General features: G+C 34.8%; 3 protein-coding genes, 1 long non-coding RNA gene and 1 pseudogene across 4 annotated transcripts; 3 read left to right on the top strand and 2 right to left on the bottom strand.

The window, feature by feature from the left end:
* Positions 1-8,169: 8,169 nt before the first annotated feature.
* Positions 8,170-15,866, bottom strand: LOC137823171 (RING/FYVE/PHD zinc finger superfamily protein). Its single transcript, XM_068628322.2, has 10 exons — positions 14,700-15,866; positions 13,423-13,509; positions 13,194-13,325; positions 12,527-12,658; positions 12,098-12,163; positions 11,902-12,012; positions 11,272-11,361; positions 11,137-11,167; positions 8,661-8,731; positions 8,170-8,569 (listed from the first exon to the last, which is right to left on the bottom strand). Exons 1-10 carry the CDS (start codon positions 15,600-15,602, stop codon positions 8,492-8,494), a joined length of 1,701 nt encoding a protein of 566 aa, XP_068484423.1. The 5' UTR covers positions 15,603-15,866; the 3' UTR covers positions 8,170-8,491.
* Positions 15,867-18,451: 2,585 nt separating this feature from the next.
* Positions 18,452-19,012, top strand: LOC137820755 (uncharacterized). Its single transcript, XM_068624996.1, has one exon. It carries the CDS (start codon positions 18,452-18,454, stop codon positions 19,010-19,012), a length of 561 nt encoding a protein of 186 aa, XP_068481097.1.
* An 8,250-nt stretch (positions 19,013-27,262) lies between these two features.
* On the top strand, positions 27,263-28,217 carry LOC137821518 (uncharacterized). The gene is made up of 3 exons (XR_011082823.2): positions 27,263-27,601; positions 27,855-27,920; positions 28,012-28,217. It is a non-coding gene; the product is annotated as an uncharacterized LOC137821518 (long non-coding RNA).
* Positions 28,218-29,191: 974 nt separating this feature from the next.
* Positions 29,192-30,589, top strand: LOC137820750 (uncharacterized). The gene has a single exon (XM_068624988.2). It carries the CDS (start codon positions 29,192-29,194, stop codon positions 30,587-30,589), a length of 1,398 nt encoding a protein of 465 aa, XP_068481089.1.
* A 13,346-nt stretch (positions 30,590-43,935) lies between these two features.
* Positions 43,936-44,042, bottom strand: LOC137823233 (small nucleolar RNA R71; annotated as a pseudogene).
* Between the last annotated feature and the right edge of the window lie 10,816 nt (positions 44,043-54,858).

Below are 54,858 nucleotides of genomic sequence, written 5' to 3'. Positions count from 1 at the left end.
TACAAACTGTTTGATGTGGTGTTTGTCTTTGCTGCTATAAACAACCGGTTAAATCGAAATTTCAACTGATTGTTTTTCTGCAAACAGTTTTAACAACTTTGATTTTTTGGCTTCCCTGATTGCTCTTTCTGTAATTCTTCATAAATCTTCATTCTTAACTATTATTTGCAAAAATCTTGTGTTAAACAATTCACAACCAAACTGTTTTTGCCCGTGTTTAACTGCCTAAAACGGCTAGTTTGAAGAGCTATAAAACTGGGTTACCCTCCATATTTGAAAATACAGAAAGAGAGATTACGAAACTATTTTGAGAGATATTTGATTCAAGCTTTGCAAGATTGCCTAAGGTTGTTCAATTGGTTCAAGAAGTGAATTAGGAGCTATATGATTTCCTGTACACCAGGTGTAATCTGTTCCTTCTATTCTCGTAATTGTTTTTCATATTATATACTTGTAAAATAGTAAATTTGTAAGGTCAGAGGTTGTTCTGACTGTGTTTGTGTGAAAAGGCAAAGAGGGTGTGTGATCAAGATCACCTCTTTATGGTGTTGTGTGATTGTAATTTGTTGCTGATTGCTTAGTGAAATACTCAGTGGTTTTCTGGGGACTGGATATAACTCTGGTAAGGAGTGAACCAGTATAAATTGATTGTATGATTTTTTATCTCTCTCTCTCTCACTCATTACAAACTGTTTGATGTGGTGTTTGTCTTTGCTGCTATAAACAACCGGTTAAATCGAAATTTCAACTGATTGTTTTTCTGCAAACAGTTTTAACAACTTTGATTTTTTGGCTTCCCTGATTGCTCTTTCTGTAATTCTTCATAAATCTTCATTCTTAACTATTATTTGCAAAAATCTTGTGTTAAACAATTCACAACCAAACTGTTTTTGCCCGTGTTTAACTGCCTAAAACGGCTAGTTTGAAGAGCTATAAAAATGGGTTACCCTCCATATTTGAAAATACAGAAAGAGAGATTACGAAACTATTTTGAGAGATATTTGATTCAAGCTTTGCAAGATTGCCTAAGGTTGTTCAATTGGTTCAAGAAGTGAATTAGGAGCTATATGATTTCCTGTACACCAGGTGTAATCTGTTCCTTCTATTCTCGTAATTGTTTTTTATATTATATACTTGTAAAATAGTAAATCTATAAGGTCAGAGGTTGTTCTGACTGTGTTTGTGTGAAAAGGCAAAGAGGGTGTGTGATCAAGATCACCTCTTTGTGGTGTTGTGTGATTGTAATTTGTTGTTGATTGCTTAGTGAAATACTCAGTGGTTTTCTGGGGACTGGATATAACTCTGGTAAGGAGTGAACCAGTATAAATTGATTGTATGATTTTTTATCTCTCTCTCTCTCACTCATTACAAACTGTTTGATGTGGTGTTTATCTTTGCTGCTAAAACAACCGGTTCAATCGAAATTTCAACTGATTGTTTTTCTGCAAACAGTTTTAACAACTTTGATTTTTTGGCTTCCCTGATTGCTCTTTCTGTAATTCTTCATAAATCTTCATTCTTAACTATTATTTGCAAAAATCTTGTGTTAAACAATTCACAACCAAACTGTTTTTGCCCGTGTTTAACTGCCTAAAACGGCTAGTTTGAAGAGCTATAAAAATGGGTTACCCTCCATATTTGAAAATACAGAAAGAGAGATTACGAAACTATTTTGAGATATTTGATTCAAGCTTTTCAAGATTGCCTAAGGTTGTTCAATTGGTTCAAGAAGTGAATTAGGAGCTATATGATTTCCTGTACACCAGGTGTAATCTGTTCCTTCTATTCTCGTAATTGTTTTTCATATTATATACTTGTAAACTAGTAAATTTGTAAGGTCAGAGGTTGTTCTGACTGTGTTTGTGTGAAAAGGCAAAGAGGGTGTGTGATCAAGATCACCTCTTTGTGGTGTTGTGTGATTGTAATTTGTTGTTGATTGCTTAGTGAAATACTCAGTGGTTTTCTGGGGACTGGATATAACTCTGGTAAGGAGTGAACCAGTATAAATTGATTGTATGATTTTTTATCTCTCTCTCTCTCACTCATTACAAACTGTTTGATGTGGTGTTTGTCTTTGCTGCTATAAACAACCGGTTAAATCGAAATTTCAACTGATTGTTTTTCTGCAAACAGTTTTAACAACTTTGATTTTTTGGCTTCCCTGATTGCTCTTTCTGTAATTCTTCATAAATCTTCATTCTTAACTATTATTTGCAAAAATCTTGTGTTAAACAATTCACAACCAAACTGTTTTTGCCCGTGTTTAACTGCCTAAAACGGCTAGTTTGAAGAGCTATAAAACTGGGTTACCCTCCATATTTGAAAATACAGAAAGAGAGATTACGAAACTATTTTGAGAGATATTTGATTCAAGCTTTGCAAGATTGCCTAAGGTTGTTCAATTGGTTCAAGAAGTGAATTAGGAGCTATATGATTTCCTGTACACCAGGTGTAATTTGTTCCTTCTATTCTCGTAATTGTTTTTCATATTATATACTTGTAAAATAGTAAATTTGTAAGGTCAGAGGTTGTTCTGACTGTGTTTGTGTGAAAAGGCAAAGAGGGTGTGTGATCAAGATCACCTCTTTATGGTGTTGTGTGATTGTAATTTGTTGCTGATTGCTTAGTGAAATACTCAGTGGTTTTCTGGGGACTGGATATAACTCTGGTAAGGAGTGAACCAGTATAAATAGATTGTATGATTTTTTATCTCTCTCTCTCTTTCACTCATTACAAACTGTTTGATGTGGTGTTTGTCTTTGCTGTTATAAACAACCGGTTAAATCGAAATTTCAACCGATTGTTTTCCTGCAAACAGTTTTAACAACTTTGATTTTTTGGCTTCCCTGATTGCTCTTTCTGTAATTCTTCATAAATCTTCATTCTTAACTATTATTTCCTAAAATCTTGTGTTAAACAATTCACAACCAAACTGTTTTTGCCCGTGTTTAACTGCCTAAAACGGCTAGTTTGAAGAGCTATAAAACTGGGTTACCCTCCATATTTGAAAATACAGAAAGAGAGATTACGAAACTATTTTGAGAGATATTTGATTCAAGCTTTGCAAGATTGCCTAAGGTTGTTCAATTGGTTCAAGAAGTGAATTAGGAGCTATATGATTTCCTGTACACCAGGTGTAATCTGTTCCTTCTATTCTCGTAATTGTTTTTCATATTATATACTTGTAAAATAGTAAATTTGTAAGGTCAGAGGTTGTTCTGACTGTGTTTGTGTGAAAAGGCAAAGAGGGTGTGTGATCAAGATCACCTCTTTGTGGTGTTGTGTGATTGTAATTTGTTGTTGATTGCTTAGTGAAATACTCAGTGGTTTTCTGGGGACTGGATATAACTCTGGTAAGGAGTGAACCAGTATAAATTGATTGTATGATTTTTTATCTCTCTCTCTCTCACTCATTACAAACTGTTTGATGTGGTGTTTGTCTTTGCTGCTATAAACAACCGGTTAAATCGAAATTTCAACTGATTGTTTTTCTGCAAACAGTTTTAACAACTTTGATTTTTTGGCTTCCCTGATTGCTCTTTCTGTAATTCTTCATAAATCTTCATTCTTAACTATTATTTGCAAAAATCTTGTGTTAAACAATTCACAACCAAACTGTTTTTGCCCGTGTTTAACTGCCTAAAACGGCTAGTTTGAAGAGCTATAAAAATGGGTTACCCTCCATATTTGAAAATACAGAAAGAGAGATTACGAAACTATTTTGAGAGATATTTGATTCAAGCTTTTCAAGATTGCCTAAGGTTGTTCAATTGGTTCAAGAAGTGAATTAGGAGCTATATGATTTCCTGTACACCAGGTGTAATCTGTTCCTTCTATTCTCGTAATTGTTTTTCATATTATATACTTGTAAAATAGTAAATTTGTAAGGTCAGAGGTTGTTCTGACTGTGTTTGTGTGAAAAGGCAAAGAGGGTGTGTGATCAAGATCACCTCTTTGTGGTGTTGTGTGATTGTAATTTGTTGTTGATTGCTTAGTGAAATACTCAGTGGTTTTCTGGGGACTGGATATAACTCTGGTAAGGAGTGAACCAGTATAAATTGATTGTATGATTTTTTATCTCTCTCTCTCTCACTCATTACAAACTGTTTGATGTGGTGTTTGTCTTTGCTGCTATAAACAACCGGTTCAATCGAAATTTCAACTGATTGTTTTTCTGCAAACAGTTTTAACAACTTTGATTTTTTGGCTTCCCTGATTGCTCTTTCTGTAATTCTTCATAAATCTTCATTCTTAACTATTATTTGCTAAAATCTTGTGTTAAACAATTCACAACCAAACTGTTTTTGCCCGTGTTTAACTGCCTAAAACGGCTAGTTTGAAGAGCTATAAAACTGGGTTTCCCTCCATATTTGAAAATACAGAAAGAGAGTTTACGAAACTATTTTGAGAGATATTTGATTCAAGCTTTGCAAGATTGCCTAAGGTTGTTCAATTGGTTCAAGAAGTGAATTAGGAGCTATATGATTTCCTGTACACCAGGTGTAATCTGTTCCTTCTATTCTCGTAATTGTTTTTCATATTATATACTTGTAAAATAGTAAATTTGTAAGGTCAGAGGTTGTTCTGACTGTGTTTGTGTGAAAAGGAAAAGAGGGTGTGTGATCAAGATCACCTCTTTGTGGTGTTGTGTGATTGGAATTTGTTGCTGATTGCTTAGTGAAATACTCAGTGGTTTTCTGGGGACTGGATATAACTCTGGTAAGGAGTGAACCAGTATAAATTGATTGTATGATTTTTTATCTCTCTCTCTCACACTCATTACAAACTGTTTGATGTGGTGTTTGTCTTTGCTGCTATAAACAACCGGTTAAATCGAAATTTCAACCGATTGTTTTTCTGCAAACAGTTTTAACAACTTTGATTTTTTGGCTTCCCTGATTGCTCTTTCTGTAATTCTTCATAAATCTGCATTCTTAACTATTATTTGCAAAAATCTTGTGTTAAACAATTCACAACCAACCCCCCCACGAAGAAAGTTATGCAGAATACAACAACCTAAAACAATTTTTGTCATAGTATCGACATCATAATGTGGCTCAGTCCCACTGGCTATAATTGAAAATTTTATTTTAGTACCCAAATGTTCTCTCAATTACATTTCTAAGTGATGAATGTCGAAGATTAAATAGCTCTTTAGCATTTTGTGGCCCTCTTTGCGAATATTCTTTCAAATTGTATTTAACCCCGCGTTAAGGTGTTATTATATTTGGTTTTTTTAAAATGTTAAAGAACATGTAAGTTTATGTTTTATTTATTTTTAATATAAAATTTGTAATTTTAATTGTATGGTAAAAACAAATAAAAGTCGTGTCATTTTCTTTAATAAATTGAAAGATACACAGTATATTTTTAATTATTTATAGTTATGTAAAAATGTTGGTTTATAAATAATAAATTAGAATACACATAACTTTATCAATATATTGTCTTTGCGCATTATAGAAAAATAATTATACACAGGTGATGTTTAAAAATAATATCTTCTTAACCTTTATACACACTTACTTTCTTATATATTTATTAACAAATACATATAAACATGTTGTTTGGTAAAAGATTGAATTTAAATCAATTACAACAAAAATTTAATCCAATCTATTTAGATTATATCGGGTCAAATTAAATGTCTGTTTATCTAACATATTAAAGACTCGTATAACCATTTCTCCATTGTTATTGTATTATCTTGATATTTATTTAAAAATCTTAAAAATTTAATTTCAATTAAAAAATACAGAATGATCGTAACCATATTTTTATTTTACTTTTAGAAAAAATTGATAAATCATATTCCCTTTGAAATGAATCTAAAAGAAAAACAAAGTTCATGTTTGAAACCTGAAAGTCGTTGTAAGTTAAAAGAACATAAATCATGATTAAAAACTCAATTTATTTATAATAGATTTATGTTTTTAAACAGACTAACCTATATACATAATTGTTAAAGCTGATAAAAAAACATAATTGTTGAAAACGTATATATCTTTTGTAAATAAATAAAAATTACACAATTTTTGTGAAAAAAACTAAATATAGCATAACAGTATCCATTCTTGGTATTTTTTTTTTATATTTCTGTCAACAATCTCATGTAAGTTTTCTATATTATAATGAATGAAGATAGTTTAAAATTATCTTACTATTAATCAATCAGGATAAAGTGAATAATTTGTAACGTTTTAAAGACTTTGAACTAAAATAATATCATGCATATACAATCATTACACAGCAGATATAAGCGTGTTAATTTTTACATAAAATATTCTATTTGTATTGTATTATTTTATTATTTGCTTTTGGAAAATTTAATGCAAAAAAATTATTGTTGTTGCGTTAACAATAAAAAAAAGTATTCTTTTCTCTTTTTAATTTTTAGTTTCGATATAAAAATTTAAAAAGTTATTATCTTGATAATTTAGTTTAAAATATGTTAGTATAGTGAGAAGAAGAATGACAAGAATGATATTAGAAACAATAATTTGATGGACCAATAAGATTTTGGATCAATAAAAATTCTAATGACAACCAAAATTTAGAATTGGGTTTATATAAAATTAGTAATAAACGAAATTTGTGTAAAACGGTAAAAAAATAGATTCAACTAGAATAAATATAAAAATAATAATTTAAACATTTTTTCTAAAAAAAATTCAATAAAAGATTAATAACATTTTATTATACTTATAAATTATTATAAGTGATGTTATTATTATAAATTGATGTATATTATCAAAAATTTAAATTATGATGTATATGTTTTATTTAAATTGTTATGTACTGTATATTTTTAAATGTTAAAGAACATGTAAGTTTATATTTTATTTATTTTTAATATAAAAATTGTAATATTATATATATTATAAATAACATATTTAATTTTTTATTAAAAATATTATAATACCAATTCTGTTCCATTTTAACTCAGATTGAATCGTTAAACCAATTTTTAAAATATATGTAGTTGTGACAAAAAAGAAGCAAAAATCTTCTTAAAATTAACACCGCGGTTATGCAATTATATAAAATAGCATGACTGTTGTTTAAAACCTAAAATAAAATTCACAATTTTGTATTGATTTTGAAAGTGAATACAAATTTTTTTTTTAAATTTGATTTTAAAATAATTTTTGGTTCCCTTTTAAAAAATTCATTTGAAAATGAAAAAAAAAAATGCATTCACCTTAAATACGTACTAACTTACCGATAGCATAGAAAATATATTTGAGTATACACACTGAGTTAAGAAAGTGGAAAATAACATAATCTTTTTTTTTTTAAGAAACATGTTTCTCAAAATAGTGGAAGGTCTTTATAGCAATAGTAGATTTATTATTTCACCTCATTTTCGTTGTGTAGCTCTATAAATATAAAAATTATAATTTTATCATTAAAAGTAGCTTCTGTACAATTTAAAAACTAGTTTTAAGTATAAAAAGGTTTTTAGATTGTACAATTTACCTTTAAAGTTATTATTGTTTATGGACTATATAATCTAAAACTATTATTTTCAGATTTCTTTCATTGTACAATTTAAAAGTTTTTTTATATAAAAAAATTACTTAAATTATACAATAACAATTCCTTTCTTAAGTTCATCTATGATATTCATATGGATAAATATAACAACTGCAAGCAGAAGATGATTTTGCAGCAACAAGGAGTGACAAGAAGAATAGGGTGCAGTGACCATTAGTTTAAGGTTTAGTCAACTAAGTAAATATTCAGATTGGATGGTACGATAGTCTATTGAACTGAATATTCAGATTTACGGCCATAGGAGAATATTTTTATAATCAGTAACTGTGTAAAATAACATTTTCATCACATGATCAATAATATAAAGTCTAATTTAATTTACTTTAGTATGTTGAAATATAACGGTTGCTTTTATATAAATCCTGCATTTATTTTGCGCACATCAAAACCATTAAAACGTTCACATGTTGTGCATGGAGTTGTTAATACGAGAAAAAACAAGGATATCACCCCCTTGTTATTTCTATTAAAGTTTTGTGATTCCACTTAATCAGAGATATAAAAGATTGAGATGAAAAAACAATTATAAAATATCGGGTGATCTGATCTTAACATTCTAGACAATGTTAACCTTCCGATCTTTAGTTGTTTATAATCTCGAGCCAAACAATATACTCAGAGCTGAACCAATGAATAAACCAGAATGAATTCACCATTCCTATACATGTATATATATGTTTAGCATCTACTTTATACAAGGGGGCAAATAAATTGAAGGGAGAAGTAATCTAAAAAAGCACACCAAGTTGAAGCACGAAAAGAAGAAAAATAAAAGGATGCAGGTAAAATTAGGTCATGCAACAAACCCAAAGATAATAGTAAAAAGGCAACCACAGTCATTATTAATGTGAAATAGATAGATCCGTAAAACAATTGAGTTTAAAACTTGACAAGCATATAGACACCCTCCATCCGCAATAATGTTTATCTGAACTCAATGAGCACTCACAAGAAATGGGTGCTGGCACACTCCACACTCAATGGTCTCTGAACCCGAGCTAGGCACCTGAACCTGCAATAACACCCAAAATAGCTCCACATAATGATGATGAAATGATGTGCGTATATGAGAAAAGACGGGGCAATGGTCACTAGATTCAAACCTGCAGATGGACAGTGCAAATAGGACATGCAACTTCCTTCATCCGCCTTGCAGATCCATCAGACTTGGAACCTACAAACCAGACCACTTAACTGAGACCAAGAAATAAATTTAAGAATCACAACAACAAAAATTAGTCATCTCAACTACATTGTCCACACAACATATTGACTCAAACCTGCCTTTTTTAAGTTATGAAAAAAATTCAAAGTCTATACAGTAATTGTTGAATGTCTACATTATTATCTTTTATCTCTCATTCATTGTAAATATTCTGTATTTACAAGTAATCAGAGGTAGCAATAGATTATTTTGTAATTAGGAAACTGTTTTATCTCTTTCCAATATAGGATTTGCAAATACGTTATTTCCTTTTCACAGGGATTTGTTATCATGACGCCCCTATTTTTTGCTCCCTTTTACTCCATAAGAGGAGCTGTTTTGTATCGTTTTCCAATTATGCAAATTTCTACTTTCCAAGTTGGCACCAAAGCAGGGTACTATCTGCTTTGCTCCCCTATATTTTATCAAGAAATGGCTTCCTAGTTACACAGTGATGCCTCAGCTAAAACAGTCATTCCCCATAGTGGGTGGTTAGTGGCATTGCAGAACCAAGGGGTTGAACCCAAAATGACTTTGGGTGAATCCTCTTCTATCCAAATCACAAGATTTTGTCTCAATGGATCAAATTTCTTCTGTTGGTCTCAATGAGCTTCTCAATATGCAGTTTGGGATGCAGAAAATTCAATGATCATGACCTGGTTGGTCAAGAAGAGATTGGTGCAAAATTACAGTTGCTACACAACAGCCAAGGAATTCTGGGATAGTGTAAATAAAATGTACTCTGTTATGGGAAACAAATCTCAAGCGTATAAACTAAACTTGAGAATTGGGGAGATCAAACAAGGGGGAGATAGCATGACCAAATACTTCAATAATCTAAAGAGGATTTGGCAGGATTTGGACGTTTATTACACTCATGAATGGAGAACAGCTGAAGACTCAATATCACAATCAAGTGACTGAAGGGAGGATTTTCAAACTTTTGGATGAACAAGATAATGAAGCTGATGATGTTCAAGCATGGATCATGGGTATAGAAACCCTACCATCGATTTGAGAGTTTTTATCTAAAGCAAGAAGAGAGAAAACAAGGCATTTACTAGGAAAGAACAAAAAAATAGAACCTATAACTGCAGATAGCACCGCTCCTGTTGCTGCTGATTATTCTATGGAAAATAAAATTATTAGTCATCACCAGAAAAAGGTGATGAATCAATTCGAGTATGTTGTGATTAATACAAGAAGCCCCACCACACACAAGAGACTTGCTTGAATTGCTGGAAACTAAATGGAAAACGAGCTCATTTTAAGGGCAATGCCACGTGAAGCTGATAAAACCCTTCTCAGTAAACAGCTAGCTGAACAATTAAGATTTTGCAGTCCAGTACATCTTGTAAAAGGTTTATCATGTGCTATAGAGTCAGTCCCATGGATCATTGATTCAGGGTAATCTGACCATATGACTAGTACTACATCTTCATTCAAAACATTTTCCTTGTCCTGGACATGAAAAGGTTAGAATTGCAGATGGTAGTGTCTCCCCTATTGCAGGAAAAGCTATTAGAACTATATTACGGGCACATGTTGACCATACATCATAATCTAAACTTGATCCCAGGGCTGAAAAGTGTTTTGTGGTTATGCTCCCAATCATAGGTGGTACAAATGTTTTGATCCTACAAACAAAAAACTATGGCATGGCCTTTTTGGAAGAACAACCATTTTTTTATAAAGATTATTTTCAGGGAAAAACAAGGGCTGACAAAAATGATCTCATTCACCAGTTCATGCCTCAGACAATTAGTGAAACTATATCCATACCTGAAATGATGTTCAAATGATGAAAAAAAAGATGACAACATTAGATCTTTCAGAGCTTGGTAAAGAAATGACAACATTGGATGTTTCTAAGTCGGGAGAAATGCAATAAAATAATCACATAAAGAACCAAACCCTAAAGCATATAGCTTTCGACTCTAGAATTATAAACTTGTTTGTCACTAGAAACATTCAGGAAGCTGTAGATGATCCCACCTGGAAGGATGCTGTTATGGAAGAAATGAACGTATTTTATAAAGGCGTTACTTGGGAAATTGTTGAGTTACCAAAAGGTTGAAAGTGGGTATTCACCACAAAATGTAAAAGGGGTCTGCCTGAAGCAGAATTGACTATGGGAAAACTTTTGCTCCAGTATCTAAAATCAATTCTATAATAAACTCTTCCATAAATATGGGATTTGCAAATTCGTTATTTCTTTTTTCATAGGGATTTGCTATGACGACACCCTACTTTTTAGCTCCCTTTTTTTCTAGGAGCTGCTTTGTATCTTTTTTCAATTAAGTGCAAAATATTACCTTTCAAGTTTAATTTCACAATTCACTAACTCAAACTACCAAAATTGAACTCATTACTACCTGAAGTCTTTCGATTTCTCTCCAGCTCCTCCTGCCAAGACAAACCAAAAGTATTACTCTAGTAATTCACAGAATTATAGCCTTGCACTGGCAATAAAAACAACACAAATGTCTTATTGTCCCAATCATTTTTACCTGAAGTTTCCTGGCAAGATCCTCATGACTCTGCACCGCAGGTTTACTCAATGACTCCTTGGCACTAGTCAGCCGCTGAGACACTTCTGCCTAGACAGGAATGGAACTATATTTAACTCAACAACATCACTTCTTCAGTTTTAACTGTTTCAGACACTAACTTAATGGACAAAGAAGAGTAACAAAAAAGAGGTATGGGGTAGGCCCACTGACAGAAGCGAGGTAGGGTTGAAGTTGCTACTTGGATATCACATAGACACTTATACGACACGTATAATCTCTAAAATGTAGGACACGGATCTATATATTATATAATTATGAATTATATAAATTGACAATAAAAATTTATGTGCACAAGTATGTCTCAGTTTTTTCTTTTAGAAGAAAGATGTTTTCATGTGCAAAAGTATGTCTCCTTTTTTAAAATTGTGTTAGAATCGTGCTATAATTGTTAAAAATCCAATAAATATTTTTTGAATCGAACATTTCACCGATACGTGTCCTATAAGTGTCGTACGAGTGTCGGTGTCCGATATGATACGGATACACCATTTAAGAGGAGTGTCTGAGCCTCATAGATAGTATCCCTATGTTCATTGTCCCTAACAAGAAAACAAATATTAGACATACCATGCACCGGTCACAAACTCGCACAGGCTGTGCATTCTCATCGGCAGTTAGAGCAATTCTACCATGTGTACATTTGTCACAGAAAATATCACCACAGTTCCTACAGTGGTGCTGTTAGAAGCACAGAATCATGGCATTAGCAACAGAGCAAACAAAACAGAAAACATTGGTTGAGAAACAAAACAGAAAAATCAACCTTGCGAATAAAAGCCCCAAAATCAGTGCCACATGCTGTACATTTTGTCACAGCTTCATCTGGTACCTACACAAAAAATAAAACCTGGTAAGCAGCTCAAGTTTTGAACAAGAATTAACAAAGATCACAATCCAACAAAAGCGGGTTAACATGTTTTGTCAATTAATTTTCATTAAAATAAAGTAAACTGCTCAAAACTTTGAAGCAGTGAAAAAAATTAACATTTGAAAATAAAGCCCACTAAAATACCAATTGAAGCAACAAAACATGTTCAACCAATCAAAATCCTCTACCAGCAGAACACTGCCTCCTTGGAAAAATGAAAACGGTTTGAAAGAGAACATGTCTTCTAAAACCTTAAAATCCTATTTTCAAGTCAGGAAGGAATGCAATGACACAGAAACCAAAAAGATTGCATCTAATCTTTACCCAATGATCCTTCTCTTCATTGGCAGGTTTAATCAGATTCATCCAATCACCAAAAACTTTCTTTCTGTCTTGAGTCTGTTCATTTGTTTTCAATGGTTCAGCAGGCCTCCTGCTTCCACCCATTTCCTTGAACTGCATTTTGATAAAGAAAATAAGCAAATTAAACTATTTATAGTAAATAAATAATTGCTAAAATGGGTTCAATAAGGAGGCTTCTTCCTAGTTCCATTCAATAGAAATCAGTTTGTTCTCACTGCTACGTTATTAGCACTATCAGGTACTAACTGAAGGATGAAAACTACACAAGGTTTAGGGAGAGAATCAGGCACTTTTGAAACGGCTTGAGCCATCTATATCTTTCTATTCCTGTCCCTCTATCCTTTCACATATAAAACCTACTTTTACCGTCATTTTTTCAGACATTACTACAGTAGAGCAGACATAACTCAGCTTGTTCTCTGAGTTCATTTATTTCTGGACATATCACATGGTAACTCAAACTGGGAAAGCAACTTTATATTAAAACAAAATTCTATCTCCAGGTAACCTTTTAAAAAAAAAGAGTCAGAGTCTTTCCACAATTTTTCAAAAGAAAACATGATCTAGCCTAATTTATCATAAAAAACATGAATAACTGTCATAAGAGAAAGTTGAAAATTTTGAATACCTGTATTGTTGCAGCAGTCACTGTATCCAGGAGTGTGTTAGTGGTGTAACTATTAGATTGCAATCTGATTCTTATTGGCTCAATATCCACAGGGCTCTTCGACCAAAATGCAAAGGTGGATGAATCGACTCTCTGCATGATGCAATCATCAAAATATTATATTGAAATTGACTAGCATAACTAATTTCATGGATGTATTGAAGTTTTCTTAAGAAATAAAGAAACTCACATCACATCTTGTTATGTTCTCTAGAGGATAAATCCTCAATGTCCGGCTGGTATTTGGATCCAGCATACGAATTCCATCCAAGCCAATCTGAGCAGACAAAGGTTGATACAGTTCAGGTCGCATCAATAAACTAATGTGACTAACAGTTTTTTAGGAAAGCATAAAATCAGGAATTTTCTAAGTTAAAGTCTTCTAATAAATTTGCAGTTATAGTTAGTAAAAACTGAGCAGTAGTACAGACATATAGGCAACCCAAAGATTTGTTGGTTAGTTCAACAGTGCAAAAAACGAACAGAGAATCTAAACTGAGAGAAAGAGAGAGGGTATCACATTAAAATGAAAAGGAAGTAATCCTTTAGTCAGAGTATATATCAGCAAACCCATTTCGACAGAAATTACTACTATATTGGGTCAAGGTCATAAACTAGATGAAGCACCCCTAGTCAAAGTTATCAAACCCCCAAGTTACCTCTTAAACTCTTACGAATGTATGATTTTTAGGTCATAAAACCTGTTTTGAATAAATTCAGATGTCTTTAAACTCTTGAGTCACAAAAACAGGTCAACGAATTTGAAATTAATGTAATTTTGGGCTCTGCATTGACCCTGAAGTGATAGTATTTTATTATCACACAAACTATTTGAAGAATTTAGCTCCTTTTTGAAATGTTTTCACTTTAAGAACTTAAGTTTTTATGAATTTATATATAATCTGATCATTTATGTAAAGTTTAATTTTATTTAGCATTAATGCGAGTTGAGTTTAGGAAAGATTCCACCAATAAACCGTATCCCCACAGCTAAGAACCGTGGACACGTCAAAATAAATGTCATTACAAGACTTTGCAATTATTATTTCAAATCCCATACAAGAAAAGAAAAAACTCTATAACAATTAGATAAATGATACCACTTTATTAACGAGAAAAAATATAATAGGTAACGAAGAATAATTTTTTTTTTTAAGCGTGGCTGTTTCTTTTGATAGCTTAAGGTAACTTTCAAATAATGAAGCTATCTTTAAAAAAAAATGCAAAAAATGCTAACTCAAAACCCATGTCCTGTGCCCCAACTCCCAAGCCTGACTAATTTTTACAATAACAGACTAAAGGAAACAATTTAGTTAGCTTGTTTGACTTAAGCCAATTACACTTTTTCAATGCACATTAAACATGAACACGTTGGATTTAATCCAACGAACATGTGATATTGAAGCAAAAACCAGCAGAATAAGACACAACCATAACATATAGCTCGAGCTGCAATTCTCCTCATACCTGACAGAGAACATCCATGGTGCTCTGACCCCCACTTTCTGCCAACAGCTTGACCCGAAACTTTTGCACGCCACCACCTTTCACGTCTTCATGGGTGTCAACCTTGGGCACCGCTTTCACAATCTTAACCCCAGCAGAAGATTCCTTCTGCGAGGGGAAACTGATGGACCTCCCATAATCATCAAATGCCGCCCAATTCGATGACTTCGGCGCCGTGCCACGCGCCCCATAGGGTTCCACTTTGCCTCCCTGATAAGCATACACCCCATCTCCGTAACCATCATCACTGCCGCCGCTACCTTCGTACCTCAAATTACCGCCACTAGCTTCGTACCTCGAATTACCACCGCTCTTTCCATAATAATCGGATCCCAAATCAGAAGAACGACTCCTATTGAAGCTTCCTCCGTACCTGTCGTCTAAATAGCCGCCGCCCTGATCGGGCCTGACGGGAGGCTCGTAGGCGGGTGGTTCGTAGGTCGGAATTGGCGGAACGGAGGAGCCTCCGGTGTAGCTGAAGGAAGCAGAATTGTATAGGGAGGGAGCGGAATTGGGGTTGGGAGGGGCGTAATTGGAAGGCGTTTGATGGTGATCATAGGGTGGGAAATAGGGTTGTTGTTGTGGTTGTTGGTAGGAAGGGTTTGATTCGAAGGGCGAATTGAAATTAGGGGTGGAGGAAGAGGGAGCGAAGGAAGGAGGAGCAGTGGGTGGAATAGGATCGGGATTTTGAGGGTAGGAAGGATGATAGTTAGTGTAATCGGAAGGAGCGTAATTGGGGGTGAAGGGAGGAGCAGAGGCGTAGAGGTTGTTGGGGTGGGGATCGGAAGGGTTGGGGTTGGGGTTGGGGTTTTGGTGATGAGAAAATTGATAATAGGGAGCGGAGGTGTAATCTCCTTGCTGCATCGCTGACTGCAGCTGGTTGAATTGGGATTAGGGTTCTTGAGAAGTGTGTCGTGGAAGAGGGCGATGAATGATTGATGACGATGAAGAGTCTGTGAGAAGGGTTTGTGAAGAGGAGAATATGTGAAAGTGATTTGAAGTAACTTGGGTGCTGCGCAATCTCCTTCACTGGGGCTGATGGAATCTACACGGAAACACAAAAAGAGGAATACACTAAATAAATACTCTGAACTAATTATTGGGCCGACCCCAAACCCGGTGCCTTCCATGCTGCTCACTTCAAAATTATTTTTATTAATTCATTTTGCTATTTTAAAAAATTATCTTTTTTAAAATTATACTATATCTTTATCTATCGTTTCGTTCCTATCATTACTAGGGAGTAACGGTTTGTTATTCCATTCATTAAAAATATTATTTTCAGATTTAACGGATATAAAAAATTTGTTTTATTTTTATCTTTATTAAAAAAGGTATATTTTTATATCTGTTTTTTTATTATTTAAATATTAATTATTCTCCAACGATCAAGAGAATGATTCGAAAATTGGTTTGAGTACTCCTCGATCAGTTAAGTCTTTGTTAAGATTATAGCTTTAATATTTCTATAATATGTAAATGTGTATATTTAATATTTGTATAATACCAGAAAGAAACGGTTAGTAGATTTTATTTTTTTTAAAACAAAAAGAATTTGATAAAAAAAATAATAGATACAAGTTTATTATTTATTGTTTTTTTTAATTTGTTCTTTTATTTGCGATTTTGTAGAAAAAGGATCCTGATTATTAAGGTAGTATTTTTATTACGTTCAAATAAATATTTAATATTAATTTAAAATATGAGTTTTTGAAACATTTATTTTTCGTCATGGATAAGAATAATATTTTAATGTAATACATTTAATGTGTTAAAATAAATAATTAATATTATTTTGAAAATTTAATATATTTTGATGTTATAGAAAAAAAAATTATTGGTATTAAAGATCATTTTTTTGAGGATTATTTGGAAGTAAAATTTAAAATAAAAGGTAACAAAATATATTTTTAATTTTAATTAGAAAAAATAATAATGTTTTTTTCTTTTATTTAATAAATAATGTGTAACTTTTTTATTTAAGAAAATTCACTCAAAATAATTTATTCTGCATAATTATTATAGAAAATTTAATTTTGTAAGTATTGGTGTAGAAAATACTACTATTCTCCATTAAATTTTATAACCTGTAAATTTTATTGAATCATGATTTTTATTTTATATAAATTTATTTTATTAAAACAAAGTTTGAAAGAAGGAGAAGTTGCTCAGTCAACTAACAAAAATATACAATAGATTGGTTATAATAATGTCTCACTAATAAAACACTATCTACTCTCCTAAAAAGAAGACAAAATAAAACTTAAATTTTCTTATTTTTTATATATCTTTAAAATATATTAAATTTAATATTTTAAAATATATTATAACAAAGATTCAGTAGAAATCTAAACTGACAAAACATATTAAAGTGGCAATGACATTGTCCCTCGTAAAGAACTTTTATGCAAAATCTTCATGCTGCCATTGCTGAGCTCAAAGGTCTCTGGTTTGGGGTTCATTGGAATTGAAGAGAGGAGAGAGAGTATGAACGTGAGTGAAGTGATGAGATTGACTGATAACATATAAAAAGAACTGGTCCAAGTGAACATTAACTGCTACGAGGTTATTATAACAAACAATGTTTCACAGGCTGTTACAAAATTCTACTCTTACCTTCTCCTTTTCTATATCTTTATCATGAAAAATATACAATGACAACTTATTTCAGTATATAACTCTCTTTCTTTACCTAAAATTTCAATTTTTTATGAAATGATAAAAATATCCTGTATTTATATCATAAATGAAGAGTTATATAATTTCAATTTTTTATGAAATGATAAAAATATCCTGTATTTATATCATAAATGAAGAGTTATATAGTGAAGCAAGTTGTCCATATATCATTGCCCCTTTATCATATCTAAATCAATCTTTTCAAAAAGTGAAAATTCAGTTGGATTAATTTTTTTTATTTAGAAAAGATTTTGTAATCACACAGTAGTAGCATGATATAACGGTTTATAACTGATACTTAATATTTACTTTAAAAAATGGTTTTGGTTCTACATTTATATAATTCATTTGATTTTGACTCTATATTAGTAAATTATATAATTAATTTTTTAATATTTAAATTAACATCAATTTTATTTCCTTCTCAACTGCTACAAATCGCAATGTTATCAGAGAATTTTAGAAAAGAAATCAAATTATTGTTGATTTTAAAATTAAGCGACTCAATTAAAAAATTTAATACAAAATTTTTGTATAGTCATCTTCCGAAAATTAAAAGATATGGAAAATAAAAGAAAGTTATACACCTGCACCTTTTTTTTTAAGTTTGATTGCTTTTTTTTCATATAGATTTGCATCATATTACATACATGATAGATGTTTTTTAAATGTCTTATGTAAATCAATCATTCATACTTAATACAATTGAATTTGAATACTTATATTATTGAGTTTTGGGCCTTTCTAATTCTGTTTCTTGGGCTGAAGCCCAACCTATTGTATTTTGTATTTCATATATATTGTACATAACAAAACGTAATAAGACAAGATAACTATTTTTCCTTTTTCCAAAAACAATTTCATCTCCCCTTATCTTCTTCCTTCATCTCTCTGATTCCAAGCGGTGGCTATCACCTCCTATCTTCCTTTGCACATTATGCAGAAATTCAAGGTGGTTTAAACCTGCTCTGCTCCGCTGCCATTACTGTTCTTCCTTTCCTCTGTTTTCGTTATCCTCGCTGTTTCTGCAACTCATGGTTGAAGAAAAACCTTCACAGCAAAATGATCAACAAAACCCAACCAGTGCGTATTATCTACACCCTGGGGAAAATCCAGGTATGGTCCTTGTAACTCCGCTGTTAGATGGTTCAAATTACCACTTATGGAGTAGGGCGATGAAACGCGCTCTGCTTTTGAAAAATAAATTCAAGTTCGTCAACGGGGATATTCCTGAGCCATCGCACGGTGAGAACCAATACGAAGCAAGGGAGAGATGCAACGTTATGGTTATATCATGGATCACTTGCAGCATCTCAACACAAATTGCACAAAGCATCGTTTACATTGATAATGCGAAGGAACTATGGGAAGATCTCAAAGAAAGGTTCTCAAAAAGGAACCATTTCCGTTTATCTAATCTTTTGCAAGAAATAAATTCTATTAAGCAGGGAGAAAGAAGCATAACAGAGTATTATACTGACTCCAAAATCTTGTGGGAAGAATCGGATTCTTTAAGGCCATTACTGAGCTGCTCTTGTAAAACAAAATATAGCTGCAATATGATGAAAATCATGGTAGGATACAGGGATTCATAGCGCATTATGAGTTTCTTGAAGGGTTTGGGAGAAGCTTACAATGCTGTCAAAACACAGATCTTGCTAACAGAACCTCTGCCAGGTATTAACAATGTTTTCTCTTTGGTTCTGCAACAAGAAAGACACTTGAGTGAAAGTATAGGAATGGATACAAAGATTCTAGCAAACAGTACCGATCAACAACATTAAAAAATCACTAAAACCAATAACTATGGACAAGGCTGACGCAACTACGGCAGAGGAAGGGGAAAAGGATATGGAAAACAATGTTCCTTTTGTCACAAAATGAATCACACCGCAGATGAGTGCTACTCGAAGCACGGATACCCACCATGGATGAAGCATAGAGTCAACTACAATGCAGGCACTACTGAAGAAGATAGAGATCATGAGAACGAGAGAGAAAAACACATATTCAATGACGCTGTCAATGAGAAAAATTTTAAAGCTATCAATCCAGAGCAACTTCAACATCTTTTGGACATGATACAGAATTCAAAAGGAACAGAAAAGGTTGTTAACAACACCATAGAAGACTTCCCAACAACTGACAACAACACAGGTAGAAAAGTTATGAATTGTTGGATTCTTGATACTGGAGCCACAGACCATGTGGCCTGCTCCATTTCTGGTTACACAAATTACTACAAAATAAAACCAGTAATGGTTAAGCTTCCCAACAATCAAAGGGTCACTGCTTTTTTTGCTGGAATTGTTTTCCTAACCAAAGATATTATACTGCATAACGTTTTGTACATACCTGAATTCATGCTAAATATTATATTTGTGCAAAGACTAACAAAATCCTTGAAGTGTCAATTTGTTTTCACACATGATGTTTGTCAGATACAGGAAAAGCTTACCTTGAAGACGATTGGTCAAGCTGAAATCAAGGATGGGCTTTATCACATGTATGCAGATAGGAAGGATAGTCTTGTTAACTCTGTACATAATGAAGTTGTTTTTAAAACTGCTGAAAAACTTGACATTTAGCATTGTAGGATGGGCCATGCTTCGAATAAGGTCTTAGAACACTTAGCCAAAACACACAATGATATACATTTCAATCATGATAATATCTGTTCTCCCTGTCATCTTGCAAAGCAACACAAATTACCTTTTCAGCTTAGTAAAAGTTTTAGTAAATTTGTTTTTGATCTTATTCACATTGACATATGGGGTCCTCTTGGTGTTCCTTCTATTCAGGGTCACAGGTACTTCTTAACCATTGTGGATGATTTTAGTAGACATATTTGGGTTCATCTTATGAAAAATAAGAGTGAAACTTGAAATCTTTTACAGCATTTTGTTATTCACATTAAGAACCAATTTGATAAGAGTATTAAAACCATTAGAACGGATAATGGCAAAGAATTCTGCTGGAATGATTTTTATGATAAAAATGGTATCATACATCAAAGTTCTTGCAATGAAACTCCACAACAAAATTCTATTGTGGAAAGAAAACACCAACACATTCTTAACGTCACTCGGTGCATAATGTTTCAATCAAATCTACCTAATGCATACTGGTCTTTTTCTGTTTTACACTCTGTTTATTTGATAAACCGTCTACCATCACCTATAATTCAGAATAGAAGTCCCTATGAACTCTTGTACAAATGCAGGCCTGTTTTAGCTTATATTAAAAATTTTGGTTGCTTGTGTTTTGCCTCCACTTTGGAACAAAATAGGCACAAACTTGATCCTAGAGCACGTAAGTGTATTTTCCTTGGTTACAAACAAGGAGTGAAAGGTTATATTGTCATTGACATACACTCTAGAGAGATTTATGTATCTAGAAATGTTGTTTTCTATGAAACTAGTTTATGTGATCTGAAAAATAGGAATAGTCAACCCAGTCAGCCCATTACTCGAGAAGGAGACGATTTTATGATGTATTTGAATGATGGTCTTAAACAACCCGAAGAGAGCCATTTCGAACGAGAAGAACAGAGACAAAACGAGAACAATGTTATTCATGATGATCTGAGGCGTTCCACACGGATTAGGAGACCACCCACTTATCTGGAAGATTATCATCACCAAATGATGGTTGCACCATGCAATAAGAATCTAAACTCAAAGGTACATTATCCTCTTGATTTTGTCATTTCATACAATAAACTATCTTGTAAATAGCTAAAATACACTTTGTCCCTTTCATCACAAATCGAGCCTCGAAATTTTGAAGAAGCAAAGGGACACCCTAAGTCGTTGAAGGCTATGGAATCTAAAATAAAAGCGCTCGAATTCAACAGAACCTGGGAAATCACAGATCTTCCTCCAAACAAAACTCCCATTGGATGTAAATGGGTATACAAAATAAAGAGAAGAGTTATGGGAAGATTGAGAGGTACAAGGCACGTCTTGTTGCGAAGGGATATACACAATGGGAAGGAATAGACTACATGGAGACCTATTCACCAGTCGCGAGACTCACCACTTTGCGATGCATCCTTGCAGTTGCTTCCATTATGGACTGACACCTTGAATAGCTAGACGTGGATAACGCTTTTCTGCATGGGGATTTACAAGAGGAAGTCTGCATGGACATTCCTCCCGGGATCACCACTAAAAAAGAAAACCAGGTTTGTCGCTTGACTAAATCCTTATATGGTTTGAAGCAAGCAATGGTATGATAAACTTACTACCTTTCTTTACTCAATTAATTTCACTCATTCAAAAGCTGTCAACTCTTTGTTCATTAGAAAAACTGAGAACACTTTTACAGCACTTCTCATATATGTTGATGATATACTAATTATTGGGAATAACATGAAAGAGATACAAGCTGTTAAGAGTTCTTTGAATGCAGTTTTTGCCATCAAAGACCTTGGGCAATTACATTTTTCTTTAGGTTTAGAGATTGCTAAAACAAAGAAAGGGATCCACGTCTGCCAGAGGAAATATGCTCTTGAAATACTAGCTGATGCAGGGATGGCTGGTGCGAAACCAGTTTCTACACCTATGGTCAAGAAAAATGAAAAGTTGTTTGAACAAGTTGTTGTGCATGATGTCTCCGCATATCGAAGGATCATTGGCCGCTTGCTTTACTTGGTGAACACAAGACCTGACATCAGTTTTATTGTTAAATGCCTAAGTCAATTTGTTCAAGCACCCACAAAACAACACCATCAAGCTGCACAGGGAATTCTCCGGTATATCAAATCCTCCCCTGCTCAAGGCATTTTTGACCCAAAAGACACAGATATCCAAATCAAAGCGTTCAGTGACTCTGATTGGGCATCTTGCATCTTGACGCGTCGATCAATCACTGGTTTCTGTATTTTCCTTGGAGAATCTCTAATATCATGGAAAACCAAGAAACAGAACACCGTATCAAGGTCTTCCTTTGAGGCAGAATACTGTGCGTTAGCTGCAACTTGTTGTGAAGTTCAATGGGTTACTTTCTTGCTGGAGGATCTGGACATATCAGTGCATCACATTAACATTAATTGTTTTAAAGTACCATGATTTGATTGAAAAGGCAAAGACAAGGTAAGGCACACAATTTCTTTCATTACACACTTCCTGAGACACATACAAATGAATAATTACCTGGTTATGCAAATAACAATGACAAAAGTAAATCAATGCATACTACATTAACAACAACAATATTTGACTACATATTTTAATTGAAATGAATGCCTTACCAAATTGTTTTTCAAAGCATATGCAATTTCATGGTCATGAGTCTAAAGTCCATCCAATTCAAACTTTTAGGAAATTTAATTGTTGTGGGATGCACTTTTGTCTTGTATGAGAACAAATGCTGCAATGTCCATATCTATATACCATGAATATTATAAATTTCAATCATGGTCAATAAAATATGAATTATATTACACATATCAACTAAATTATATAACCATAAACATTTCAAAGTACCTGTAATAAGTACACACATCCAGCAATGTGGATATGTGATTGACTTGATTCGTTCCTAATAGACATAGAAGTTGAACACAAACTATCTACCAAGTACTCATAAACTACAATCCCCCAATTAAACCTATTTAGTTTCCTTAAATCTTCCAAAACGCTAAACAACCCAGAATGAACAATACCCATTCTATTTGGTAGTAAAAACTTTGAAAGCCTTAACAATATGTACAAGCTACATAAGTCCTCAACGCAACCATCATTGTCAAACTTTATAATTTCATCAAAAATCATCTTCACAATTACATTATTAGTTTCAAATAAAGTCATAGTATGAGTTTCGTCTACTATTTTGTGCATGTCTATTTTTCTCCCACACCTATCAACCCCAAACCTAAACAAACATCTAACAAGGACAATGACACAACTTCAAACCTTATGACAAAACTTTGTCTCCTCTCCACCCACCTAGAACACAACTCCCTAAGTAGTGTTTGACTCAGTTTTACCTTGTCACCCAACAACGTTAGCCATGCAAATTGAGTTGATTGAATTAAACTCTTATGTTCATGAGTTAAACTCTTATTCACTACACCCAAAAAACTTGTCCTACAATAATGCCTAAACACCTACATATGAAATGGAAATAAAAAGTCATGAAAAATAAAAATCATGATGTGTAGTGAACAAATTATGATTTTGTTCCATTAGACCTTATGCTCCATAACTAAATCATCAACTTCACTTGCATGTCCCTCCATTATCCTAAAAAAACATGAATTTCAAAATTTATACTTGTAAACTAATATAACCAACTACATACTGACCACAACTTAACTAAGACCAAATAACAATGGCAGTGCAGTAAGGAGGGTGTGATTTCAAGACTTACCACTGAGACACACATGCAGGTACACCCTAAAGCACAATAAAGACGTGATATGCCTATAATTTGTAAGTGAATATATTGGCACTCTTATACATTGAGTACCGATATATTGCCAACTATGATGTGGTTGTGCCAGGATACAAACTCAAGTGCTAATACTCAACCATTCAATGGGTTCTAAGTTGGTGTGAGGTGGAACCTTGACTAAACTAAAAAATATGAAGAAAGAATTGTTCGGTTCATGGAGCTTGGAGGCTAACTTTTTTATATACGGACACTTCAATAAAAGACCTCTAAACAAAGAACATTGAGTTGTTTACTGAGATGTCCTTATGAAAGATTGGATTCCTGCAATCAGAAGATAAATAAAAGGACAACAAAGTCAAGTTAAACGATTTAGAGCAAAGCAAAATTGAATGAAATTGGCTCATCATAAGGAGTTGTTGGCTCTAGAAAAGGCTAACTAAAATCTTGACAAGTTCAAAAGGTTTTGTCTTGGTCAACATGAGGTAAGCTTCAACAAGGATCTTAGGTAGGTGATTCTTCTACATCAAATACCTTTTAGATTAAGGAAAATTTGATGAAATTCAGTTGTGAAGGTGACTTAGTAATAGTCAAGGATATCCAAATGAGGAGTAGATGACCTTGGAAGATGATGAAGGATTTGTTAATCACCCAAACCCAATATTGATGATGCCAACCTCGATGTTTGGCTATGAAAACTAATCAAATACACAAGAAGGGAGGGTTGAATTGTGTATTTTAAATTTAATTTTTTCACAATGTATCGTCGTATGTTGCATATTCAAACAATAATTTTATATGGCATATGATCTATCAAATTTTGTTGAAAAACTTAGTTTGTTAAACTCTCATTCTTTCGTTAGTGCAATGTGATAATATGTAATGAACATTATATAAAGGAAAGAAAAATTTATGTTGGAAATTTTATACTAGTTAGTTTGATAGTGCAAACTATGTTTAGTTCCTAATCAAATGATTGAATTTCATTATGCAAACTATCGCTGCAAGTTACAACACGAGTATTATTTAGAACTCAATTATTATTAACTAAAAATAACCTAAGTATTATTTGGAACTTAGTCACTCCTAACTAATAACTTGATTATTTATTGGAACTCAACCACTCTTGATTAAAAACCAAGAGTATTTTTTTACAACAACCACTCGTGGTTAAAACTGAGTATTCTTTGGAATATAATGACTTTCGACTAAACAAACAAGGTTTGTAAGGTGTGATCTAAATTATCATAAGGTTCATTCACTATAAAGAGAATCAACGTTTTTCAAGGTATATGAAGTATAAACATTTTTCAAGATTGTTAAATGAATACAACAATATTCTTATCATTGGTTGAAATGGGTAATTTACGTCATAGTTTTTATGTCAGACATCCTTAGTCATAACATAAAAAAAAGTGTGTTGACAAATTTGAAAATAAAACAAAAAGTTTTATGTCGAACCACATAGGATTTGACATAAATTTCAAAACTTATGTCGTATGACCCATAGTGGAACCCTATGTGAAATAGTTACAACTTTCACATGCACTTGAAAGTGATATATGAAAGTAGTTGCAACTATCACATAGGTTTGAAAGTGACATGTTGGAGGAAGTTACTCTTCCCATGTGTCTTTTCATGTCTTTAACCATCAACTCTTAAAAATAATATTAATCATTTAAAATTTACAAAGAAAAAAATAAAATAAAGGATAAAATGTCCCATTCAAGGTTAATTGCACATTAATGTATTAATGTTATTTTTTTTTTAGCAAAGACATGAGGTTAATTGCACATTGATGTATTAATGTTACTTTTTCTTTTAGCAAACACAAGACTAAACATGTGTTTAATTATAAATTTTTATTACATTAGATACTATTTTCTTTGTCAGCAAAGAATAAAATAAATTAAAATGAAGTATTTTAGAGATGTTCAAATTCTTATACAATAATACAATTCCTGTTGTCTAAATCTAAAGGTTTTTCTCAATTTTAATCAGATTCTATTTAATATATAATATTTACCCCTTTTTTTAATTCATTTAAACCCTGTGAATTTCTATAATTCCAGCAACACTTAATTAAGGTTGTCATTTATTTGATAACGTTCTTTGTTATCATTTATAACCTACTTCATCTTTAGTTCCCCCTCAACAACATGGCCTTATCTCTCATATGTTAACTATCACATAAACCATATTGATTTTAATTAATATAAATATTATGACTGTTATAATTCTAGGACACTAATGAATCACTCTTTTTAATTTCTTCACCTTTTTATGAACTCCTTCTCCTTTATTCTTCTTTGTCTATTTTCATTATTCTTTGTTCATCTTTTTCTTTGTCTATTTTTATTCTTCCTCGTCCATCTTCAATCCTTCCGCTAATCCGATAAGATCTTATGCCATGAACTACAAGTTGTTGTCATTGTGTGATCCATTATCACTTTCAGGTAATTAGGTTGTATATTGTAATTATAGTTTTAGTAATTGTAAAAAAGTTAGAATTTTGAACAATTTTAAGTTAATATATTGGCTCCATGTTGTTTTTTTTTCAAATAAAAGAGAATATGCTCTAAAATAATTTGATTTATATAAAACACAACGAAAAAGATTGGTATTGTCTCACCTTAAAAGCATCATAATTTTTTACAGAAAAAAAAACTATTATTATTTATTTTATTGTGTACAAAAATTAAAGGAAACGATGTCACAAAGTAGATTGAAGAAACTTAGAACTTTAGAAAAATGTCATATTATATATATATATATATATATTAAGCTCTTATTTTACCTATTTTGTTTTACAATTTTAGCACTTATTTCATTTGTTACCCTGTTTAATTATATATAATTTTTTAATTGTATAAGTAGGATTAAAGGTAAATAAAAAATATTATTATTATTATTGAAGAAAAAAAAATTCTATATCTGGTCAACAACTAATATTGAATGTAGAAAGTTGTTTTCATGCTTATTTGAATCAAGTGTGAAATATAGAACATCAATTTAAAAAATTAGATATATTTACTTTCTACACCATTCTTTTGTTTCTATATAAGGCATACCCTGATATAAAATATCTAAAATAATTAATAATGTAAACAATAATTTTTTTTTATTAATGTCCGTGGAGTTAACTTGATTTAACCCATGCTTACTAAAATGTTATATATATATATATATATAATATTCTTTATTTTTCATAAGAATTTGTACATATTTTTACAATTGATTTATTATTTACGGTATAGTTGAGGTGGAAGTGAGATAAAAGAGGGGAGAAGATGTTTAAAAATTTAGGGAATATTGATTTTTTATATAATCTTAAAATATTAAATGTTTGGAAAACATTGATATAAAGTAATATAAATTAAATAGGTGATGCTCTGGACTATACAAAAAGAAAATACACATTGTTGAATTGGGCGTTGTTGTATCGTTGGTGGGCCTGGCGGGTGTGTGATTTGGGTTAAAAAAGTATTCGGGTAGGTTTTGGTGAATTTGGTGAATGTGGGAAGAGTTAGAGGAAGCTGAGGAGTGTGGAGGGTGGAGTCGAGAAGTATACGACGAATGAAACATCTTCCAGTGATCCAAGAGTTTTAAACAAAATCTGTTAGATGAAATGCGAATTTGTGATCTGAAACTAAGTTTCCTCTTAATAATATTGTAGATGATCATTCACAATTAAAGAGGTATGGAAGTTCTCAGTCGTGATGTAGATGGATCACCAGGATATTGTCGAAGACATTGAAAATATGGTTCGATCTTACGTTGTTGAGAAGGTAAAAGAAATTTTCTGTGTTTGCTTAATTTCTTCTCACTCTTCCTATTGAATAACTTGATTGGATGCTGCATTATTATTTCATTTAGTGCACTCTTTTGTTTTGTACTTTTACCTCTCCTTTCTCTGTTTCTATGGTGATATGGGTAATTGATTACCTTGTTGAAATGTTTATTTATATATTAGTCAGCAAGTGGTGATGGTGTTAAGATACATATGGACTTTAACTGTTGCTATACTTGATTCTTTGACAGCCTAATTCAACCAAGACATAGCAACTTCTAATACTATTAAGCTTTCAAAGGAGGTGGATCCCACAGGTATATAATTTTTCTGTAGAATAATGACTTGTTTATACCTTTGCTCTTGTCATTATTTGTCACTGAAATCCTTGAATGTAAATAAATCCAGGTGAGAGGACATTTGGAGTGCTGACAAACAAAGCTTGATTTAATGAATGGACAAAGCAACTAATGCTTTGAATGTAATCTTTCTTTCTCCTTCTAGCATGTTCCCTGTCCTGCTATTTATGTGGTAAACATTTAAATTTCTAAAAGTTTTAACCGTGCCCTATATAACCATGATGAGTGAAAGCCTTAATCATTTGTCATGGTTAGATAAGTTAATATATAATGTAGAGCAAAATTCCTTTTCTTCATTGTACCGGTCGGGCACTGTGACATGCACATTAAATAACTTAAATAAATAAATAAATCCATTGAATGAGTCAAACACATTTTATATAGTACTCCCTTGATATTAGGAAGCCACCAGGCACGACCCAGAGACCACTAAACATGTCTCTAGCAATCGGTTACTTGCCTCACACAGCCAAGACCCAAGTCAACCTACTAAAGGAACTTCTGAAAGGGGGAAAATATATGTTTTTCATACTATCAGAGAAATCTAACAAAACACTAGTACTGACTTGAGCGTCGGAGTGCAATCGCAGGTACTCCGCCGACCGGCCGAAGCACGCGAGAAGGAAGAAAGATTTTAAGAATTGGACAGCTAAATACACGGAACCCATTGCGTATCGACGTGGATCAATATTACTCAGCCCCTAACATCCATACAGGTACAATTGGCGCCCACCGTGGGACCGAGTAATCACTTTTCCCAGGCCTAAGGATTCCAACAAGTGAAGATGGTTTCAACAGCAAACAATACCAACAATGACAACGCAGCGAAAGAACATAGGATGATGCTCCAAACTCTCCAAGCCCAGATGCAGGAGTTGCTTCAGAAAGCAGTTACTGACCAGTTGCGTCAGGAGGAGGAGAAGAAAAGACAGGAAGACGAACGCCAACTGCACGTTGAAGAAATGGCTCAGTTAAAGGAGCAAAACAAAAGATTAATGGAAAGACTCTAATTGTCTGAACGTGAAGGACATTCACGTGCACCCACACCACCGCCACATCAATCTGGGACAAGAGCAATAGCCCAGACAGTGCCTCACACATCACTCGTCCAACAAACCCACCAAAGTGTGAAGCAGGTAATCACAAACAGAGTAGCAAACCCAAGGGGCCATCCGTTTACGGATGGTATCATAGCCACACCTCTTACTAACAAATGGAGAGGTTTAACCATGAACCTCTATGATGGTTCCACGGATCCGGATGAGCACCTGAATATCTTCAAAACACAGATGACCCTCTACACGATTGATCGGACGGTGTGGTGCAAAGTCTTTCCTACATCTCTCAAGGAAGGGTCTCTCGGATGGTTTTCTGACCTTCCCCCTAATTCCATTGCCAGCTTTGATGCTTTGGAATTAAAGTTTACTACTCAGTATGCCACAAGTAGACCTCATCGGACGTCCTCCATGTCCCTTCTTAACGTTAGACAAGAAAGAGGAGAATCCCTAAGAGCTTTTATGGACAGGTTTAGTAAAGTTTGTATGGGCATACACAATTTGAATCCAGATATAGCTATGCATCACTTGGCTTCGGTCATGCTGCCAGGAAGTTTCACAGAAAGCCTTATCAAGCGGCCACCATATAGTATGGACGAATTGAGAACAAGAGCGACAAAATTCATGCAAATTGAAGAGCATGTCGATTATCATCGAAAAACGCATGTCGAGAACACAGACAAAAACAAGGGAGTTTGTCCTCCAATAGTACCGACCGACCGAGACCGATATCGCCCCAATAGGGGTCCCCGCTTCCACAATTATACACCGTTGGTCGTACCCAGGAGAAAGATTTTGGATGAAGCACAGCAAACTGAACTGATCCCAGCATTGAAACAGTCACAGACTCCTCCCAATGCCGATACGGGTAAACGCTGTCAGTACCATCGCAACTACGGTCATACGACCGAAGGTTGCCAAGCATTAAAAGATAAAATAGAAGAACTTGTCCAGGCCGGTCATCTTCGCAAGTTTGTGAAGACAACAATAACCACACCCAGATCGCCCCAGCGCGATCCTGATTCCCGAGAACGTTCGGGACGAAGAGACAACCGAACCCGCGACGATCATCGTCGCTCTAACATAAGGAAACGAAGTGAAAGTCCAGTCAGACGGACGAGACCCAAAAGTGAAAGTCCCGAACGTAGAAGTCGAACTAAGCAGAAAATTCGTGAAGTTATCAATACAATCGTCGGACCAATGTCACTCGGCGTACCTCCTCAAGAGGTTAGTTACATTGCAGGTGGAGGATGTTCCAATTCGACAAGGAAGAAGCACTTAATAGCGATCCAATTCGTCCATTCGGCCTTCACACATCGCCGACCGCACGTACCGCCGATCACATTTACTGATGCTGATTTCACAGCAATTGATCCCGCTCAGGACGACCCCATGGTCATAACAGTGGAGATAGACAAGTTCGCAATCGCTAAGGTCCTGGTGGACCAAGGTAGCTCGGTTGACATCCTTTATTGGGAAACATTGAAGAAAATGCAGATTTCGGAGGCAGAGATACAGCCTTACAACGAACATATAGTTGGGTTTTCAGGAGAAAGGGTAGATACAAGATGATTCATTGACCTATTCACTACATTCGACGATGACTACCTCAGCAAGACTATTAACATACGATACCTGCTAGTCAATGCTAATACATCCTACAATATCTTGCTCGGTCGTCCATCCATCAACAGGTTAAAAGCCATTGTTTCAACCTCTTACTTAGCCATGAAATTCCCCTCGGTCAATGGGAATATAGCCATAGTGCATGTAGATAAGAAGATAGCGCGAGAATGCTATGTAGCTAGCCTGAAACTAGAGCCAATCCGAAGGCTTTATACCACATCGACCGACCGATCCCCATAACGGAGAGGTCAATCGTCGGAAAGACGTTCTAAAGGAAGAGGATCTAGAAGGCACTTGGTTGCTCTGGTCGACCTATACCCCCAGCTGGATGATCCTCGGATGGAACCAGGGGAAGATCTTCAACCCATATTCCTCCGTGACAAAGACCGCAAAACGCACATGGGAACGTCCCTCAAGCCGGACGATCGAGAAGCAATTGGTAAGACATTAACCAAAAATGCTGAACTTTTTGCTTGGACCGTTGCAGATATGCCAGGGGTAAAATCAAATGTTATCACCCACCGATTATCTGTCTACAAAGAAGCTAGGCCGATCGCCCAAAAGAAAAGAAAATTAGGTGAAGAGCGGCGTAAGGCCGCACGAGAGGAAACTGATAAACTAGTACAAGTTGGTTTCATTCAGAAGGCCCATTACACAACGTGGTTGGCCAATGTTGTAATGGTCAAGAAGGCGAATGGTAAATGGAGAATGTGTGTAGACTATACAGACCTTAACAAGGCATGCCCGAAGGACTCATATCCTCTACCTACTATCGACCGACTGGTCGACGGCGTGGCCGGACACCAAATCTCAAGCTTCCTTGATGCTTACTTAGGGTATAATCAAATACAAATGTACCATCGCGACCGGGAGAAGACACCATTCAGAACAGATTCCGACAATTTTTTCTATGAGGTCATGTCGTTCGGCCTCAAAAATGTCGGAGCCACATACCAGCGATTAATGGATCACGTTTTCCACGATATGATCGGACAGAACGTGGAGGTATACGTTGACGACATTGTCGTTAAATCAGATTCATGCGAACAACATATTTCCGATCAGAAAGAAGTTTTCCAGGCCTTGCGCAAATATCGCATGCGCTTAAATCCGGGAAAGTGCGCATTCAGCGTAGAAGGTGGAAAATTCCTAGGCTTCATGCTCACCCATCGAGGCATAGAAGTTAATCTAGAAAAATGCAAGGCAATCACAGAAATGAGAAGTCCCAGTGGACTTAAAGAGATTCAGCGGTTGGTTGGTCGTCTTACGTCATTGTCTCGGTTCGTACCTAAGTTTGTCGAACGAATGAGACCTATTATAAAACTATTGAAGAAAACAACTAAGTTTGAATGGACAGATGAATGCGAGCAGAATTTCCTCCAGCTTAAGACATTCCTGGCATCACCACCGATCATCTAGAAACCCAACACACGCGAGCCTATCATAGTATACCTAGCTATTTCCAACGAAGCGGTAAGTTCTGTTCTAGTGCAGGAAATCAAAATGGAGGAACGGCCGGTATACTTCGTTAGCCAAGTCTTGCACGGCGCGGAAGTCCGATACCAAATGGTAGAGAAAGTCACACTAGCTTTGGTCATTACCGCACGACGGATGCGGATGTATTTCCAGAATCATAGGGTCATAGTTAAAACTAACTATCCCATTATGAAGATCCTCACAAAACCTGACCTAGCCGGACGAATGATAGGTTGGGCAGTCGAATTGTCAGAGTTCCATATCGAATACCAACCTAGGGGGGCCATTAAGTCCCAAGCACTTGTTGATTTCACAGCAGAACTCACTCCTTATCCGACCGAAGAGAAGACATCTCGATGGACATAGTACGTAGATGGATCTTCAAACAGTCGTTCGTGCAGAGCGGGAGTTGTACTCGAAAGACCACGAGAGATCGTTATTGAACAAGCCATGAAGTTTGAATTTAAAACTTCAAATAATCAGGCCGAGTATGAAGCAATAATTGCAAGTTTACACCTGACAATCGAGTTAGAGATAACTACTCTAATTTGCAAAAGCGACTCCTGCCTAGTCGTCGGACAGCTCACTGAAGAATATGAGGTAAGGGAGACTTTGCTTCAACAATATTTTCACTTTGTAAAAAATCTCTTAAGCAGGTTCAAATAAATCTCGTTCCAACACGTCCGGAGGGAAAATAACACTCGGGCGGACGCTCTATCAAGATTGGCTACTGTCAAACAGAAAGGAGTCCATCGACCGGTCATACACGTGATCCTGGTTAAACCAAGTGTTGGTGCCGAAGAATGCATGGCAACCGATACTCAGCTTAACTGGATGACCCCTATCAAGCAATACCTAACCGAAGGAGTATGTGACCCGCACTTGGAGAAAACGATGAAACAGTAGGCCGCCCGATACATACTCATTGACCAAGACCTCTATCAGAGAGGATACTCCTAGGAGAGCCTTGATCCACCTACAACCCATTGAAGCTTCCGCAAACCACCACAAAAACCGTAAAAGAGAAGAGCTCAATGTCATCAGTATCTCTGCCTCCGAAATCTGCATTTTCTTGAATGTTTCCCAATAAAGGATGTCGACCGAGCTACCTTGGTCCACCAAGACCTTAGCGATTGCGAACTTGTCTATCTCCACTGTTATGACCATGGGGTCGTCCTGAGCGGGATCAATTGCTGTGAAATCGCCATCAGTAAATGTGATCGGCGGTATGTGCGGTCGGCGATGTGTGGAGGCCAAATGGACGGATTGGATCACTCTTAAGTGCTTCTTCCTTGCTGAATTGGAACATCCTCCACCTGCAAAACCACCTGCAATGTAACTAACCTCTTGAGGAGGTACGCCGAGAGACACTGGTCCGGCGATTGTATTGATAACTTCACGAACTTTCTGCTTAGTTCGACTTCTACGCTCGGGACTTTCACTTTTGGGTCTTGTCCGTCTGACTGGACTTTCACTTCGTTTCCTTATGTTTGAGCGTCGATGATCGTAGCGGGTTCGGCCGTCTCTTCGTCCCGAACGTTCTCGGGAATCAGGATCGCGTTGGGGCGATCTGGGTGTGGTTATTGTTGTCTTCACAAACTTGCGAAGATGACCGGCCTGGACAAGTTCTTCTATTTTATCTTTTAATGCTTGGCAACCTTCAATCGTATGACCGTAGTTGCGATGATATTGACAGTGTTTACCCGTATCGGCATTGGGAGTAGTAGGTGACTGTTTCACTTCGTCCCGAACGTTATCGGGAATCAGGATCGCGCTGGGGCGATCTGGGTGTGGTTATTGTTGTCTTCACAAACTTGCGAAGATGATCGGCCTGGACAAGTTCTTCTATTTTATCTTTTAATGCTTGGCAACCTTCGGTCGTATGACCGTAGTTGCGATGGTATTGACAGTGTTTACCCGTATCGGCATTGGGAGGAGTCTGTGACTGTTTCAGTGCTGGGATCAGTTCAGTTTGTAGTGCTTCATCCAAAATCTTTCCACTGGGTACGACCAACGGTGTATAATTGTGGACGTGGGGACCCCTATTGGGGTGATATCGGTCTCAGTCGGCCGGTACTATTGGAGGACGAACTCCCTTGTTTCTGTCTGTGTTCTCGACATGCGTTTTCGATGATAATCGACATGCTCTTCAATTTGCATGAATTTTGTCGCTCTTGTTCTCAATTCGTCCATATTGTACGATGGTCGCTTGATAAGGCTTTCTATGAACCTTCCGGGCAGCATGGCCGAAAACTAAGTGATGCATAGCTATATCTGGATTCAGATTGCGTATGCCCATACAAACTTTACTAAACCTGTCCATAAAAGCTCTTAGGGATTCTCCTCTTTCTTGTTTGACGTTAAGAAGGGACATGGAGGACGTCTGATGAGGTCTATTTGTGGCATACCGCTGGCAATGGAATTAGGGGGAAGGTCAAAAAACCATCCGAGAGGCCCTTCCCTGAGAGATGTAGGAAAGACTTTGCACCACACCGTCCGATCAATCGTGTAGAGGGTCATCTGTGTTTTGAAGATATTCAGGTGCTCGTTCGGATCCGTGGAACCATCATAGAGGTTCATGGTTAGACCTCTCCATTTGTTAGTGAGAGGTGTGGCTATGATATCATCCGTAAACGGATGGCCCCTTGGGTTTGCTACTCTGTTTGGGATTACCTGCTTCACACTTTGGTGGGTTTGTTGGACGAGTGATGTGTGAGGCACTGTCTAGGCTATTGCCCTTGCCCCAGATTGATGTGGCGGTGGTGTGGGTGCACGTGAATGTCCTTCACGTTCAGACTGTTCGAGTCTTTCCATTAATCTTTTGTTTTGCTCCTTTAACTGAGCCATTTCTTCTGCATGCCGTTGGCGTTCTTCTTCCTGTCTTTTCTTCTCCTCCTCCTGACGCAACTGGTCAGTAACTCCTTTCTGAAGCAACTCCTGCATCTGTGTTTGGAGCATCATCTTATGTTCTTCCGCTGCGTTGTCATTGTTGGTATTGTTTGCTGTTGAAACCATCTTCACTTGTTGGAATCCTTAGGCCTGGGAAAAGTGATTATTTGACCCCACGGTGGGCGCCAATTGTACCTGTATGGATGTTAGGGGCTGAGTAATATTGATCCACGTCGATACGCAATGGGTTCCGTGTCCTTAGCTGTCCAATTCTTCAAATCTTTCTTTCTTCTCGCGTGCTTCGACCGGTCGGCGGGGTACCTTCGATTGCACTCCAACGCTCAAGTCAGTGCTAGTGTTTTGTTAGGTTTCTCTAATAGTATGAAAAACGTACTTTTTCCTCCTTTCAGAAGATCCTTTAGTAGGTTGACATGGACCTTGGCTGTGTGGGCCAAGTAACCGAATGCTAAAGACATGCTTAGTGGTCTCTGGGTCATGTCTGGTGGCTTCCTGATATCAAGGGAGTGCTATACAAAATGTGTTTGACTCATTCAATGGAAGTTATAACTGTTTATTTTCCACGTGTAACTATGTTTATTTATTTAATGTGCACGTCACGATCGTCCGGTACAGCAGGTATAGAGTTACTTTAACAATTACTGCTTTTGTTATACAGCTCACAAATTGAACCTATATTATGCAAAACGATAAACTTCTCATTTCTTCCATACTTCTAATCACTTACATTCTGAGGTTCATTCTGTTCAACATACCCCTGCGTATAAGAGGTCATCCCACTTGCCACCACAAACAAACATAAGATTTTCCCAATGACAACACCTAATGTATGTCCCACATTGAAAAGATTTTGAAAAGAAAAAGAGTTTATAAATGTTTGTTAGATATAATTGGTTACCATTCATGGGATTGTACCCATGTTTTCCAGAATTCTAAACCGAGAGAATTTGTTGGATAAAAATTTGTACCAAAACACATCTACCATCTTCTTTTCCTTTAAAATTAACCTAAATAATTTTTTTTAAAACATTAAATAATGTATTCTTTGTAATTCAGTTGAAAAATGTCAATAAAATTTATTGACGCTAAATTTAAGAAAAATATATATTAACTTTAAAAAGTGAAAAAAAAATATTAAACTAAATAATATAAATCAAACAAGGAAAAAAGTATAATTTATGTACAATATAGATGACATTCGATAAATCCCCCAAATATGTGCAATATAGATTCCTCTTATATTATATTATATTATATTATATTATATTATATTATATTATATTATATTATATTATATTATATTTTTTCAATGTTTTATTTATATTATATTATCTTTTTCCATGTTTTATTTATATTATTATCTTTTTCTATGTTTTATTTATATTATATGTTTCACATATTTAATTTATATTACATCATATCAATATTTTACAAACATTTAATTTTTTTTAAGTGTAAATAAAAAATCGGAAGCATAGTTCCAATATCAAGTTCTTGAAATGAAAATTTTTATTAATTTTGTTACCAAACATCAATATATCCTAAAGTTTTAAACATTTTTCCCCTCTTTTACATCACCTTTACCACTCTACCGCATATAATAAATAAAATGTCTAAACATGTATAAATTCTTATGAAACATGAAGAATATTATGCATATACAACAGTTTAGATGGCATTGGATGAATTAAGTTATCTCCACCGGATATTAAGAGAAAAAAATATTATTTTTTACATTATAAATTATTTTAGATATTCTATATCAGTTGTGTGCCTTGTATAGAAAAAAAATGGTATAGAGAATAAACATAGAAAAAATGGTGCAGAAAGTAAAATAATTACACATAAAGATAAAGCTCTATATCCTCATACAGAATATTGGGTACAACCCTATGGAACACATTCTGTTCAGGATCGTAACCAATAGTATCTCACAAGTCTTTATAAACCCTTTTCGTTTTCAAAATCTTTTCGATGTGAAACTTATATTAGCTCCACATACCGTTAGATAGATTTTGTGTACATATTATATATTATTTGTTTTTTAATTTAGTTTTACGCCATACATTATATTATATTTAATTAAACTATACTGTTTTTAATGTTTTATTTATTATCACTGGTGCAAAAATATTAAAAGACGACTATTTTTTTATTTAAAATGACGACTTTATAGTCGCATTTCTTGTACACGTAGTCGTAAATACAAGAGATAAGAAGATGACTATTTAGCCGCATTCTTAAATGCCATTTATAAATGTTGTTATGGTAAATAGCCACATTCTTATATAATTTTTTATTTAAAAAAAAAACTTAAAACTCTAAACCCTAAACCCTAAGGCAACAATGACGGAGGCAACAACGACAGAGCAATGGTGACATTCGCCAATACAAGAAAACAAACAAATAAGGGAAACAAAACAAATATATAAACCAATGGTGAAAAAGAAAGAGAGCTCGAAATGAACTTACAATGGCACGGAGAAGATAATGAAGGGTCACAAAAGAAGAGAGCAAGCATGAGAGCAAAAACAATAAATAAAATGTCAAAATATGTATAAATTCTTATAAAAAATGAAGAATATTATGTATATACAACAATTTAGATGACATTAGATAAATCAAGTTATCTCCACCGGATATTAAGAGAAACAAACATTATTGTGTTCTACCAATCTAAGGATACATATTATTTAAGAACATGTTGTGTGTTTCGGTACAATTTTTTATCAAAAGGTTTATCCATGTATTTGACCGTAAGTAACAAAACTTGAAAAGTTTTACAAAAAGAATTACAGAGTCTGTCAGATACAGATGTCACTATGAGGAAGCTCAGATCACCAAGTCACAGTTCATCCAACAAACTATGTTTAAAACACTGGGGTACAACTCTATGGAACACATCCTGTTCAGAGTCGTAACCATGTTCAGGGTCATAACCAATGATATCTCACAAGCCCTTTTTGTTTTCAAAATCTTTTCGATGTTGGACTTATATTAGTTCTACATATCCTTAGATAGATTTTGCATATAAATTCTATATTATTTGTTTTTTATTTTATTTTAAAACCATACATTATATTACATTTAATTAAATTATACTTTTTCAATGTTTTATTTATATTGTATTATGTTTTTCCATGTTTTATTTGTATTATATTATATTTTTCCATGTTTTATTTATTTTATACGTTTCACCTATCTAATTTATATTACATCATATCAATATTTTGCAAACATTTAATTTTTTTAAGTGTATATAAAAAATCGGATGCATAGTTTCAATGTCGAGTTCTTGATATGAAATTTCTTATTAATTTTTTTTACCAAACATCAATATATCCTAAAATTTTAAACATTTTCTCCCCTCTTTTATGTAACTTCTACCACTTTACTGCATATAATAAATAAAATGTTAAAATATGTATAAATTCTTATGAAAATTAAAGAATATTATGCATATACAAACAATTTAGATGACATTTGATAAATCAAGTTATCTACATCGAATATTAATAGAAAAAGACATTATTGTTTACTTTATAAATTATTTTAGATATTCTATAGCAATTATGTGCCTTGTATAGAAAAAAATGGTGTATAGAAATAATTACAGATAAAGATAAAGCTCTATATCCGATTGAACATGCAGACTAGTAGAAGCTCAGATCACAAAGTCACAATTCATCCCACAAACTCTGTTTAGAACAATGGGACAACGGGGTACAACCCTATGAAATACATCATGTTCAGGGTCGTAACCAATGATATCTCACAAGCTTTTATAAACTCTTTTTGTTTTCAAAATCTTTTGTGAAACTTATATTAGTTCCACATATCCTTAGATTTTGCATACATTTTATATATTATTTGTTTTTTAATTTACTTTTACACTACACATTATATTATATTCAATTAAATTATACTTTTTCAATGTTTTCTTTATATTATATTATCTTTTCCCATGTTTTATTTATATTATATTATCTTTTTCCATGTTTTATTTATATTATATGTTTCACCTATTTAATTTATATTACATCATATCAATATTTTGCAAACATTTAATTTTTTTAAGTGTATATAAAAAATCGGAAGCATAGTTTCAATATCAAGTTATTGAAATGAAAATTCTTATTAATTTTTTTACCAAACATCAATATATCCTAAAATTTTAAACATTTTCTCCCCTCTTTTATGTAACTTCTACCACTTTACCGCATATGATAAATAAAATGTTAAAATATGTATAAGTTCTTATGAAAAGTAAAGAATATTATGCATATACAAACAATTTAGATGGCATTTGATAAATCAAGTTATCTACATTGGATATTAATAGAAAAAGACATTATTGTTTACTTTATAAATTATTTTAGATATTCTATTGCAATTTTGTGTCTTGTATAGAAAAAAATGGTGTATAGAATAAACGTAGAAAAAATGGTGCAGAAAGTAAAATAATTACCTATAAAATAGAGCTTTATATCCTCAGACAGAACTTAGATATAACGTTGTTTCGTCTAAGGTTAAATATTATATAAGAACATTATGTTGTTGAGTTTCGGTACAATTTTTAATAAAAAAAGGTTTATACAGTAACAAAATTTGAAAATTCTTATTAAATTTTTTATCAAACATCACTATATTCTAAAATTTTAAATATTTTCACCCCTTTTATCTCATTTCTACAACTACAACTAAGGTGGTCATCTAAATCTAAATATTTGGATCAGATTTTAAATCCAAATCTATATCTTTTTATAAAACTAATTTGGATTTTTATAAATCCAAATCTAAATATTTGGAATGGATTTAAAATCCAAATCCATATTTTTATAAAAAAAAATTAAATTAGATTTTAAATTCAAATTCATCTTTTAAAAAAAAATTAACATAATATTAATATAGTTATATGTAAAAAACTTTAATATTATAAAAACATTAAATAAATATAATAAAATTATAATTTAATAATACCAAAATTTAAAGATAACATATTCCATAAATTCTTAACTATATCTACCTATAATACTTTAATTAATCTTGAATTTATTTTTTAAAAAATTAGAACCTTTAAATGTTCATTTAAATTTGATTAATTTTAACAAAAAATTTCAGTTGAATTACTTTCTTTAGTTGACTTGAAATTTTGAAAATGGTTGTAATTGCCTTATATATATATATATATATATATATATATATATATATATATATATATATATATATTAAACTTATATAAAAACATGTACTGTACTAAAAAAATAGAAATGGCACTGTGATGTCGTGGAAAAAGAAAATAAATGACGGGCATTGCTTTGTTATAGAATCTGAGTAAGAAGTAATCTGTGCCGAGAGACGAAGAGTAAATCAGAACGTGATTAATTCAAACAAATAAAATTTGGATTGGAATTTAGATTTTCGTTTTTTAAATCTGTATAACTAAAATGGAAATCTGATCAGGAATGTTATAAAATTTGGATTAAAATAAAAACCAGATTTTAGATAAATGAATTTTTAGTGGAGCAAAACAATGCAAAAAAATAGAGGAGTTTGGTTCAATCAGATTTTTTTCCCACCCTTGTCTACAACAACTTTACCGCTTATAAGAAATAAAATGTCAAAATATGTATAATTTCTTATGAAAAATAAAGAATATTATGTATATACAATTTAGATGTCATTCAATAAAAACATTATTTGTAACATAATAAATTATTTTAAATATTTTATATCAATTGTGTGCCTGGTATAGAAAAAAAAATGGTGTAAAAAATAAACGTAGAAAAAATGGTGCAGAAAGTATAATAATTACAAGATAAAGATAGAGTTATAAATCTTTATATAGAAGAACAAGAACATGATGTTGTTATCAAAAGTTTACCCATGTGGTTGATCGTATACTTAATTATAAAAAATCATCTATAAACATCATTAAGAGGAAACTCAAATTACAAAGTCCCAATTTATTTAACAAACTTTGTTTAAAACAATGGGATAACGAAATATAATCCTATGAAACACATTCTGTTCAAGGTCGTAACTATTCATATCTGACAAACATTTATAAACCATTTTAATTTTCAAAATCGTTTGAATGTGGAACTTATATTAGGTGATGTCGCAAAAATCTGGTGTTTGTTGGTGGTGGCAACTGGGATAACCCTAAACCCTAAACGTTGAATATCTAATGGAAGAACATAATGTAACTCTCACTAATCTAAGTGATTATAAGTATGGAATAAAGGAGGAGTTTATCGTTTTACATACCTACTAAATTCCGAAAGAAAAAAAATGAACATTTCCTATAATTTTAAACATGTTCTCTTTTCTTTTATCTTATTTCGACTACAATTGTACCGTAAATAATAAATAAATTGTAAAAATATATGTACAAATTCTTATGAAGAATAAAGTTTATATATACAACAATTTAACAAGCATTGGATAAATAAGTTATCTCCACGTGATATTAATAGAAAAAAAATATTATTTACATTATAAATTATTTTAAATATTCTATATCAGTTGGATGTCTTATATAGAAAAAAATGGTGTAGAAAGTAAACATAGAAAAAAAAAGGTGTTGAAAGTAAAGATGTCACATTTTTTAAATTGATGTTGTATATTTCACACTTGATTCAAATAAGCATGAAAAAAACTTTCTACATTCTACATTACTTGTTGACCACAAATGGAAAATGTTTTTTCTCAAAATAATAATAATATTTTTTATTTACCATGAATCGTATAATTAAAAAAATTATATATAATTAAACAGGGTACTAAATGAACTAGGTGCTAAAATTGTAAAAAATTAGGTAAAATAGGAGCTATATATATATATGTGTGTGGAGAGAGAGAAAGAGAAAATGGCATTTTTCTAAAGTTATAAGTTCCTTACTTTGACCTCGTTTCCTTGAATTTTTTTACACAATAAAAAGATTATAATAGTTTTTTTTAATTTTCTGTAAAAAATTATGATGCTTTTAAGGTGAGTCAACACCAATCTTTTTCACTGTGTTTTATACAAATCAAATTATTTTAGAGCATATTCTCTTTTATTTGAAAAAAAAAACAACATGGAGACAATATATTAACTTAAAATTGTTTAAAATTCTAACTTTTTTATAACTACTAAAACTATAATTAATACGATTGCTCGGAGATGACAAAGAGAATTCTAGGTTTCACATATCAAGAACTGTATAAGCGATGTAATAAAGAAAGAAAGAACTGAGCGCGAAGAATCCTAATGGAAAGAGAGGAAAAAAGAGAAGAGAATGAAAAGCAAATATGAGAATTGTATTTCGTAAGATTTGAAAATGAATACACGGTGCAAAAAGCAAAAAGTAGGTGTATATATAAGTAAACTATGCCTAAGACTGTGGTGGTTACAAAAAGCAGAACTGGCCCAACAGAGGCCCATTACAAAATACTATTGGGCTTTATCATCTTAAATTGGGAGTAGATGTTTTGCATCTCCAACTTGGATTTGAGGGTGAGAGAGATAAAACCTAATCCATATTTTTCCAATGGAAACAACTAATTCTTTGTTTATTTTCTTATTGATCAATAATTCATTGTTCCTTGTGGGATTGATATTCGTCCTTAGGGACAATTATTACTTCTGACAAACGACGCGGTGCACTTGTCGTAAAAAGTCATCAAGTTTTTGGCGTCGTTGCTGGAAATAATTTTGATTTGTGGAGTATAATTTTCTAAATTTTCTAAATATTGTAAATATTTTAATTATTTTGATTTGTTTTGATTTTATTTATTTTATTTTATTACAGATTTGATTTGATCTTAATTTATAGATTTTCTGTTTTAAAAAGAAAGTTGTTTTTTTTCCTTTTCTTTACGTTATTTATTTTAGTTTGTTTTTATTTTATTTTATTTTTATTTTAATTTTTTTGTTATATTTTATTTCAGTTTTTTTGTTTTTACGTTTAGTTAAGTAGTTGGAGTTTGCGTAGGGTTATTTATTTATATTAATTAGTTATTTATTATTACTAGTTTCTGTTTTATTTTTACGTAAGTTTGCATTATTTTTAAATGATTTTAGTTAGTTATTGCAATTATAATTTTGTGTTTTGGTTTTTTTTATTTTTTTTTATTTTATTTTTATTTTACTTATAGTATTTATTTGTTAGTTTAAGTTAGTTATTTTATTGTATTTTTAAGTTTTTATTTTTTTTGTTTTATATTTATTTATTTATTTTTGTTTTCTTTTATCTTGTTTTTAGTTTTTATTTTACGTAAGTTATTATATTATTTATATTTTTTTTTCTCTCTGGATATTTTTGTTATTTTTCTCCTAAAGTCATTTTAGTGTTTTATTTTGTTTTTGTTTTATTTTTATTTTATTTTGCAGATTTTTTTAATTTGTTTTATTTTTATCTTCAGATTTTTTTTGAATTTTTTTTAAAAGAAAAAAAAATACACTTTTTTTTTTCTCTACACTAATATGTTTTAGGAAGAAAGCAACATGGCAGCAGAACAAGCATCACCTCCAAGGAGGACACTTGGAGATTATGTCATGTACTAAGGGCCAATGCATTTTTTTAGTATTGCAATACCTGTTACTGCCAAGGCCTTGGAAATAAAACCCACTTTTCTCACTCTCAACATTACCCATCAATTCAAAGCAATGGATCATGAGGATTCATGTTCACATTTGTCTACATTCATGTTCACATTTGTCTACATTCTATGAATTAGTGGGAACAATGGGCTTTCAATCAGGTGATCTTGAAAATGTTTATATGCGCTTGTTTTCTTTGTCATTGGCAGGAAAGGCTAAGGATTGATTCAGATCACTTCCAAATCAGAGTCTCACTATCACTAGTTGGAAGGATGTAGAGGAAATATTTCTGCAAAGATTTTTTCCAATTTCTCGCTACATCAAAGTAAAGTCTGAAATTTTTGTGTTCAGACAAGGAGCAGATGAATCATTCTGTGAGACATGGGAAAGATTTAAAATGATACTTAAAAAATGCCCAAATCATGGGTTTGAAGATATTGCTCAACTGAGCATATTTGTCACCGGTCTCAGATCTGACACAGGGATGCTCCTAGATGCTGCAGTTGGCGGCACAATGATGACTCTTGATGTAGAACAAGCGACAAGGATTATTGTTGCATTGACGTCAACTGATTATCAAGCCCAACATGATAGACAAAACACTCAGAAGGAAGGGTTGTTAGAAGATGCACTTTTGACTCAAAATAAAATTCTGACACAACAGATTGAGCAATTAACCACACAAATGGATAAGTTGCCCCAACATTTATATGTTGTTCATTCATCTCAAAGCCAGAGTCAATCAATCTGGTGTGATTTTTGTGGAGGTGATCATCCTAATGGTCACTGTTCTTATCAGAACAATTCACCTGAAGTTGAGGATCCATCCATGCTTGAAAAAATGAGTAAAGTTGAAGACGCCCTAACAAAACTTGTGATAATGGAAGAAAATAGCATGGCAACGATTAGGAATATAGAGATCCAGATGGAAAAAGTGGCCAAATAATTTGAAGAAATACAAAGTGGCCAGTTTTCAGTTGACAACCAAACCAACCCAAAAGAGCATTGCAATAATGTAGTAACTGAAAAAGAAGATGAGACTGAGGAGTTAGAGAGAGAAAAGAAAAGAAGTGAGGAAGAAAAAAGTGATAAGGAGATAGGTGTTCTTGAAAAAAATTTATCATATCCTCATCCTCCTTTAAAAAAAGAGAAGGAAAGAAAATTCTTTGATAAATTACTCCCTAAAAATTATTTTGCAAGAAATTTGAAGCAAGATTCAACATTTGAAAGATTTTGAAAGAATATGAGCTATATTGAAGAAAGAAATATAGAGTTGGAGGATAGATACAATGTTATTATTCGAAAAGGCTTGCCTAAAAAATTCAAGGACCCAGGGAGTTTTAACCTTCCTGTGTCTGTAGGTGCTTTATTTGTAGACAATGCTTTATTGGATTTGGGAGCAAGCGTAAATATAATTCCTTTGACAATGCTGAAGAAAATATGTGATTTGGAGATTAAACCCACCAAGATGACTTTAAAGTTAGTTGATCAAGTATCCATATGGTGTGGTTGAAGATGTTCTCGTCAAGGTGGATAAATTCACATTCCTTGTGGATTTTGTTGTGATGGACATGAAAGAAGATGAGGAGGTTCCCTTGATACTTGGAAGACCCTTTATGAAGACTGCTAGAATCATAGTTGATGTTGACAAAGGAGAACTTCAAGTTAGAACTCAAGTGAGGAGGTAACTTTAAATCTTTTTGGTGGTCTAAAAAATTTTAATGCAGGGGAAGAATGTGTACAGAGGATGGATCAAAGAGAGATTTCCACCTTGAAATAAACAGGTGTCAAGCAAGATGACGTTAAACGAGCTCTTACTGGGAGGCAACCCAGTCCACATTTTAGTTTTATGTTGTTACCTTTGTTGATTTTATTTTTCAAAAATAAAAAATAAAAAAATCTTGTATGCCTCGTAATCATTTTGCAGGTTATGTATTTTGACCTGGGACATGTTCTATTATTCAGGGGGCAGATCCAACAAATGAAGCAAAACTATAGATAAAGATTTTAACAAAAAGCTGGATGATTTCTTAAGAAGAGAGGATTGAAAAAAAAAATATGGTTTTATCTTTTATTTTTAGTTATTTGAATTTTATTTTCTGTTTAGTTTTTATTTTATTTTTCGGTTATTTTGTTTTCTATTTATTTTTTTTATTTTCTTATTTGGTAATTTGAATAAATTTGGTTTTGTTAGTTTTATGTCTTGAATTAATTTTCTTAAATAAATTTCAGTTTTAATTTGTTTGTTTTCTAATTTATTTTTCTCAAATAAAAAAAAACTAGAATATTAATTTTGAATTGTGGGAAAAAAGAATTTGTGTTTAAATATTAGATAATGAGATGAATTAGACACAGGTTAGAAAAAAAAAAGATTGAATCCCTATTCAAATGTAGTTGAAATTATGATACATGAAAATTTAACAGGATGATTGATTAAGATAGAGAATGACAGGACAAAAAGGAATGAGGCCAATTAAACCAAGTGAGTGTGTGAACCTTAAATAGTTTTGAGAGTTTTGTTGATGAATTGATAGTTGTGGTTGCTTAATTTTTATTTTTGTTACATCATAAAAGAACATGAAGATGATTGAGGCATTTGTTTGTGTTAATTAGGAACTCAGGACCAAATAGTCAACCTTTATCTTATTAGAATTCCATTTTTTTATGTATCCCCTTTGGGTCAAGATTTTTGTTATTATTGTACCTTAACCTTTGATGATATATTTTTCTACCCTTGAGCATGTTTAAGAAAGGAGAACATAGATGAAATACATATACCAAAGGGAATGGTTGGTTCTTATTGTGAAATCTCAAAAAGTTAAAATGTAGGAAGAATATTTTCCTATTATTGAAAGAAAAAAAATAAGAAAAAAAAGAAAGAGAAACAGAAGAAGAAAAAGAAATAGAAAAAAAAATCATCATGAAAATCATGAAAAGTCAGAAAGAAAAAGAGGAAAAAGGTGACATCGAAAGAAAGTGGTAATTAGATAACATATATGTTCTCTATAATTGAATTGTATGTATGTTCTTCTTCTTTAAGATGTGCATTTTGTTATTTAAGAAAAACCAATATTTTTTGGAAGCTAGACCTCATTACAACACTGGAAAAGACCTCAAGATTCATGTTTCTAATATGTTTGTGATTTGAAGATGAAATAAAAAGCAACTGTGATTTGTTATGATTCAGTGAAAATAGAGAGAAACACTTACCCGTGAGAATATGAGAAGATATTCCTTGATGAATTGTCATTTGTTTGTTTTGATTTGATCCTAGAAGTTGTTTGTGTCTATATTTTAATATATTTGAATTTGGAAGCATCATAAGTTTCTAATTTGATTAGTTGTTTAGTGAATTAATCTATTTGATATTTAAATTCAAATATATTCATTTACTTTGCTTGAGGACAAGCAAGATTCTAAGTTGGGGAGAGTGATAAGTGCCTAATTTCAGTAATATTTCATATTAAAATATAGGCACTTATGAGGATTTATTGCTAATTTACATATAAAATAATCCTTAATTTATGAATTTATACCTTTTTACATTTTTTATAAGATTTATTTGAATAAGAACCTTTTATTCTAAAATTTGGTGTTAATTGAAGATTTCCAGGGAAGATTGAAGATTTAGAGTAAAGGAGAATAATTTGAGCTAAAAAGAGAAAGTTGGAAGGTCCCAGAATGGAAAAAGATGCAAAGAAAGATTGGGCCTTTTTTATCTTTTATCATTTAGTCCATTAGCGCGACACAGGAAGCAACCTAATCCTAGAAAACTAGGATAAATAGAGGGCTATAGGCTCAACCCTAGTGTGCCAGATTGAGAGGAAAACACCATAGAGTGAATTGTAATCCAATTGGGAGAATGGAAGGTGCTAGAAGTATGTGTGGCTAATTCTACCCTTTGGGATTGGGAGTAATCTGCTCAAACTCTTATGTATTGAGGTGATATCTTATATATTAATATTCAGTTCTTGATTGATTATTAGTATTGTTGTTTTACTTTTAACTTTTCGTGACAAATTGAGAATTTTAATGACCGAGAGGTATTTTTAGGGTTCAGACCTAAACATCAATACTTAACATATTTGAGTGCTAGAGATAGACTTGAAATGTTAATTGCCATTAACTTCTGATTGTGATGTCTAGGTTGTTTTTATAAGTATGCGAGAGATCGATTTTTGGGAAACATTCTTAGGAATTTTATATGCGAGAGATCGATATAAATGAATTTTCTACGAGCATCAATTTCAATAAAAGAACTTAATATTGACATGCTAATCAAAATACATGAGAGTGAGAGAGGTGAAACCTAATCCCTATTTTTCCAACTGAAGCAACTAATGCTTTGTTTGTTTTCTTATTGATCATTGCCAACACACTCAATTCAACACTCTTTTTATTGTTCTGTTGTTATATTTAGCGAATATTGTACTTGATAATTCACTGTTCCTTGTGGGATCGATATCCGTCCTTAGGGACAATTATTACTTTTGACAAACGCGGTGCACTTGCCGTAAAAAGTCATCAATGGCCACTTGAGCTTTAAAGGCTTGAAGACTCTACAACAGAAGAAGATGGTGAATGGATTACCACAACTTAAGTCTCCCTTAAGACTTTGTGAAGATTGCCTGGGGGGTAAGAAACAACGACACTCGTTTCCAAGCAAGAGCACCTGGCGAGCTTCACAACTTCTCCAATTGGTGCATGCTGACATTTGTGGACCGATCACACCCATTTCAAACAACAAGAAACGGTATTTGATTACTTTCACTAATGCTTTTAGTAGAAAAACATGGGTCTATTTTTTAATAGAGAAATCAAAAGCCTTTGTTGTTTTTTAAAAATTAAGGCCCGTGTTGAGAAGGAAACAAACTCATTTATTAGAGCCTTACGTTCTGATTGAGGAGGAGAGTTTACATCACAAGAATTCAATAATTTTTGTGAAGTAAATGGTATTCGTAGACAATTGACAGTTGCATACACACCACAACAAAACGGAGTTGCGAAACGAAAGAATATAACTATTATGAATATGGTTTGTAGTATGATTTCTGCAAAGAAACTTCCAAATAGTTTTTTGCCTAAAGCAGTCAATTGGACCGTGCATGTATTGAATCGCAGCCCAACATTAGCTGTTGTTCCGGCCGGTTGACCGGGATCGTCTTTGTGCGTGGCTTGTCCTCGCGAGCTAGGGCACCTTCGTTTTGCTCTGTCTGTGAGTACCTGAAAAGAAGTGAACAAAGGGGCGCCCTCGCGGCCGTTTGCACTCCGACGATCAAGTCAACTAGCGAGAAACATCAAAAGGTGACACACCTCCGTATCGGAACACTTGAACGAATGCTCTGAGGGTGATCGAAAACTGTACTGAAGGGCTAAAACTGTGTTGCCCTAATTTCCTTGTGCTCACAGCTGGGTGCACCGTAAAGAACAATTAGGGTTTGTGCTCTGTATGTCTATGCTCTGTGTAACTGTGAGAATTAGGTTAAAACTCTCCTCCTTTTCAAATGCTCCCAAGGTCCCTTTTTATACATCTCTCATCATTAAAACGCATTAAAGCGCATTGAAAGCGTATAAAAACATTCCTTGGAATATACGAATCTTAACTTACTTAACACGTACCTTGGCAAACTTTCCCTGAAACCTTTAATGAGCACGTGGGCATTGCCACGTGCCCCTTTGACTTGATCGTTATTATGTGCAGAGGGTCCCACAGCGCCGCCACCCAACTTAGGGTTTTTCCATCATGTGAGCCCTCTTCTCTACAAAGTGCTTCTGTCACGTGGTTTGAATTTTTGGGTGCCAACTCATGCGCCCCAATCACTAGTCACTTGCCCTGGGGGTGTATCTACCTTTCTCTCGTATCATGCACGTGGTTCTCCCCTGGTCATGGCCCTCTCATGGGTCGTATCTGTCCCAGGGTCTCCCAGTAGTGGCGTGGATACTTCACGAGTCAGGTTTACCCCTTCTGGTACTAGAACTTATGGCCTCGAAGCCACCTTTCTCTTCTCCTTGCTACTGTTTTGAACTGTCGAGGCCCGATGTCTTTCTGGGCGATGTCTTACTTAGGCAACGTCTTTCTGGGCGATGTCTTACTTAGGCGACGTCTTACTTGGGCGATGTCTCCTCTCGGGCGATGCCTCGAGCGGTCGACCTGTTGACATTTCCTTGGGTCCCTTGAGGGGTCCCACCATGTGTTGACTTTGACTTCTGGTCAACGCCCGGGAACGGGACGGTACACAAGCCCCCCAGTCTTGAGCTGACACTTGTTTCAGCGAAAAGACTAAGGCCTCGCCCATTATCCACATGGCATTCTTGTCTTTACTAAACTCACACGCTTGAACTTCCTCGCCTGAACCCCCAACAACTTCAACTGAGTTTACTGCGGCGATATGCTTCTTGCGGCGATGCCAGACCACCTGATCTTCCGTTAGCTAACACGGCGATGACGCCAACTCGGCGACAACCGACTATGTATACTGCAGAGCGCCACTTCTAGAAACGGCGACTATTTTGACTTCTTGAACACCCGCCTTTCTCTTGTCCACGTCATCACACCCGATGACCTGATCGGTACACAAGCCCCCCAGTCTTAAGCTGTGACTTGTTCAACGAAAAGACTAAGAGGTTGCATTTTCGACGACCTACGTGGCTTTAACTTATCCGTTGCACGATCACCTGATAACTTGGTTGGTTTTCACTCAACCCAATTAACTTAGCACAACTGATGCTTAATTTTCTGGTAATCAACTTAACTTGAACAAACGGTTAGTCTATAGCAATAACATTTGACACGAAATCACTTACTGAGCAGTAGGCGTGGGTTATTCTTAGTATCTGAAATCTCGTTTGCCTGATCTGCTAAGTGACATGTGTATTTCTAGGTTACCGCCTAAAACTTTGCTGGCCTGGTTCTGCACTGAGGACTTTCAAACTTGCCTCAATTTGCTTAAGCAAAGAGGTCTTGTAATCTGTTCTTGCCTAGCAAAGAGGTCTTGTAATCTGTTCTTGCCTAAACTCGCTCAAGGCGAGGAGGACTTTCTCTGGTGCCTCAACTTGCCCAGGGGTTACATCTCCTCTTCCCCTGGATGCACTGAGGACTTTCAAACTGTTCTTGCCTGAACTCACTCGAGGGTGAGGAGGACTTTCTCTGGTGCCTCAACTTTGCCCAGGGGTTACATCTCCTCTTCCCCCGGATGCACTGAGGACTTGCAATTTGTTCTTGCCTGAACTCACTCGAGGGTGAGAAGGACTTTCTCTGGTGCCTCAACTTTGCCCAGGGGTTACATCTCCTCTTCCCCCGGATGCACTGAGGACTTGCAATCTGTTCTTGCCTGAACTGACTCGAGGGTGAGGAGGACTTTTCCTGGTGCCTTAACTTTGCCCAGGGGTTACATCTCATCTTCCCCCGGATGCACTGAGGACTTGCAATCTGTTCTCGCCTACACTCGCTCACGGCGAGGAGGACTTTCTCTGGTGCCTCAACTTTGCCCAGGGGTTACATCTCCTCTTCCCCGGATGCACTGAGGACTTGCAATCTGTTCTCGCCTACACTCGCTCACAGCGAGGAGGACTTTTTAATCTCTTCTCGCCTACACTCGCTCACGGCGACGAGAACTAAAAACATCATACTTGCGCCTCCGATCGCCAGATGGCGATGAAGACTTAAAACTTTATGCTTTAAAACTTTGTACTAAATGCATGCGATCTGAATTTTCCCTAAATTACACAAGGACGACAAAGTCTCTTTCCAAAAGCTTAAAAAACGATGAGCATGCAAACTTAATAATTGGGAAACTTTGATAACTTTTCGAAACCTTCTTTATTGGGTGATCTCGTTAAAAAACCCTCCTTAGGGAAAAAGAGTGCCCCCTTGAAAAACTATTTTAACTTAAACGTCTCAAACTATTCGAGTTAATTGCTACTTACAATGCTTTAACTGTAATAAAACTTGAGATGGGTGGCGTTCCAAGTGCGAGGAATCGCCCCTCCTTCCAGTGTTTCCAAGCGGTAGGTGCCGTTCCCGAGTGCTTCGGTTATTCTAAACGGTCATGTCCATTTGGGTGACAATTTGTTCTTCATCTCATACTGGTGGGCCTTCCTCATCACCAGGTTGCCATCTCTGAATTGCCTTGGCCTTGTCCTAGAGTTGTACTTGCGTTCAACTCTTCTCTTTACTGCTTCAGCCTTCACCTTTGCTTCCTCCCTGACCTCATCCAACAAATCTAAGTTCATTCTCCTTTTTGCATTCGAGTCTTCCGCCACGAAGTTCTGGAATCTCGGCGAGCTTTCCTGGATTTCAACTGGGATCATCGCATCGCACCCATACACCAAGCTAAACGGGGTTTCATGGGTTCCCGTTTGCTCAGTGGTATGATATGCCCATATTATGCGGGGAACTTCCTCAGCCCAAGACCCCTTGGCCTTCTCCAACCTCCTCTTCAAACCTCTCAGCAAAACCCGATTAGCTGACTCCACTTGCCCATTCGTTTGTGGGTGCTCCACAGAAGCGAACACCTGTTGTGTTCCGATATCCTCGCACAGCTTCTTCAACAGGTGACTTGCAAACTGAGTCTCATTATTTGATACTAAACGCTTGGGCACACCAAAACGACACACAATACTCTTCCACACAAAACTCTGAATCTTGTGCACGGTGATCTGGGCCACTGGTTCTGCTTCAATCCACTTCGTGAAGTATTCGATCTCCACAACCAAATACTTCATTTGCCTGATCGCCAATGGGAAGGGTCCCAGAATATTGATTCCCCACGTATGGAACGGCCAGGGGCTGTAGATTGACTTTAGCTCTTCTGGGGGTGCCTTGTGCCAATCGGCGTGCTGCTGGCATTGCTTGCAACGCTGGGCATATCTCTTGCAATCTTCCCTCATTGTTGGCCAATAATAACCTGCACGGATAGTTCTTGTTGCCAAAGCTCGACCTCTAATGTGACTCCCACAATTCCCTTCATGGAGCTCGGCCATAATTCTCGTGCACTTCTCTCCATGCACACATACTAAAAGAGGGTGTGTAAACCCAAACCTGTACAACTCGCCATTGATGAGGGTGAACTTGCTGGAGTTCTTCTTTACCTTTCTAGCCTCCGTCGGGTCCATTGGGAGTACGCCATCTGCCATGTAGCGCTGGTATGGTGTTATCCATGTATCTGGCTCGTGGACAGCGCAAACTTGCGTCATCTTTGTCTTTCCCACTGGATGCGCTCTAACTCTCGGTGTCCTTAAAGTCTCCTGAGTTAAAGATCTATGATCCCTCGCCGTCCCTTCCATTGACTTGCAAACTTGAAGAACCTGGTGGTCTGCTACGAATGCTCGAGGTGTCTTCAGGGTTTCTTGTATGACGATCCTCTGCCTGCCCCCCTTGCCCGAACTGGCGAGCTTGGCTAGCAAGTCAGCTCGGGCGTTCTGCTCCCTTGGCACATGCACCACTTCGAACAAAACAAAAGACCTCCTCAACTCCTGCACATACTCCAAGTAAGCCGCCATCTGCGGATCTTTGGCCTGGAACACGCCGGTTACCTGGCCCGTGACCAACAACGAATCACTCTTGGCTATCAGCACCTTTGCTCCCATCTCCTTTGCCAACAAGATACCAGCGATCAAAGCCTCATACTCCGCCTGATTATTGCTGGCTTTAAAGGCAAACCTCAGAGATTGCTCTATCAACACGTCATTGGGTCCTTCCAAAATAACCCCAGCCCCACTACCCAGCTGGTTAGAGGACCCATCCACCGAGAGCACCCAACGAAAACCATCTCCGGCGCTCTGCACTGTTTCAGAAGATAGCTCGACCACAAAATCAGCGAAGATTTGCCCCTTGATCGGTCCTCGGGGCTCATACTTGATGTCGAACTTCGACAACTCCACCGCCCATTTTACCATTCTCCCAGCCACATCTGGTTTCTTCAGAACCTTTTGTTTGGGTAAGTCGGTCATTACCAACACTGTAAAGCTCTGGAAGTAATGACACAACCTCCTCGCCGAAAACACAACCGCTAGCGCTGCTTTCTCCAAGGCCTGATATCTCACTTCTGGGCCCTGCAACACCTTGCTAACAAAATAGATAAGTTTCTGGACTTGATCTTGATCCTGGACGAGCACCGCACTCAGCGCCTTCTCGGTTATGGCGAAGTATAACCTGAGGGGCGTTCCCACTTGAGGTTTGCACAGAACCGGCGGGCTCGCCAAGTACTCCTTGAGCTTCACAAAAGCCTCTTCACACTCCCTCGTCCAGACAAACCTATTATTCCTTTTCAAGCACTGGAAATACGGGTGACCCTTCTCTCCACTAGCAGACACGAATCGCGACAGGGCGGCCATCCGACCTGTAAGCTGCTGCACCTCCTTAACAGTAGCAGGGCTCCTCATCGCCAAGATAGCAGCACACTTATTAGGATTTGATTCAATTCCTCTTTCAGTCAAGAGAAACCCTAAAAACTTTCCCGCCTCCACGCCGAAAATGCACTTTTCGGGGTTCAGCTTCAACTTGTACTTGGCTATCGTAACGAACAACTATTCTAAATCAGCAACATGTTGGCTCTTCTCCAGGGATGTCACGACCATATCATCAACATAAGCTTGCACGTTCCTCCCAAGCATAGGCGCAAGCACCTTATCCATCAGCCTCTGGTACGTGGCTCCCGCATTCTTCAGCCCAAAGGGCATCACCTTGTAGCAATAGCACGACTTCTCCGTCATGAAGGAAGTCTTTTCTTCTTCCATGGGATGCATCTTAATTTGGTTGTACCCCGAGAAGGCGTCCAAGAAACTTAACAGCTTGCACCCTGCTGCACTGTCCACTAGGGCATCTATACTCGGCAAAGGATAGGAATCCTTTGGACAGGCTTTGTTCAGATTTGTGAAATCGACGCACATTCGCCATTTCTCATTGCTCTTCTTCACCAATACAACATTGGCGAGCCATTCTGGATACTGTATCTCCTTGATGTGGCCTGCGGCGAGGAGTTTCTGTGTTTCATCTCTGATCGCCTGTCTCCTTTCTTCGTTGAACTTCCTTCTTCTTTGTCGGGCCGGCTTGACTTGAGGGTCCATTGCTAAACGATGACACAAGAAATCGGGGTCAATTCCCGGCATATCCGAGGCAGACCACGCAAACGCGTCCAGATGTCTGCCTATCACCTTGGCGATCTGATCTTGCGTCTCACTATCTATGGTCTTCCCCAGCTTAAATGTTTTGCCGCCGATCTCCTTCTCAAGCCAATCCCCAACC

Source organism: Phaseolus vulgaris, chromosome 9, assembly GCF_051622355.1.
Source record: "Phaseolus vulgaris cultivar YP4 chromosome 9, ASM5162235v1, whole genome shotgun sequence".
NCBI classification, from domain to species: Eukaryota; Viridiplantae; Streptophyta; class Magnoliopsida; order Fabales; family Fabaceae; genus Phaseolus; species Phaseolus vulgaris.
Note: the sequence above shows the minus strand (reverse complement) of the source record. Positions and strands in the feature narration are given on the sequence as shown.

Coding starts and splice junctions, on each gene's coding strand:
- LOC137820755 (XM_068624996.1), top strand. CDS start 18,452: ATGGTTGAAGAAAAACCTTCACAGCAAAATGATCAACAAAACCCAACC.
- LOC137820750 (XM_068624988.2), top strand. CDS start 29,192: ATGAACCTCTATGATGGTTCCACGGATCCGGATGAGCACCTGAATATC.
- LOC137823171 (XM_068628322.2), bottom strand. CDS start 15,602: ATGCAGCAAGGAGATTACACCTCCGCTCCCTATTATCAATTTTCTCAT. Junction 12,659..13,193: donor TGACTGCTGCAACAATACAG/GTATTCAAAATT, acceptor ATCAAAATGCAG/TTCAAGGAAATGGGTGGAAG. Junction 8,570..8,660: donor TTTGCACTGTCCATCTGCAG/GTTTGAATCTAG, acceptor GTGTTATTGCAG/GTTCAGGTGCCTAGCTCGGG.